Here is a 72,089-nt window from a genome sequence, read left to right on the forward strand (position 1 = left end):
CATTATGAATTCGTCGTAATGCCCTTCGGTCTAACAAATGCACCCGCCGCATTTATGGACCTAATGAATCGAATCTGTCGACCGTTCCTGGACAACTTCTTCATTGTGTTTATCGATGACATCCTCGTCTATTCTCGAAGCAAAGAGGAGCATGGTTAACATCTCCGACAAATCTTAGAGACTCTGCGAACGGAAAAGCTTTACGCCAAACTCTCCAAGTGTGAGTTCTGGCTCCGGAGTGTGAATTTCCTAGGCCACGTAGTTAGCCAAGACGGAATTCATGTGGATCCTTCTAAGGTCAAAGTTGTGGAAGGATGGGCAACTCCGACTACGCCCACATAAATTCGTCAGTTCTTAGGCCTAGCAGGTTACTATAGGAGGTTCATCCAAAACTTCTCTAAGATCGCCAAGCTGCTTACCTTGCTTACGCAAAAGGGCGTGCTGTTCAAGTGGACCGACCGACAAGAGATTGCGTTTCGAACCTTGAAGCAAGCTCTCTGTAGTGCTCCTGTGCTATCTCTACCTGAAGGAACAGAAGATTTTGTAGTCTACTGTGACGCGTCGAATCAGGGCCTAGGTTGCGTTCTCATGCAACGTGGAAGAGTGATAGCATATGCGTCCCGCCAACTAAAGACGCATGAGGTAAATTATACGACCCATGACCTAGAACTGGGAGTCGTGGTCTTTGCTCTGAAAATTTGGAGGCACTACCTGTACGGTACAAAGTGCACCATCTTCACAGACCACAAGAGCCTCCAGCACATCTTGAATCAAAAGGAGCTGAACATGAGACAGCGGCGATGGGTGGAATTACTAAATGACTATGAATGCGAGATCAAGTACCACCCAGGCAAGGCCAACATGGTAGCTGATGCATTAAGTCGGAAGGAGTACACAAACCGCCATACAAAAACGCACTCGATAACCATTCAATCTCATCTGGCCACTCAAAATTGCATCAGTCCAGTCAGAGGCTATGAAAGCGGAAAATAGAACTAGCGAGGCATTGCGCGGAATGGAGAAGAACCTAGAAGTCAAGGAGAATGGGGTATACTACTTCATGAACCGTATTTGGGTCCCAAAAATCGGAGGATTTAGAGAGACCGTTATGAAGGAAGCCCACAAGACACGATACTCCATTCATCCCGGTTCGGACAAGATGTATTTGGACATCAAGCAACACTATTGGTGGCCTAACATGAAGGCGGAAATCGCGACTTATGTTGGTAAGTGCCTTACGTGCGCCAAAGTAAAAGTGGAATACCAGAAACCTTCCGGATTGTTACAGCAACCGGCAATCCCTGAGTGGAAATGGGAGGGGATTTCTATGGATTTCGTGACCAAGCTGCCCAAGACGTCGGACGGACTGGACACCATATGGGTAATAATCGACCGACTGACAAAATCTGCGCATTTCCTACCAATCAAAGAGTCCTACAAGATGGAGAGACTGACGCGTTTGTACCTACGAGAGATTGTAAGACTTCATGGAGTGCCAAAATCTATCATCTCGGATAGGGACAGTAGATTCACGTCGCGCTTTTGGCAGTCACTTCACAAGGCCATGGGAACTCATCTTGATATGAGCACTGCGTATCACCCACAAACGGACGGTCAGAGCGAACGAACCATTCAAACGCTTGAAGACATGCTTCGTGCATGTGCGATAGACTTTGGAAAGTCTTGGGATACCCACCTACCGTTGATCGAGTTTTCATATAACAATAGTTATCATTCGACCATCAAGGTGGCCCCTTTCGAAGCACTGTACGGGCGTAAATGTAGATCACCGTTATGTTGGGCTGAAGTAGGTGACACCCAGCTAGCAAGAACACATACGTCAAACAGGGCATTAACGGGACCGGAAATCATTCGCGAGACCACAGAAAAGATTGTCCAGATCAAAGCTCGATTACAAGCATCGCGTGACCGGCAAAAGAGCTACGCTGATAAATGGCGAAAGCCCTTAGAATTCCAGGTCGGTGATCGAGTATTGTTGAAGGTCTCACCCTGGAAAGGGGTTATACGTTTCGGAAAACGGGGAAAGCTGAACCCGCGATACATTGGACCTTTCAAAATCGTCGCCCGAATAGGTCCAGTAGCATACAGACTACAACTACCCGCGGAGCTCAACGGTGTACACCCCGTGTTTCATGTCTCTAATCTAAAAAAGTGCCTATCAGATGAAACCCTTGTCATTCCTCTTGACGAAATCGAAATCAATGAGAATCTCCTGTTCGTCGAAGAACCAATCGAAATCATGGACAGGGAGGTGAAGCGTACTAAGCAGAACCGCATCCCGATCGTGAAGGTACGGTGGAACGCAAAGCGTGGGCCAGAATTCACTTAGGAACGCGAAGACCAAATGAAGCAAAAGTACCCTCACCTATTCTAACAAGCTCAAATCTAGCTTTCAAACAGAATTTCGGGATGAAATTCCCTCTAACGGGGGGATGATGTCACAACTGGAAATTTTGTGTCATGTAATCTAAACATTCAAGTTAATGTGAATCAAAAACTTCAATCAAATACATTATACAAGTACCACAAGTAGTCATCAAACAATTGGAAAACCCTAGAAGTTCTTGTTAAGTCTATTTTGGACTAGAACTTCCTTATTGGATCCAAGTGGACCAATAAGCTTCCAATTGGACTATCATGGGCCTAGAACCCTAATTGGGCTCTAATTGGACTCACATCTATTTATTCCAATATTGTGAGCCATGTTGGACCTAGAATGAAATAAATTAATGACTATGAACCATATTTAACCTAATTTGACCCTAACAAGTCATAAAAATCACATTTAAATTTAAATGGACCAAAAATCACTCAACTTAACCATGAGAATTGGGCTTAAGTATTTAAGGCCCAAACACCCTCATTTCATCCATTATTCTCGGCCCAAAAGCTCAAGCCCAAGAAGAGGGTTGACCTTAGTGTGCCACCTCCTTATTGTCTTGTGGATCTCCATGCAAATCCATTCCATGTATCCATGCACATCACTTCATGTCTACACCTCCCTCTCTCTTCTTGAACTTGGCCGAGAGCAACACCACACACACACAAAACACTCACAAACTCTCTCTAAAATTCACTCAAGACTTCTTCCTCTTCTCCATCCAAAATCTCGAAAATTAGGAAGCATTCAAGGAAGTTCTTCCACAAAATCATCATCTAAGGTAAGGTTTTGCTTGGATCTATGACTTGTATTCCTTATTTACCAGAAATCTCTTCCTAATCCATGCAAAAATCATGATCTTGCACTCTAGAAACCCCATAAACTCGAAAATTTCATCAAGGAGTACAAAGGCCAAAAATCACTTCATCTCTTCCAATCTTTCTTCAAAAACCGAATCAACACCCAAGGTGAGCTTCATACCTCCTATTTTCTGTTTTTATGAGTTTTGTGGGGGGGGGGGGGGGGAATACAAGTGAAAGTGTAGATCTATATGTGTTTATATGCCTTGTATGATTTCCATGCTTATATGCATGCTTTTATGTGTTTTAATGTTGGATCTAGCCATAAAACTCCTCAAAACCGAGATATAACTTATGTTATATGATTTTAGCATGAAATGTATTTCTACATACAAAGTGTTTCAAGAAAGATAGCTAAATGGTTTAGTAAAAATTTTCTTTAAGCTAAAAACACAAATTTTGGGCCAAAAATGTGAAAAATACAAAATTAAGGGCCCAAATTGACATTTCACAGATTCTGATGGATGAAGTGTGCCAAAACAGTTTCCATAAAACTATTTCTGGAATTATACTCAATTAGAGGATTAAAAACATGAATTTCAAGCTTAATGGGCTAAAAATGAAAATTTCGGCCCAATGAGGCCCATTATGCGAATTTTTCTGTTTTGGAGGGCCAAAACTGTGATTTTCTGTAAAACAGTGGACCATAAGTGATCCAAGTCCTTTTCAAAGGTTTAAAATGATTTTTAAATTTAAAAAGGACCAAAGTTGCAAAAATTTTACAATTTGGGCCAAAATTGACAAAATTGCAAAAAGAAGGGTATTAACCGAGAAAACTGAAATTTCAGGGACTTAAGCTATTTTCTATGAAAAATATGCTGGAAAAGGTTTATTTCAATAATTTTTGGTGTTAAAATGTCAAGAAAATTGATTTAAGGACCAAACCGGAAAATATTTTAAATAAAGGGTTGAAAAAGTAAATTTTACAAACAAGGAGGGGCTGAAAACAAAAAATTTTCATGACTAATTCAATACATACAATTTGACCAAGTAATGGTACTACAACTATCGACAAAATACAATACACTACCACACCAAAAGTCGTTGTTAAACGAATTGGTTCGGTCTCGAACCAATAAAAATCTGAAACCACTAACACAACGATACTATGATACTACAATACTATGATTCATACAAATACCGATTTGGAATTCATTATACATGTGTACAGACGTCTACGCACTATCTTTGGGCCCCACAAGTGTAAAATCTTGTTCGTTGAGCCTAGCTAGCCCGACGACCTGATCTTAAGGCCCAAAGACTACATCTTACGAAGTGTTGTGTTTTACCAATCCGACACGACGTAACCGGACTTTCAATGGCTGTAGACTACTGGTCCCCAAGGGTCCTTTAGTGTCTCTAGTAGAGTCTGCCTTTTTGCGAGGCGGGTCTGGGACCCCTCGTACCTTTTTATCCCCAACCGGCTAATGGAGTCGTCGAGGCCTTCGTGTCCTCCTTCTCTTCGGATGTGGGACTACAGGACGGTTGGATAACGTGATTAGTACGGACGACGCCTTCGGGATCGTTAGTATTGCTATAGACTAGTCGTTTGTGTAACGTGTGTTTGTAGCGGATAATCATGCTCAAAAATAATCCAATGTCGTCTGGAATTATAACTTCATGTGTTGCAATGGTTTCAAGAAATTTCATGGAATTCAAAGAATTAGGAAAACATCGGGTTTTCCTAGGGTTTTCAATACATACAATTTCAGAATACATACGATTTCAACAAACAATATTTTACAAGTATAGAAAACAAACAAGCATACTTATGGATCTTCACACCTTTTTGACTATAATATTTTCAGAAAATACCGGATTTTCTGGCGGTTTTCAAACGACACGAAACATTGTTTTTTTTTTTGTTTTTAAATACAACTTATGAACTCACCAACATTTTATATGTTGACGTTTTTCAAAATACTTGTATTCTCAGGGAACCAGTGAATCAAAGGAAATCTTATCCAGTGATGGCTTGCAGTTTACTTATGTACGAATCGAATAATTTATGGTGGAATGTAATGTTTAAACAATGTATTTCATGTAAACTCTACTGGTTGTACAATACTAATGCATGGTGACGAATGTTGTTATGTTTTATATATATTCAATGTTATGGTATTCAATTGAGTCACGACAGCCCCCGGACGTTTCCGCCGTCTGGTTCGGGGGTGTGACAGTTTGTAATCCTTTCCATGATAAATCCGTGATAGTGTTCATAGACGACATTCTAATTTACTCAAAAAGCCAAGAGGAGCATGGCAGACACTTGCGAGAAGTGTTAGAAGTCTTGAAGAAGGAGAAGCTGTATGCAAAGTTCTCCAAATGTGATTTTTGGATTCGTGAAGTCCAATTCTTGGGTCACGTGGTCAACCAAGAAGGGATAATGGTTGATCCAGCAAAGATTGAAGCTGTGACCCACAACCGAAGAGTCCCACGGAGATCCAAAGCTTTTTGGGATTAGCTGGATATTACCGAAGGTTTATCCAAGGCTTTTCTTCGATCGCTAGTCCATTAACAGCTTTGACCCACAAAGGATTTGTTTATGCTTGGAATGATAAGCATAAAGAAGCATTCGAGAAGCTAAAGAAAAAGCTATGTGAGGCACCGATTCTTTCTCTACCCGATGGAGTTGAAGACTTCGCTGTTTATAGCGATGCGTCTGGGGTTGGATTGGGTTGTGTTTTGACCCAAAGAGAAAAGGTGATAGCATATGCGTCTCGACAGCTGAAAGAGCATGAAAAGAATTACCCGACTCATGATTTGGAGTTAGCAGCGGTAGTTTTCGCTCTGAAAATATGGAGGCATTACCTCTATGGCACGAAGTGCAAACTTTTCACTGATCATAAGAGTCTCCAATATCTCTTTAATCAGAAGGAATTGAATATGAGGCAACGACGCTGGCTAGAATTACTTAAAGACTATGACTGCGAGATACTTTACCACCCCGGTAAAGCTAATGTTGTTGCAGATGCTCTCAGTCGGAAAGTCAATCTTGAAAGGAAAAGGCCAAGAGCGTTGAGAATTGAAGTTGTCTCGACTATTTTGGAAAGTATAAAGAAAGCTCAGAGCGAAGCTTCTGGGAACAATGACAGAAAGGAGGAACGATTGGGCAAAACGTTGGTGTTCGGTGTAAACAGTCATGGACTGAAGGTGTTCCAAGATCGGATTTGGATACCTAAGACAGGAGGAGTCAGAGATCTTCTGATGGAAGAAGCTCACAAGACCATGTACTCGATTCATCCGGGTAGCACTAAAATGTATAGGGACCTAAAATCCTACTACTGGTGGCCGACGATGAAGCTTGATGTTGCAAAGTATGTGGCCGAGTGTGTGACTTGTGCGAGAGTCAAGACACAACATCAGAAACCGTACGGGAGTTTAGAACCTTTGCATGTGCCTATGGGTAAGTGGGAAGACATTGCTATGGATTTTGTCACTAAACTGCCCAGAATAAAGAATGGTCACGACATGATTTGGGTGGTCGTTGATCGATTCACTAAGAGTGCGCATTTCATAGCGTCCAGGGAGAAATGGTCTATGGAAAAGCTTGCAAATTCTTACGTGAAGGAGATTGTGAGGCTTCACGGTGTTCCGTTAACGATTGTATCGGATCGTGATAGCCGTTTCACCTCGAGGTTTTGGAAAAGTCTACAAGAGGAAATGGGTACCAAGTTGTGTTTAAGTACAGCTTACCATCCGCAGACTGATGGTCAGAGCGAACGAACGATACAAACACTTGAAGATATGCTGAGAGCATGTACTCTGGAATTCCTAGGTAATTGGGATGAACATTTACCGTTGGTAGAATTTTCCTATAATAATAGTTTTCACTCGAGCATTAAGATGGCACCTTACCAAGCTTTGTATGGACAGAAGTGTCGTACGCCGTCTTGTTGGCTTGAGGCTGGGGAAAAGCAGTTTATGGGACCCGAGTTGGTTCATTAAACTGCTGAAAAGTTGAAAATAATTAGGGAAAGAATGTTAGCAGCTCAGGCTCGTCAAAAGAGCTATGCTAACAAGAAGCGAAGACCGATGACTTTTGAGGTTGGGGATTCGGTTTTGCTTAAAGTCTCGCCGTGGAAGGGACTTATAAGATTTGGTAAAAGGGGAAAGTTGAGTCCAAGGTTTATTGGACCGTTTAAAGTTCTTCAGAGGATTGGGAACCAAGCTTACAAGCTCGAACTACCAGAAGAACTGAATGGAATTCATAACACTTTTCATGTGTGTTATTTGAGGAAGTTCAAGGGAGAAGTTCCCGACATAATTTGAATCTCTGAATTGAGAATTGATGAGAACAAAAGGTTGGTTGAAGAACCAGAGGCAATTGTTGACCGAAAGACTAAGAAATTGCGACGCAAGATGGTTGGGTTAGTGCTTGTCCGATGGAAACACACGAATGGGCCGAATCTCACCTGGGAGACGGAGAGTGACATGATGGGTCGCTATCCGCATTTGTTTGTTGATGTGTGATTCCGGGGACGGAATCATTCTAAGGTGGAGAGAATTGTAACGCCTGTGTTTCCGGGCTTGCCATTTTTAGCAATGTAATAGTCTAGGTTAACTTTTGTATCCAGTTTTGAAATAATAGAAGTATATTATTTGAGTATTATGTGTTTTGTGCCTAATTGCTTAATTATGTGGTTTGATTAATTAAGAATAAAAATAAGCGTCAAAAGTAAGGTATGAGATAAGTCCGATATCTTTACATAAAGTTGTAGTGGTCGAAATGAGGTTTCCGAATATATAAAGAATGCCAAAATCCGAGTTATAACGAAGAAGTTATGACCTGTCGAAGTTTCGCGACAGAACCGGCACGACCCAGCGCGACGTAAATAGTGAATTTAAGGTAGATAGATAACTATCCTTAGTGATCTAAATGAGAATTGAAGATCTCATCGATAGTAGTGCAACGACAGAAAGACGGACGGAATCGGAGTTCAGATGAAGGAGTTATGAATTTCGAACGGAGTTTTCCTGTCCCGGCCTACTAAAGATAATATATAAGTAATATACTTATATTATATTAAAAATAAAGTCAAAATTAGCCAATGGAGTCTAAACGAGAGTTGTAGAGCATAATCTCACCTTCGTGGCGATATAAAGAACGTCGAAAACGGAGTTCGTATGCGAAAGTTATGAATTTCTGAAGTTCGGGGCGCGAAACCCCAAAACTGTCAGATGCCACGACGTGGCAAGCAGTGCCACGACGTGGCAAATCTTCTGTCACCTCCGGAAGGCCCCCAGATGCAACTTGGGATGACGCATGCAGTGACGACCAAGCCCACGACGTGGAAAAAGGTTGCCACGACGTGGCAAGGGCCAAATTTGCCCTATAAATAGATTTGAAGGGCCAGCCGTTTATGGTTTCTATTTTCTCTCTTCTCTCTCCCGTTTTACATCGTTTTGCGTGCCAGAAGTACCCCGAAGCCCCGGTAATATCCCCGAGACCCGAAGCAAGTCCCGAGATCCTGAAGATCCCGAGAAGTGCGGTTCCCGAGTCGGAGCTCTGCCCGCGAGAAGTTTGATTTTTGTAGAGATCTTCCAGATCTGCTGAGGATTACTAATTCTGCAAGTCGTAGTGCTGTCCGATCATCTTCTGATCAGGTGAGTGTATACTACCTTTCATAAACACGACAATAATACAAGTACGGTTTGAGTGTATTAAGTAAATTGTGGTTTATATGTGTGAGGTGTAGTTACTTTCTTCTAACGAGTAACTATGAAGTATCTTATATGATATACTTGTTATGTGTATATTTTGTGGTTGTATGCGTGAATAGATATTCACTTTATTCAATCTCATAGATTTGAATTTCTTTCTATGGAATACGTGTTATGTGGTATGCCTCATCTGTTATGTGGAATATATATTGAATGAAAATGATATGCAGGTTTTAACTATGTATGAAAATATATATTCTTATCTACTAATATGTTGGGTAGAACATGGGTAGATAGTTGGTGTGTAATAAACAGATGAGAGGCCTCAATGTTGTTGTTGTTGTTGTTGATCTAGTTATTCAGCGGAGTATGGATAATGACCACGGACTCCTTCTAGACAGTCCAGTGGAACGCTAGCAGGTTCATAACCTGTAGGTGTTGTGAACGATGTGTTCACCTGTGTACTCTATCCCCCTCATGGTTGCCTTTAGGATATCTATTGTTGAGGAAGCCCCTTCGCAGTAATGTCCGTCCCGATGAAAATCCTAGATTAGGTCCCTTGAGATAGATGTTGTTTTAGGGACGTAAAGTGAGGATAACGGGAATGGGTAATCGGGATAGTGATTGGTTGGTGAAATTAAATATAAATTATTTATTGTGGGTTGAAAACCCTATATGCTCACCAGGCTCCCAAGCCTGACCCACTCAGTTTTATTTGTATTACAGGAAGTGGCACAAGGGCGTAAGATGGATGGATCATCTTGTTGTTTTGTTTACAAGTCTGTATATGTATATATTTGTTGAATGACTTGTAATGTTTATCGTTTATGCTTTATGGTCTGTATCGGAACATGACATCCCGAGTTTTGATTATATAATGAAATGCATCTCTTGATAAAATGCTTTGATAAATATTATTTTATCATGTTTTGTTTTGGGAACAAATTCCACAACTCTTTCAAATCAAAAGGATTTACTCTGAAATTATTTAAAAGCATAAATGAAAATCGGTCTTTTCTGGCCGAGATTTTGGGGATGTCACAGAAAGTCTTGTAGATTTTTAGATGCAAAAATGGACCTAGGAATCTTGGCACTCGATGATTATATGAACAGACTGGACTCGATGGACTCGATGATTTTTAGATGCAAAAATGGACCTAGGAATCTTGCAAAAATCTCTTAATCTTTGAAGATGGACTCGATGAGTTTTGCATACAAGTCGGCGAGTAGTAGACTGGACACGTTCTTATGAGGTAGATGAACTCGCCGAGTTCAAGGAAGAGCTCGGCGAGTCAGATGAAGATGGTCCTGATGGTTTGAATGAAGGAGAACTCAACGAGTTCTTGCTAGACTCAACGAGTGGTGTTGGGGTTGGATCGAGTTAGTGGAGTATGGACTCGACGAGTTGGTAGACTAACTCGGTGAGTCAGGTCAACTAGGTGTTGACTTCGAACAATGTTGACTCTGTCTAGTTTTGGTATTGACCCTGGTTAGGGTTATATGTTTGGCTTGATGAATTGAGGGTTTTAGTATAGGGATTGAGCAGTTGAGGAGAGCCGACCTTCACGCCGAGGACAGTTCAGACACTACACAACATCGAGGTGAGTTACCTTCCAGTAGGAGAGGATCTAAGGCACCAAGGTCGGCCCACTAGTTATTGTTAGTTAGGATACTTATCTTTATGATAAATGTTTGGTCTGATTGTTTCATATGTGAGCATGCTAGACTGCTAGATATGTGAGTATGCTAGTTTGTTAATTGCCATGTTATATGAGATAGTATCAGTAGAAGGGGACTAGTCCCTGATTCAGTCTTTGGGACCAATGTGTAGGTTGGACACCCCAGATATGTCTGGCAGCATAATTATGATATGATGTTATGTGTTAGTAGTGGGGTGAAATAATCCCCGTGTTTGGTTGAGATAGATCGGAAGGCAGATTAGCACCCCAGAATAGCTCGAACTGGGTAGGTCAGCACCCCAGAATGGCTTGACATGGGTATGTCAACACCCCAGAATCGCTTGACCTGGGTAGGACGGGCGTCCCAGAATTGCCCGGTAGTATGTATGCTGTGTGATTGTATGGTATGTGGTATGATGGGGGAACTCACTATGCTTTGTGCTTATAGTTTCAGTTTTGGTTTCAGGTACCTCTTCATCCAAGGGGAAGGTGCCGATGGTGTAGCAGTGCATCACACACACACACATACTTATGATTTCCGCTTAGAGTTTTCTGGGATTGTACTCTGATATTTTGTTATTTCAGATGATTTGGTTTTGAAAATTATGGTTTTATGTATTGACATGATTTTGGCAATGTTTTGATGAACCCTTTTAAAAATCACCTAATCAAAAGTAAAATTTTTGGCATCGAATTTTGGGATGTTAATGTTCCATTCACACGACCGCGTAATTCTCTAAAAAGCCAAAATCTTCAATTCCTTGATATCTTCATCCCCGGTGCTCTGCAAGTCCCGAAATTTTGTCCACATCTCTTATTTACCTCCTCAAGTAAGATCCTACCCCAAAAGTCCCTAAAATATCATAAAAGTGTGTGAATGAAATGTTGGGTTTTGAGCACTATAACACTCTATGGTGCACATGCAACCCTAAATGCTTTGGATCTATGTTTTCTCTAATTATACATGCATTTTGTTTTTCCAAAGCATTCAACCTAGCTAGCATACAATTGAAGCTATTTAATAAAAAGTTAGTTTCGATGCTTACCTCTTGAGTAGGGTAGATTTCTTGACCTTTGAAAGCTTGAGCATCCCAAGTGTGATACCTCTGTTAGTTCACAAACACCAATATGCAAGATGAGGTTTTACGAGAATAAGTTACTTATCTCAATAGATGTGGCAACTGATTTTCGTCCATGGGGGGTTCTATTTATAGTGTTGCACATGTTAGGGTTACACTTTGTAAACCCTAATGACCCGTAGCTTTCCACATTCTCATGCTCCATGGATTTAACCTCCATGGACTATCTATGGATTTAACCTCCATGGACTATCCATGGATTATCTCATTGGATTAGCCCACCGAAATCATCATGGTTCATTGACCCACACTACAAGAATCATTGATTTACATAATCAATTCCCATATACTTAATTTGTCTCTTTTAGCAACAAAATTAAATCCACCCTTAAGTACATACGACCTATATGCGCAAGTTAATGATGGATAGACCAAGTACGAGTCCTGCCATGAACATCGGATCATGGTTGCCCAGGAGGACGAGTGAACATCCTACCATCCGAATAAGTCTAGTCGCATAAACCAAACCTGCATGCTTCCTACCGAGCTAAGCAATCATGGAACACTGCAGTAGAACCTATGCAACACTCCAAGGAGAAGTTATTACTTATGATTTAAGATAGCTAAAGACGTATGAGGTCACCTAAGTCACTCATGACCTTGAACTATGAGCGGTGGTCTACTCCCTAGAGGTCTGGAGGAACTATCTCCACGACATGAAGCATACATTCTTCAGCAATCATAAGAACCTACAAGGCACAGACAGCGGAGCATGTTATCCCACGAACCGGATCTGGACACCGAGGTTGATGGATTCATAGATAATATCACGAACGAAGCACACAAAAAACTCGATACTCCCCTTCATCCAGGCTCGGCCAAGATGTGTCCGGACCTCAAAAAGTACCATCAGTGGGAAAATAGGAAAGCAGACATTGCTACACATGTGGGCAAGTATCGGACTTGTGCCAATGTCAAGAGAGAATAAAGGAAGCCTTCACATCTCTTACGACAACCAGTGATACCTGAAAGGAAATGGGAGTGGCTAACCATGGGCTTCATAGCCAAGCTACCCAAAGGCAATGGATGGTCTCGATACCATTTGGATAACCGTTGACAGACTAGCCAAATCCTCACACTCCCTACTAATCAAAGAAACTGACAGGATGGAGGAATCGAATAGAACATACATCAAAGAGATTATGCGACCCTGGCGATCCTTGTAGGGAACTAGGTTAGACTTGAGCATGGCCTACAAACAACAAACCAACATGCAGAACAAAAAGGGATTGTTCAAAACGTGGGCGACATGTTAATAGCTTGGGTGATTAACTTCAGTAAAGAGAGGGAATGCTCACTTACCACTTGGCAAAATCGAAATGAACGAGAGTCTCCAATTTGTAGCGGGGAGCATAAAGGCACACATAGAATACACTATCTTTTCAAAACAATAACTCCTTTAATTTGACTTAGCTCAAGTTACAATAAGAAATTCCAAGGCGTCATTTAACATCGGGCGGATTGGTCCTCGCCATACCAATTTCTTGTACTACGAAAAGCTTTCCCCATCTTTTCTCCAAATTCATGAAATCCCGGTCAAAGTGCTAATTTCGGGATGAAATTCCCTCTAACGGGGGGATGATGTTGTTGGAACAGTGTCTAAGGCTACAACTATATTAGGCAAGTATTTGACCCGGTTGTGCATGGTCCTTTTGGGTTGCCTTTACCATAGCAACTTGATAGGATGATTTATTGAGAGAGAGTAAATATTATTAATATATTATGAGAATAATATAAAGAATAATATATTGTTATTTGATTAATATAAGTCATAGAATTAATTGGAAATAATTTGGTGACTTTAGACTGTAAATCCATATAGATATACATTGGACGAATTGTTTGATAGTTAAACTTTAGACTGTAAATCCATATAGATATACATTGGACGAATTCTAGGAGCTAAAGGATAGCTCAAAGCGTCCATGGACTTATCTAAGGAATGGATTTGGATAGCCTTAAGAGAAGGTTATCCGATAGGGTTTAAACTGTAACCCTAAAGGAGTCTACAAGTATAAATAGACCCTATGGCTGAGGGAATTCGGTACTTCACCTAAAGTAGAGAACCTCTGGTCGAATTCCATCCCCTCTCCTCTCTCCTAAACCATCCTCTTTGCTTTTGGTGTTTGCAAGCCATTAGAGGAGTGACAATTGTGACTCTAGAACCTCCAAGACAAGAAGGTCAACAAGGAATACAAAGCTATGATTCTAGATCTGTTTTAATGTTGTTATTTAGCCTAAATAGTTATTAGAAATCTTGGATTCATAGCATATTTAATTAGAAAGCCTAGATCCAAGCACTAGGGTTTTGCATGCGCACATAGGAAAGTTCTTATGTCTAAAACCCATCAGTGGTATCAGAGCCTGGTTTGGTTGTCATTAAATTGTTGCTTAATTGTCTGAAACTAAATTGCAAAATTCGATTTTTTGGTTTCTGAGCTGACTCGGCGAGTCCCTTTCTGCACTCGGCGAGTCCAAGCGTCAGGAATGGCCAGATTCGGGATTTCTTCATAATTATCTCTTGGAAACTTTCCTTAATCTAATTAGATCAACCCTAATCCGATTTTTTGATATATATGACTATAATCTTGATCTAATTAAAGATATTTATCATCTAATAAAATATTTAATTTCCTTATATGATAATTAATTAATTATTTTCATTATTTTGGTAATTATCTTAAAAAGAAATTTTGAATAAATCAAATATAGATAATTAGGAAATTAATTGTTAATTGAAATTATTTGTTATTTGATCCTCCATGTTTTAAATGTTTAAAACTTGTCCTCAAGTTTTGAAATTTACGCTTTGTGATTAAAAGTTTTAATTTAGACAACTTAAATTTCAAACCCTAGATTTTAAAAGGTTTAAAATACAACCCTATACTAATATAATATTACAAGAATAATATATATATATATATATATATATATATATATATATATATATATATATATATATATATGTATATGTATATCTAAAATGCTATGCTTACCGTTAGTAGGCCTCATCCACGAAGCCGATCTATAAGGTGGGTATAAGGTTGCGGCCTATAAAATGGCGCTTAATGGGTGTACACTCACACTCACCGCTTGCTTGATCGGTGGAGGGTCGTTAGCCGAACGGGTAGGACAGGGCAACCTTGTCCTCTCATTAAAAGTATAATAAGAAATATAAAGTAACTACATATTTTAAAATTTCCCAATCTTAGTTACTTTAGGAAAAGTGAATTGATGCAATCCCATGAAATTACACTTTGCGCCCTTGCTAAGTAGTTAGTGGAGCGTGTGTGGTTTACCGGCACACTAATTGGTTCTAAGCAAAGGTGGCAAAGGGTGATTCATTGTTTATCATAGTTCGATGGAGCGTGTGTGGTTTACCGGCACATCGAATAGGTGATCGTTACAATGAAGGCACCATGTGAATTTGCATGGTAATTCACACCCGCTTTGTGATCCTCGGTATCCCAGTCACAAACAAGAGGGGCATATCGAGATTTAAACATGCCATTGAATAGTTTCAATGAATCTCATCTGAACCTAGGAATTCACAATACATTTAGGACTAATAGTTAAGTTTTTGAAATGGAGAATTAGTGAATCGTCATTCACTTACCTTCAATTTATTTGCATGTTAGATTACGGCATCCCTTTTCTAATATGTAAATATTGTTGTTGGATCCTAGCCCTAATTTTCTTATTGGGTGATAATTAGGATTCTTATTCTAATCTATCTTTGTCCTTTCTATTTGTAGATGTCGAACGCAAACAACGCTGCTGCTAGTTCTTTCACATTGATGAGCCTTTACCAAAAGGTCACCTTCGATGGAATGAACTTTAGCGAATGGATAAGATACATTCGCACCATTGCTCGATATGAGGATAAGGAGTATGTCGTCGATGAGAAGCTCGAGAAAATCAACCCCGATATCGCTACTCCTGCCGAAATCACCGCTTTTGAAACTCACGAGCGTGATGCAACGAAAGTGCATTGCATCATGATCACGACAATGAATTCTGAATTTCGAAAGTCCTACGAGGACATGTACCCGTACGAGATGCATCAAGACTTATTAGAGAGATACCACCAGAACGCGAGACAAGAGCATTATGAGGTTTTCACCAACATGATTTCCGCTAAGATGGGTCATGGAGAATCTCTTACCGTGCACTTGCAAAAGATGCAAAGGTATGTCGACCGCCTTCGCAAGTTAAATGTTGACTTTGGGGAAGACTTGGCAATCGACATGGTGCTTCACTCTTTGCCTCTGATGTACAATCAATTTAGGATGACCTACCACATGAACAAAGAAGAGGTTACCCTAAGCAAACTCCAAGGCCTTTTGAGGGTCGCTGAGAGCAACTTCAAAGACAAGTCTGTTGCACCAACTCCCAATCCACCCGCTGCTCCTGTCTTGGCTATTGGTCAAGGAAAGGGAAAGAAAAGGAAGGCTTCTTCTAAGAACTATCGCAAGGTTAAAGCCCGAGATGGTGCCTCTTCTAGTGGGACCAAAGTTGATCCCGCTAAGCCCTGCCCTAACCCGAAGGAGGCAGAGTGCCACCACTGCCACAAGATAGGACATTGGAAGAGAAGCTGCCCAGAGTACCTGCAAGCCATCAAGGAAGGAAAGATCAAGCCATCTTTCGCAGATATATACACAATTAAATCTAACGATTCTAATCATGCTATTTCTTGGGTTCTTGATACCGGTTGTGGTTATCACATTTGTTCTAATGTGCAGGGACTAAGAAGAAGTAGGGATGTGGAGCAAGGAAGGATAAATCTAGTCATGGGGAATAGAAGATCGTCGCCTGTGACCAAGATTGGAGTGTATTCTTTAGTGCTTAGGAATAATTTATGTTTAGATTTGAACAATTGTTTCTATTCGCCAGAAATGGCTAGAAACATCATTTCATTTCATGGTTTGTTTAGACAAGGTTTTAGATTTTATTTTAATAATGAGAATGGTTCTATTTTAGCTTATCTAAATGGTGTCTTTTACTTTGAAGCTATACCATGTAATGGAATTTATGAAACTGTTATGATTGTTGATGACTTAGGAAATGATGTTTTGAACATAGATTCTTCCAATAATATGGATAAAGCATCCTTGTGGCATTGTCGTCTTGGACATGTCAACAAGAAACGCATAGCCCAACTCCAAAAGGATGGAGTGTTGGAGTCATTCGACCTTAGGGAAGATGACACATGCGAGTCTTGTTTACTTAGAAAGATGACTAAGTCACCCTTCGTTGGTTCTTGCGAAAGGGGTGAGGGTCTATTGGACTTAATACATACCGATGTATGTGGATCGTTTAGATCAACCACGAAGGATGAGAACCGCTTCTACGTGACCTTTACCGACGATTATAGTAGATATGGGTATATCTATTTAATCAAGCAAAAGTCAGAAACTTTTGAAAAGTTCAAAGAGTTTAAGAATGAAGTGGAGAATCAATTGGGCAGGAAGATCAAGATGCTTCGATCCGATCGAGGAGGAGAGTACCTAAGTCTTGAATTCTACGATTATCTCAAGGAGTGTGGAATAGTTTCACAATTGACGCCTCCTAGGACACCGCAGTTGAATGGTGTGGCAGAAAGGCGAAATCGAACCTTATTGGATATGGTTCACTCTATGATGAGTCGTGCTTCACTATCAATCTCTTTTTGGGGGTACGCCTTAGAGACTGCCGCCCATATCCTTAACCGAGTCCCTACTAAAAAGGTTGCCAAAACACCTCACGAGATGTGGACAGGGAAAGCTCCCTCGTTAGCATATATCAAGGTTTGGGGTTGTGAGGCTTTTGTAAGACAAGATATTCACGAAAAGCTTGAACCTCGAATTGAGCGATGTATTTTCATCGGCTACCCACAAAAATCCTTTGGATATCTCTTCTATAGACCCAAGGACAACATTGTCTTTGTTGCGAGGAGAGGAGTTTTCCGAGAGTGAGAACTCATAAGCCAAGGAGACAGTGGGAGGCAAATCGATCTTGAAGAGATTCAAGAATCGATCGATGAAGGAACCTCTACCGCTGGCACTCAACCCGAGGAGGAAACTCCGGTTGAACCGATTCACGTATTGCTACCTCTTAGACGTTCTGAAAGAGTTAGGTTTCAACCCCAGTTATATGGTTTTCATATTACTACCGAAGGGGACACGTATACTAGTGATAGTACACTAATAAACCTAGATGAACCTAATAGCTATAAGGAAGCCATGGCAGGCCCGGAGTCTGCGAAATGGAAAGAGGCAATAGATAGCAAGATCCAATCCATGTATGATAACCAAGTTTGGAATTTGGTTGATAATGTATCCGGACGTAAGACCGTTGGGTGCAAACGGATCTTCAAGAAGAAGACCTACGTGGATGGAAAAGTACACACATATAAAGCGCGATTGGTTGCGAAGGGCTTTACTCAAACTCCCGGAGTTGACTATGATGAGACCTTCTCACCAGTTGCGAAAATAAAATCTATTAGAGTGATGCTAGCTATTGCCGCATTTCATGATTATGAGATTTGGAAAATGGATGTCAAGACCGCTTTCCTTAACGGAAAGTTGGCTGAGGATGTTTACATGGCTCAGCCAGAGGGGTTTGTGGATCCGAAGCATCCGAATAGAGTGTGTAAGCTTGAGAAGTCCCTTTATGGACTTAAGCAAACATCTCGCAGATGGAATCTTTGTTTCGATGAGAAAGTCAAAGAGTTTGGTTTTGTACGAAGCGAAGATGAATCATGTGTATATGTCAAAACCAGTGGGAGTATAGTAAGCTTTCTCGTTCTATATGTCGATGACATATTACTCATAGGAAACGACATCCCGACTCTGCAGGAGGTTAAGTCCTGGCTCGGGAAGTGCTTCGCTATGAAGGACCTCAGAGAGGCTTCTTACATTTTGGGAATAAGGATAGTAAGAGAGAGAAGTAAGAGACTAATAGGACTTAGTTAGAACACTTATTAGAGAAGGTACTAAAACGTTTTAGTATGGAGAACTCAAAGAAAGGAGAATTACTGATACAAAGTAATGCCAAGTTGAGTAAGACTCAAAGTCCAAGTACCGAAGCTGAGATAGCAGAAATGAGCCGAGTACCATACGCTTCCGCAGTTGGCTCAATCATGTACGCTATGACTTGTACTCGCCCTGATGTAGCCTTCGCTTTGATCATGGTTAGCAGATATCAAGGGAATCCTGGCAGAGCACATTGGATTGCAGTAAAGAATATTCGTAAGTACCTTCGGAGGACGAAGGAATGGTTCTTAGTCCTCGGAGGGAGTGATGACTTAAAGGTGCGAGGGTATAGTGACGCCGGTTTTCAGACCGACAGGGACAACTAGCGTTCGCAGTCGGGCTGGGTCTTTACCCTAAATGGTGGAGCAGTGACTTGGAAGAGTTCCAAGCAGGAAACCATAGCTGATTCAACGTGTGAATCAGAGTACATTGCAGCAAGCGAAGCGTCGAAGGAGGCAATATGGATAAAGAACTTCATCGGTGATCTGGGAGTTGTACCTGCCATAAATGAGCCCATGGAGATTTTATGTGATAACGAAGGAGTGGTTGCCTTGACCAAGGAACCGAGGGATCATGGTAGATCACGACATATCGATAGAAAATACCACTTCATTAGACATCGTGTAGAAGAAGGACAACTCGTAGTGAAGAGGATATCATCTGAAGATAACCCAGCAGATCCGCTTACGAAGGGACTGAGTAGGGTTAAGCACTTGCAGCATGCTAGGAGTATTGGGCTGAAGGATGATATTAGCATAGATTAGATAGTATTAGAAATGTGTAATAGGTAAATGTAATTAACATTTGATGATTAAATAAAGGAGTTTTATTTATTAGTAATGTTACTATCTTATGTTAATTGTTTAACTATTGTTTCACTTTGCATGTTTTGCACTTCCAGAATAATTAAGTTTATTAGGAATAATCGAATCGTTCAAATTGTCCACAATCGTTCATATGTTGGAAGTAGATATGAATGAAGATTATCATGAATTGGTGTGTAGATTGTCTAAATTGTGTTAGACATAGCAAAGGGTTGCTGCAACGTTCATGAGTGCTTATGAACTGGTTTTGAGCATTGGAACAAACCCACGCTTGCTGGAATCACCTTATTGAATAAGATATAAAAGGGTGATCGCAAGACGATAATATCATATAGTCTTAAAACCTAGATATATGGTTTGTTATTTGTTAATTGATTGGACATTGATAATGCGAAAACGCAGCAGTAACTCGGTGTTATAAAATGCATTGTTGTGTATAGTTGGTTAATGAATAAGTAAATGCATATAAGTCGAAGTTTATTTGTAACTTTTATCTATGAAGGTAAAAGCGATATCTCGGCCGCTCGATGATTTGATTTGACTTATGTGCCGGGCCCAGTCAAAACTGAGTTGATGTGTTCGATTAAGTTCTATGTCGAATAAATCAGAGATCGAGAAACCTAAATGCTTGACTAACCATTCCAAAGGATTGTCAGCATGATATCTAACAGAGGACTGTAAGATCCCTTATCTAAAGGACAAGATTGATTAGATCAGAGTTTGACAGCGTCTTTAAGAGCTACGATTGCAAACCGAATTGTACTTGTTCATATAGTTAGTAGACTTATCCAAGTGGGAGACTGTTGGAATAATGTCTAAGGCTACAACTATACTAGGCAAGTATTTGACCCGATTGTGCATGGTCCTTTTGGGTTGCCTTCACCATAACAACTTGATAGGATGATTTATTGAGAGAGAGTAAATATTATTAATATATTATGAGAATAATATAAAGAATAATATATTGTTATTTGATTAATATAAGTCATAGAATTAATTCGAATTAATTTGGTGACTTAAAAAGATTAATTAAATAAGAGGGTATAAACTGTCAATTGTTTGATAGTTAAACTTTAGACTGTAAATCCATATAGATATATATTGGACAAATTCTAGGAGCTAAAGAATAGCTCAAATCGTCCATGGACTTATCTAAGTAATGGATTTGGATAGCCTTAAGAGAAGGTTATCTGATAGGGTTTAAACTATAACCCTTAAGGAGTCTACAAGTATAAATAGACCCTATGGCTGAGGGAATTTGGTACTTCACCTAAAGTAGAGAACCTCTGGTCGAATTCCATCCCCTCTCCTCTCTCCTAAACCATCCTCTTTGCTTTTGGTGTTTATAAGCCATTAGAGGAGTGACAATTGTTACTCTAGAAGCTCCAAGACAACAAGGTCAACAAGGAATTCAAAGGTATGATTCTAGATCTGTTTTAATGTTGTTATTTAGCCTAAATAGTTATTAGAAGTCTTGGATTCATAGCATGTTTAATTAGAAAGCCTAGATCCAAGCATTAGGGTTTTGCATGCGCACATAGGAAAGTTCTTATGGCTAAAACCCATCAGATGTGACAACCGTCAAATTCCAGTCAAGTCAAAGTCAACTAAAGTAAACAAGTCAAACCGATCGACTTAATTAACCCTTGTGTACTAGGGTATACGCTGTGTTATTTCTATACAACTCGTTATGCTAATGAGAAATCATCAATTGAAAAGTTCGTATATCTAGATTTCATTAATCTAAAAATGCGTTAAGTATGAACCAAACCGATAAAACAATATTGAATACTCATCGGGAGTGTGTAAGGTCCTTGAACATGGCTTAACGGGACTTACGCACCTTGGGTTGCGAAGCCAAACACTCACAAATGTCACACACGAAACCTCTCTCAATCGTTTTCACTATATCTCTCTTTATCTAGAATCTCTCCTAAATCTCTCTAAGTATGAGTAATCTCTCCAAAATCTCTCTAAGTATGCGAAATCTCTCCAAGTATCTCAAATCTCTCCTAAATCTCTCCAAGAATGTCAAATCTCTCCCAAATCTCTCTTTGTATGAGAAATCTCTCCAAGAATGTCAAATCTCCCCCAAATCTCTCTTTGTATGAGAAATCTCTCAAAGAATGTCAAATCTCTCCCAAATCTCTCTTTGTATGAGAAATCTCTCCAAGAATGTCAAATCTCTCCCAAATCTCTCTTTGTATGTGAAATCTCTCCCAAATATCTCTTTGTATGAAAAATCTCTCCAAGTATGTCAAATCTCTCCCAAATCGCTCCAAGAATGTGAAATCTCTCCCAAATCTCTCTAAAAAGTTCCTTAAACTTTTTGTAGTCTTCCGGCCCATCCCGACCCTTAACCAGGTCAAAAACCGCTTAAAACGGGGTAAAAACGAATAAAATAGAGTTAAGGACCCGAAACCCCTCTTAAAGAGACGAACCCTCTTAAGGACCCGAAACCTCTCTTAGGAACCTAACTTGTCAGAAGCGAAGGCATCAGAAGCGAAGGCATCAGAAGCGAAGGCATCAGAAGCGAAGTCATTAGAAGCGAACTTGTCAGAAACGAACTTGTCAGAAGCGAACTTGTCAGAAGCGAAGGCATCAGAAGCGAAATGCACTTTCTCGGACCGAACCCTCTCAGGAACCGAAGGTCCCTTCGGACAGAACCTCGGCCTAGGACCGAGAGGTCTCGTAGGAAACACTTTTTCACCCGGTTTTCAACTAGTTTTGCGTTTTAGGCCCGTTTTTAATTGTTTTAACGCGGGATTTTCACCCAAAACTTTATTTTAACATATAAAGCTCTGTATTTATTAATTAATCACCTTTTTGGGTATAAATCTTATCCAAGAAGAGTGGGTGAAGTACAAGAGGTGGAGTGTTGACTTTTTCTTTAGTTTATGACACAAGCGACCACCCACACCCACTCCTTGACCAGCCACACTCCTTACACCATACCTAGCTCATGTCAAAGTAATTTATCATGATTTCCAGCCATTTACCACGTTCTTATAGATGGAACATCCATCCTCTCTCCTCACACTTCATTCATTCTCTCATTTTCCACCAAAAGATCAAACACTTTTCTCTCAAACTTTTTCTCTTGATTTCAAGACTCCAAGGCTGATGATCAAGCTTTATCATACTCTTGGTAAGTATAATTCATCCTCCTTGTGATTATTACACTTCATTCTACTTAAATCATCGATTGCTTACATAAACTCCATCACTTTGATCTTAGATTCTCAAAAATCTTCAAGGCATGTTCAAGTGTTCTTGAGTTAAACACTTCCTTTCTCCAACATTAATCTACTAAAATCACATAAGGTGAGTTCATACCCCTACATTTTCATGTTTTCTCAAGATTTTAGGGGGGAGGGGAATACAGGTTAAAACATGAAGAACATAACTAAACTTTTCTAACAGCCTTCATTAGAAAAGTTGGACTCCAATCACGGACTCTTTTGGACAACTTAAACATTTTTGTTTTCAAAACTGTATTAGGTGAAAATATTTCACGTTCTTACCTTTAAAATGACTAGTTTCACATCTCCATACGATTTTTCTACAATTTATGGTGATTTTTACAAAACAGCCTATCATTTCAAAACATCAATCCGGACCAGTCTGTGATTATGGACTTGTTCACACAAGTTAGAGGTCATTAAAAATCATGAGAAAAATTATGGAGAAACTAGACTCATTTTCCAAACTCTCAGAATTTTTGGATTCTTTTTTAAACCTTTGATGATTTTTCTATAAATTTTCTAAGAACAGTAAATCAAAATGTTAACAACAGAAAAATGCTATCAATTTCATTTCACCTTGTAGCATGTTGAGCAAGGTGTATATCTTTATGTGATTATATGTTATCGCAATATATGGCAATATTTCCTTATTGTGTAGACATACATCAGTTAACAAATGGACTTTTCTAGACAAAGCATAGAAATAACAATTTGTTATAATCAAAGTACATCAATTACATACAAACATTTGAATAAACTAAGTTATGTATAGTTTAGGTATATTACCACTTTCACTGTTGTTTTAATAAACTATAATAGGTATAGTTTATGATACATCACATAACATACTCATACAAAAAGGGTACATTAGTACAAAAGGTTCTACACTCACGCACACTACACGTAAACTTGTTAACTCAGGTTGTGAGACATTCTCTCCCCGTACGTCCGAGTATGGGATCCAAATTCCTGTAAGTTATAACCAAAATCTCTTGTAGGGAAAGCGTGATAATTGTGTATAGATCTATATTGAGGTTGACATCCCACACCTCCCTGCTAGCTATAGCCAGACCGACAGGTCTGCGTGTGACAAGAGTCATAGGATTAGGGCGTCTGAAAGACGTTGTGCAGGTTACCTCTAGTCATAGTATGGTTATAGCGACTCACATAGGGAGCTAACAACACATAAAGTTTATGGGACTTTTTATAAATCAAAAGGGGTTTTATGTCGATTTAAAATCTCTTTTTATATCAATAAGTATGGATATTATTGTACACTTTCGGTCTTGGTATTTAAGACTTCACATCATTTGTTACCGGACTTTCCTTCAAATCAAAAAGGGTTTTATGCCAATTTAAAACCACTTTTATATCATTAAGTATGGAAAATACTTGTTATTTCTCAGTCCTGGGATTTAGGACCACATAACTTTTATAAAGAAAATATTGGATTTTCTGGATACATACTCTATCGCTTTTTCAAGGAAAACGGTTTACTTCTCTAACGAAATCTCTTATGAAATCACCAACCTTTGTGTTGACACCTTTTCAAACAACTTGTATTCTCAGGAAATCGGTGAAACAGGAAAACCAACAGCATTTTGAGGATGGGACGTCGAATCGTCAAATAGTTTATTTGTCATCATAATGTAATTGATTTGAAACATGTAAACATATACATTGGTGTAACTTTTTCAATTATATTTATGATGGTTGTATTTACTTTGAGCACTATTATACTCGTTGTTGTGATACTACATGAAGTCCTCCACCCCCGGACGTTTCCGCCATCCTGGTTTAGGGGTGTGACAGTCGCCATGGAAGGGCGTCATTCGGTTCAAGAAGCGGGGCAAGCTGGGCCCCAAGTATATTAGATCCTTCAGGGTAACGAACCGAGTGGAAAAGGTAGCATATAGGCTGGATCTGCCAGCCGAACTCAGTTGGATTCATAGCCCTTTTCATGTCTCCCAGTTGCGGAAATGTCTGGTGGACAATTTAGCAGTGGTGCCTCTAGAGGATATTCAGGTTGATGACATTACCCTTGAACTACATCGAGCGTCCAGTGGCAATCCTTGACAGGAAGTCAAGGGATCTGAGAAACAAGAGGGTGGAGCTGGTAAAGGTGCAATAGCAGCACCTCAAGGGCTCATAATGGACCTGGGAGCCGGAGGACGAGATAAGGGAGCATTACCCCGAGCTTTTTTAGGATCGAGTAGAAAACTTCGAGGACGAATTCTAAGATAAGTGGGGGAGATTTGTAACACCTGATTCCTAGTATGCCTATTATTCAAGTATTATGTGTTTTTCTCTGGTACTCAATGAGTTGAAGGCCCCACTCGTCGAGTAGAGTCGTGACCCACGAACAGTTTAAATAACCTACTCGACGAGTCGGGGGACTGACTTGGCGAGTAGGTGTTGGTTGAGTGAAAACCTAAATCTGAGGGTTTGCACCCTATTTAAACACCTTATCTCAGCCTCCATTGCCCTTATCACTCCCAGAAAGTTGTGTATCGTAACCCAAGCCGTTTTTTAGTGTGCTAAGGCCATTTTGGTGCATGTGGTGGTTTGTGAAGCTTGAAGATGAAGAAAGAAGCTTGAGAGTTCGAGTTGGGGCTTAGAGATTCAAATATCTAGTTCCATTTTCAGCACAATCAAGATAAAATGCCCTTGTTTTGGTCTTCTATGTGTTTATTCATCTTTAGACTTTGGTTTTGGTCACATTTAGGGCTTTCCTAGCCATAGTCAGATTTATGGAGTGTTATTTGCGGTCTTGACTTCATATCTGAGTCAGTGGAAGGGTCTCATGGCATAAAGGTGCCAACTTTATGGCCATGAGAGCCCCATGCATCTTGTAGAGCAGCTTTTATGGATTTTTGAGCCAAAGCCCCAATGAATGTGCACCAAGTTTGGAGCTTTACGTATGAAATGGACATTCTAGTGCCAGAGCTATGGTTTTGAGGTGTTAAGGCTCATCTAAATCGACTGTATAGTGTTGGTCAAGGATGGACTCACCGAGTTGTTCTTGGGACTCGGCGATTCACGGTGTAATGACCACCAAATCCTTTCTATGGATGGACCAGTTGTTAAGGAGGAAAGTCTTGTAGATGTTTAGACGTAAAAATGGACCTAAGAATCATGGAACTCGATGCGTGTATGAACAAACTCGGCGAGTCCAAGCCAATCTCCCAATCTTTGAAGAAGGACTCGACGAGTTGTGCATACAACTCGACGAGTCATAGACTGGAAACGTTCTTATGAGGTAGATGAAGTCGCCGAGTTCAAGGGAGAACTCGGCGAGTCAGATGAAGATGGTCCCAATGGTTTGAATGAAGGAGAACTCGATGAGTTCTTGCTAGACTCAACGAGTGGTGTTGGGGTTGGATCGAGTTAGTGGAGTATGGACTCGACGAGTTGGTAGACTAACTCGGTGAGTCAGGTCAACTAGGTGTTGACTTCGACCAATGTTGACTATGTCTGGTTTTGGTATTGACCCTGGTTAGGGTTATATGTTCGCCTTGATGAATTGAGGGTTTTCTTATAGGGATTGAGGAGTTAAGGAGAGCCGACCTTCACGCCGAGGACAGTTCAGACACTACACGACATCGAGGTGAGTTACCTTCCAGTAGGAGAGGATCTAAGGCACCAAGGTCGGCCCACTAGTAATTTTTAGTTGGGATGCTTATCTTTATGATAACTGTTTGGTCTGATTGTTGGATATGTGAGCATGCTAGACTGCTAGATATGTGAGTATGCTAGTTTGCTAATTGCCATGTTATATGAGATAGTATCAGCAGAAGGGGACTAGTCCCCGATTCAGTCTTTAGGACCAATGGGTAGGTTGGACACCCCTGATATGTCTGACAGCATGATTATGATATGATGTTATGTGTTAGTAGTAGGGGTGAAATAGTCCGCGGGTTTGGTTGAGATAGATCGGAGGGTAGGTCAACACCCCAGAATAGCTCGAACTGGGTAGGTCAGCAACCCAGAATGGCTTGACATGGGTATGTCAACACCCCAGAATGGCTTGACATGGGTAGGACGGGCGCCCCAGAATTGCCCGGTAGTATGTATGCTATGTGATCGTATGGTATGTGGTATGATGGGGGAACTCACTATGCTTTGTGCTTATAGTTTCAGTTTTGGTTTCAGGTACCTCTTCATCCAAGGGGAAGGTGCTGATGGTGTAGCAGTGCATCACACACACACACACACTTATGATTTCTGCTTAGAGTTTTCTGGGATTATACTCTGATATTTTGTTATTTTAGATGATTTGGTTTTGAAAATTATGGTTTTATGTATTGATATGATTTTTGCAATGTTTTGATGAACCCTTTTAAAAATAACCTAATCAAAAGTGAAATTTTTGGCCTTGAATTTTGGTATGTTACAGTTCCATTCACACGACCACGTAATTCTCTAAAAAGCAAAAATCTTCAATTCCTTGATATCTTCATCCCCGGTGCTCTGCAAGTCCCGAAATTTCGTCCACATCTCTTATTTACCTCCTCAAGTAAGATCCTACCCTAAAAGTCCCTAAAATATCATAAAAGTGTGTGAATGAAATGTTGGGTTTTGAGCACTATAACACTCTATGGTGCACGTGCAACCCTAAATGCTTTGGATCTATGTTTTCTCTAATTATACATGCATTTTGTTTTTCCAAAGCATTCAACCTAGCTAGCATACAATTGAAGCTATATAATAAAAAGTTAGTTTCGATGCTTACCTCTTGAGTAGGGTAGATTTCTTGACCTTTGAAAGCTTGAGCACCCCAAGTGTGATACCTCTGTTAGTTTACAAACACCAATATGCAAGATGAGGTTTTACGAGAATAAGTTACTTATCTCAAGAGATGTGGCAACTGATTCTTGTCCATGGGGGGTTCTATTTATAGTGTTGCACATGTTAGGGTTACACTTTGTAAACCCTAATGACCCATAGCTTTCCACATTCACATGCTCCATGGATTTAACCTCCATGGACTATCTATGGATTTAACCTCCATGGACTATACATGGATTATCTCATTGGATTAGCCCACCGAAATAATCATGGATCATTGATCCACACTACAAGAATCATTGATTTACATAATCAACCCCTATATACTTAATTAGTCTCTTTTGATAACAAAATTAAATCAAAATTAATTCTTGATCAATGCTAATTAAATACTAATATATTATACTTAATATATATTAATAAACCATAAATAACCTTATTCTCAAAAATTCCACCCTATAAAATTGCACTGGTGAAGGCAACTGAAAAGGACCATGCTACAATCGGGTCAAGTACATCCCAGTTATAGTTATGGGCTTAGACACCAAATCCAACAGTCTCCAACATGGATAAGTCTAATAACTATAGCTGCCAATGGAACTTTAGGATTCGACTTAGCAATCGTAAGCTTTCAAAAGCTGCTGTCAACTCTGACCCAGTCAGTGACACATCCTTTAGATAAGGGATCATATAATCCTCTATTATTAAGATATCAGTTGTACAAATACATGAAACAATGTCATAATTATTATCCAGAAGTTTGTTTCCCGATTTCCGATTCGTCTGACATAGAACATAATTGAACACATCAATTTAGTTCTGACTGGGCCCGACACTTAAGTCAAAACATAATCATCGAGGGGCCTAAGATATAACTTTTAATCCTATTAGGATAAAAGGAACAAATAAATTTCGACATTATATGCTTCTACTAACTACTCATTAAATCATGCACAACGTCGTGTTTTATAACATCAAGTTACTGATGTGTTTTCGTGCCATCAATGCATAACCAACTTGTAGTCAACAACTCACATATCTTGGTTTGAAGACTTAAATGATATTATCATCGCACGATCACTCGTGATAAATTCCATGAAGTGATTCACGTGAGCGCGGGTTGATCCAATACTCAAATCTTATTTCAGAAGTACGCATGAATGGTGTAGAAAACTTGTTGCGATGCCTAACTCCTTAGACAATCTACAAGCCAACTCATGACAGTCTTCTTTCATACCTACTTCCAACGTATGATCGATTGTGGATAGTTTGTATAAATCTTATTATTCTAGAAGTCAAAACATGCAAAGTGAAACAATAGTAAACGATTGACACAAGACAGTAACTTTACATATAAATAAAACTCCTTTTATTCAATCATCAAATGTCAATTACAATTTAGTTATTACAAGTTTCGGTTTATCTAATCACTAAAACTAATATCGTCCCTCAGTCCAATGCCCCTCGCATGCTGCAAGTGCTTAACCCTAGTAAGTCCCTTTGTGAGGGGATCTGTTGGGTTGTCCTCTGATGATCCACAAGGTGTCCTTCTTCTACTTGATGTCTTATGAAGTGGTACTTTCTGTCGATATGTCTGGATCTTCCATGATCCCTCGGTTCCTTGGTTAAGGCAACCGCCCCTTCGTTATCGTAGAAAATCTCCATAGGCTCCTTTATGGATGGAATGACTCCAAGGTCTCCAATGAAGTTTTTCAACCATATTGCCTCCTTGGCTGCTTCGCTTGCTGATATGTACTATTATTCACATGCTAAATCAGCTACAATCTCTTGCTTGGAACTTTTCCATGTCACTGCTCCTCCATTCAGGGTAAAAACCCAGCCCGACTGAGAGCAGAAATTATCTCTGTAGATCTGAAAACTTGTGTCACTATACCTTGTCACTCTCAAGTCATCACTACCACCGAGGTTAAGGAGCCAATCCTAAGTCCTCCGTAGGTACTTAAGAATGTTCTTAATTGCAGTCCAATGAGCTTTACCAGGGTTCCCTTGATATCTGCTGACCATGCTCAAAGCAAAGGCCACATCAGGGTGAGTACAAGTCATAGCATACATGATTGAACCAACTGCAGAAGTATATGGTATATGACTCATTTATGCTATCTCAACCTCTATACTCGAACTCTGAGTCTTACTCAGTTTGGTATTGCCTTGGATAGGTAAGTCACCTTTCTTGGACTCCTCCATGCTGAAAAGTTTCAACACCTTATCCAAGTAGGTGGTCTGACTAAGTCTTATTAGTGTTTTACTTATGTTTCTCAATATCCTTATCCTTAGGATATAGGTAACTTCTCCAAGGTCCTTTATAGCGAAACAGTTCCAAAGCTAGGACTTGACCTCTTGCAAGGTTGAGATGTCGTTTCCTACGAGCAGTATGTCATCTACATATAGTAACAGAAAGCTAACTATACTCCCACTAGCTTTGACATATACACATAACTCATCCTCGTTTCTCGAAAATCTGAAACTCTTTGACTTTCTCATCAAAACAAAGATTCTATCTACGAGATGCTTGTTTAAATCCATAAATGGATTTCTTAGGATTACACACTCTATTAGGGGGTACTTTGCATTGACAAAACCCTCTGGCTGACTCATATAAACATCTTCAGCCAACTTTCCATTAAGGAAAGCGATTTTGACATCCATTTTCCATATTTCATAACTATGAAATGTAGCTATGGCTAGCATAACCCTTATATATTTAATCTTCACCACTAACGAGAAGGTCTCATCATAATCAACTCCCATATTTTGAGTAAAGACCTTCTCAACCAGTCGCACCTTATATGTGTGTATATTCCCATCATGCCGGTCTTCTTCTTGAAGATCCATTTGCACCCGAGTGTCTTACGGCCCGGTACATTGTTAATAAAGTTCCAAACTTGATTGCCATACATGGACTAAATCTTGCTACCCATAGCCTCTTTCCATTTTGCAGACTCAGGGCCTGCCATGGCTTTTTGTAGTTATTAGGTTCATCCAAATTTACCAGTGTCCTATCACTGGTAAATGTATCACCTTCAACTGTTATATGAAAGCCAAATAACACAGGTGTAACACTAACTCTATCTGTGACAACCCGAAATTTCCATTCAGTCAAACCCTAAAAGTCAACCACTTCATATCATAAGTTAATGTCATTATTTCTTATTTTAAGAAATTTAAAGTTCGTATGATTATTTTAATATTATTTTTAAACGAACAGGTGAAAGAAACTACCATCTCGGGTTTTGAATTTTAAAAACCGCAAACACCTCGCGTCTTAGAAGTTTGCGCCCAAACTATTTTGTTTGGGTCGAAAAATCATCCCAAAAATCCATAAACTCATGCTTATCCATGAGTTTACTCCCCAAGTCTAGCCATTTGTGTTTACTCCCCAAATACCTAAAAGAGTAAACTCCAAAAGAGGATTTCAAGTATCATCCTAGATTTTATTCCAAATCTTCAAACTAGTATGTGTTCTAACCATTTCAAGTTGGTTTAATACTTAATCTAGTGTTTGTGCATCTATTCATCCATTCATTTATGTATTTTGTCTAGATTTCCAAAAACACCAAGAACATACACTAAGTATTCTTGGACTTTTAGCTCAAATCAAGCCTCCTAATAGTAAGTACTTCCATCCTTGAGTGTTATTAAGCTAGTATTACATTTAAGCATCAAGAAAATAAGCCAAGAACACAAGGTTTGAGGTGTTCAAGGTCCAAGAATGTTATTGGGCCGTAAACACCAAAAATGGCACCAAAGTGTGCCTAAGTCTTTAACTAGCCCTAGTTTGATGTTTAAGCCTTACCTTGACATGTTTAAACCTTCCATTGATGTGTTTAAGCCTTGAAAAACACCAAAGACCAACATTTATAGGTGTTTACGGTTTGGGGATCTCCCAAAACCATAAACACCCTAAATTGTGTTTAAATGGGTCATACTCCTTCCTTAGGCCTAAAAACTAACTTAGACAATTACCTAGTTGTGTTAAGGACTTGTGTGACAACCCAAAATTTATATTCTGTACAAACGATATCACTTCAATAGTAGTTATAGCAGTCACAAATAATTTTCAGACTTTTTGCGTAAGTTTGAGTAATTCAGGGTTTACACTTCAGGAAATATCAGGAGAGTGGGTGCACTAGGGTTTTGTGCAACACTGTTATTCCAACACTCTATTATATTAGAGATCATTTCAGGAATAAAAATATTTTCTGCCAAAAATATCTCAGGACTATAAATAGAATTCTGAACCAAATTCATTCATTATTCACATTTCCAACTAGAGAAAAGCCATTTTCTCTCTCACGGATCTTCGGGTTTTTATCCCAAATCGTGAGTACCTCTTTCTAGTAGTGTTAGAAAGCTTTATATGTGTTTATAACATGATTTAGAAGGCTAAATCACTAGATCTAGGAGTTTACTCCCCAAGGTGTTCTTGGGCGGTAAACTCCTGAAACAAAGCCGAGACCGACCCTTGTGTTATTCAACTGCCTTAGACTCATATGTATGTGTGTTAGGGACAAGAAAACAACCAAGAATCACCCAAGTTTGGGAGTTCACGGCCCAAGAGTTTCTTAGGCCGTAAACTCCCTTTTCAAACCCAAAATGGCGTTTTAAGGAACCCAAAGCTTTAAGACTTTTATCAAGACTTGTTCCCATTTAATCTAAGGCCTTAAGCACATCAAAATCACTTATCAAAGTGAGTTTACGGCCAAGACTTTGTTCTTGGGCCGTAAACATGAAAGAATGGCACCAAAGTGTGCCTAATGTCTTCATATGCTTGGAATAAAAGCCTAGAACTTATACCACCTATGCTTGATGAAGAGGCCTTTAGATCAATCAATATATCAAACAATGACAGTAAGTAAGAACAAGAGGATTTCATGAAGAAGAAAACTTTCACTAAGAAAGATAATCTCACAAAGAGATTATCGTGTGCACAAAGCAGCGATTAGTCTTTGTGAAAGGCGTAACCATTCACAAACCTATACAAAAGATTATATACTGCTATTCTAGACAATCCCTACAAATCAGGGATACGCCAGCTAACAAATTTATGCTAACTATAGAAACAAGATAAATACAAAATCTGTTACAATACACTGAATAAACTAAACACGCTGAGCTGCTTAAGCACTGATGCTGATACTGAGATACACGCTGATGCTGAGGTCTGTTTTAAACATTATCATATTTCAAGGTTTGACCTTACAATCTCCCCCAATATGATGATGTTCAAAACAAACTAAATTAAAACACCTCTGGACAGGAACTCTTCATACTCAGCTTCAGCTTCTATTTTTACTGGCCAGTAAGGACTATCCAGCAACTCTTGTCTTCTGTTCAGCAGCTCCATGGCAATAAGGATGTGAAACTCTCCGGAGAGATCTTGATGACTCATGCACATTTTCCTTAAGCCATCGAGATGAGTGGTTGGAGCCTTTGGGATCTCAGCAGTTGGCTGAAAACACATCTTTCTGTTTTTATCAAGATAGAACATCCCGTGTTCAGGAGCTGAGATAAACTTATGCTGAACCGGATCAACACTGATGGGAAGAGAATTGTTTATTTCACTAGCACCAAAGTCCAGAACCAATACATCTTCACCATCAACTTGAAACTTGGTCCTTCGAGTTCTAGGAACAGATAACCTTTGGCCTTGATGTTGAGGTCGTTCTTTAGGAACAAGATCCAAACACTGAACTTTCTTGATCAGCAGATTAAAAGCACAAGTCAGTTCCGAAGAGTGATCTGAGGTTTGCTTGGATGCTAGTTCGAGTAGTTCCATCCATTCAGAATATCCATACTTGATCAGCTCATCCCTCTTGACAACTTCAGTGTATGAGTGCTGAGGACCTTGACGAGTGATCAGCAACGTAAGAATTTTCTCGTTTCGTGGTTTGGAAGCTTTAACCTTGATGATATTATCAACACACACTCGTCGTTTGAGAACGTCTTCAAACCTCTTTCGATCAATCCTGTCAAGAACACTGGCAGTCTTAGGCTTACTAGGAGAAGGCTGAGAAGACTGAGCTTTGGACTGAAATTCCAGGAATTTCTGCATCTGAGCTTCAAAAGATCCTTTGGCCTGAAGTTTGTGCTAAATAAGAGATTCATCATCTTGAGCAATGTTCTTTAGAAGCTGAGCTTGATTAGCTTCATCAAGAATTTGCTTAACTTGATCAGGAGACATGTTCCATTCAGTCGCAAGATTTGATATACTGACTATGGACTTGGGTTTCTTAGCAGGCAAAGAAGTATCAGTTTGAGAATGAGCCAAGTCATTATCTGCTACCTTACGCTTTCGAGAAAGCGGATGAGAGTCTTCACTGGCAACGTCCGAATCTTCTCCTTGGACTGGAATAATGGGATCAGCAACAGGATTGACTGATCTCATGTCTGGACACTGAGATTCATTATCAAGATCATCAGAACTTTCTTCTTGAACTGGAATAAGAGGATTAATGAAGTTCATATCCAGTATTTGACATTCATCATCTGGTTCATCATCATGCTCACTATCTTCAACCAGCTTTTCAGTAGCTACTGGACTATTATGCCCCGCAGAGTCAGACTTATGCGTCGGCATGGGTGATTCAGGCTGAACAATTTCGGTGTCTCTCTCTTTTGGTTCATCATCAGCATTATCATCAGCATCAGCAGCATCATCATCATTATCTCCCCCTTTTTGAGCATCATCAGATTGGGGACTAGAGGGAGGAGTATGCAGGAGAACTTCCTTTTTGAGCATCATCCCGAGTCAGTGTCAGAAGTTCAATAAATGCTGAAGCCGGAATTTGAACAACTGAAGTAGCTGGAGCTGCTGGAGAGTGAGGAGGCATCCCCGGAGAATATTGGTGAGCTGCTGGTGACGGTTGCTCCCCCTGAAATTGTGGATTCTCTCCCTGTGAGGGATGCTCCCCCTAAGATGGTTGCTCCCCTTGACTCATTGAATCCTTTGGTGCTGAGGGAACTTTCTCAGTATCCTAGACGATATGATGAGAAAGTTGAGGAGAGAAATGACCACCATCATGTGGTTCATCCTCTTGACCAGCATGATCAACATGGTTACCATCAGCGCCTCCTTCATCAGTGTCAGCGGTGAGAGAAGGAACAGTATATGTATTTGCAATCCATTCTCTCATCCTATCAGAGATTCCAATGTCAGAATCCAGGGGATCATCTTGATACATGCGAATAGACATGCGAGGACATTGGATAGGATTTCCAGGGTGTGAGAAGTAGTCTGCAGCGAAGAATTTATCAAGCACAAGAGCAATCCAGCATGGAAAAGGAACATGATCAGCGCGTACATTTGCACGAAGAAGCTGAACAAGTTGATCAAAGAATAGGGCCCCATAATAAAGTCTTTTGTTGAGAAGAAGTGAGCAGACGACTCGTTGCTCATAATTACTCAACTGATCACCACTTCGAGACTTGTGACCCACACACTTGCACAGAGCACCGGTGAAAAATTTCCAACCTGGGGTCATACATTGGCGCAAAATAAGAGCTGATCGAGTACCAGCCTTTGAGTGATCATATCCCTGTTGATCAAACATACGTCTACACCGTTCAATAGTAGGAGGTTCAGAGAAAGGTTCAAAGATAGGTAACCTTAGGGCAGCACTTAGAAGTTCTGCGGTGATGAAGACAGAGTGTCTGCCACGACCAATGGTCCCGGTAATGGCATTGTTGTCATCATTGACAGTTGCAGTGTAGTAGAACTCACATACTTGTTCAGGGAAGAACTCTGATGGAACGTCACTGATTGCGTATCGTAGGCGGCAGGAGGCTAAGAAATTGACGAAATCATCGAGTCCAAGACCTCGATGAACCTCTGGAATATCAGGGTTGAAAACAACGTTTGTGGCCTTGATGTAAATTGGAAGAGGAGGAGAATTTGGGGCAGGAACTACCCTTCATGAAGTGGAGGAGTAAGTGAATAGAGATGCCACCATTAGAGAGTTTTTAGAGTTCTAGGGTTTTGAGGGAAGTTTAAAATTGTGGAAGGAAAGTTTAAAACAAGGGTGAAAGAGGTTTAAATGTGGAATGAAACGGGTCTTTAAAAAGGTAATGATTATCTTCATCAAAAAGGTGATGATTATCTTCATTAAAGATAACGGCGTATACTAACAACCTGTCAGATCAGAAAATAGCCGTTGGGTAAAAGAGCTGTTGACTGAAGGTGAAACGTCAATCAGTGTTTGCGGAAGCGCTGAGATCAGAGTCACAAAGGTTACATGCTGAAAATATTTCTCCGTCAATTCAAGGTACAACTTGCTTAATGGGGCTAGCAAGGAGATTGGTGTGTGTGTGATAGATACTAGTTACATTATCTAACCATCGACACAGAGTGTTGTGACTTTATTAGTGAGTGGTTAATCTTACTGAATCATTAGACACTGAATGAGAAGAAGGTAAAGAAAGGATTGTTGCGTGTGATAAACCTTGGTGTTTTGGTCTAACCATCGGCAAAGATTTTTAGACTCTCATCAGTGTGTGTTTTTGATGGGTTTTGAGCATTCTAACACTTCCTAAGTGTACATGCAACCCTAATAACCTTGGATCTATGTTTGTCTAATTATCATGCAAAGTTGAATTTCCAAGGTTATATTCCTATCTAGCATACATGGGGAACAATTTTACTTGAATGAAAGATAGAATAACTTACCTTGTTGTTGCTTATGTTCCTTGAAACCTTGTGAGCCTAGCACCCCAAGTGTGATGCCTCAAATGCTTCACACAACACCAAATGCTCTTGGAAAGACTCTTGAGATAATACACACTTCTCAAAATCGGCCAAGCCCTCTAGTTTCTTTTGTCTAGCCAATTTTGGTGGAGAATATGCTTCTTATATAGTGTTGACACTTCTAGGGTTACACCATGTAAACCCTAATGTGTCATGACTCTTCATTTCCATGACCCATGGGTTTGTAACTCCCATGGAGCATCCTATGGGTAGAACCCAACTTGATAATCCATGGAGCCTCTTAGCCCACTATACAAGATATGGATGATTTACATAATCAACCCATATATTTAATTAGTTATCCTTTGATCACTTAATTAATTCCAAATTAATTCTTTGATCAACTAATCAAATATTATTATTAATATATTAGAACTTATAATATATTAATAATCTCCAAGTGTTATTTCTCTCATTTAGTCTATCCAATTGCATGGTGCCATGCAACCCAAATGGACCATGCCGGGTCGGGTCAAGTACAAGCCCAAAATAGTTATGGACTTAGACACCTTATCCAACAGTCTCCCACTTGGATAAGTCTAATAACTATATCTCTAGTACTTCAGGAACCGACCGGCAATCGTAGCTCTTTCAAGGTCTCTCGGAACTGAGAAGATGATGGTACGCCATTTAAGATAAGTGATCATATAATCCTCCGTTCTAGATATCAGCCGGACAAATACATGGAACATAGTCTTGCTTATTGTCCAGCATTTGTTTCCCGATTTCCGATTTGTTTGACATAGAACTTAATTGAACACATCAACTTAGTTCTGACCGGGCCCGGTACATGGGTCAAAACAAAATCATCGAGGGGCCCAGATATCAGCTTCTAATCCAAGAAGGAACAGATAAACTTCGACTCATATGTTTGTTCTACCACTCATTGAATTACACACAAAAGTACGTTTTATAACATCGAGTTACCAATGCGATTTCGTACAGTCAATGCATAACCAACTTGTAATTAACAAATCATATCTCTAGGTTTGAAGACTTATATGATATTACCGTCTCACGATCACTCGAGATAAAATTCCATGAAGTGATTCCAGTGAGCGTGGGTTGAGTCCAATGCTCAGAACTTATGAGCACTCATGATTGTTGTAGCCTTGTCCAAGACCTCTACAACCAAACATGACAGTCTTGATTCATATCTACTTCCAACATATGACCGACTGTGGAGGTTTGAATAATATGTTATACCAAACAAAAATTATTCTAGAAGTCAAAACATGCAAAAGAAATATAGTAAACGATCGACAAGAGATAGCAACACTTTACTCATAAATAAAACATCTTTTATTCATCATCTAATGTCAATTACACTTTACAAATTTCTGGGTTATCTAACTACTAAATCTAATATCATCCTTCAGCCCTATGCTCCGAGCATGCTGGAGATGCTTAACCCGAGTCAGTCCCTTTGTGAGAGGATCTGCCGGATTCTCATCTGATGATACCCTCTTTGCCACGAGGTGTCCTTCTTCGATCCGATGTCTAATGAAATGGTATTTTCTGTCGATGTGTCTGGATCTCCCATGATCCCTTGGTTCCTTGGCTAAGGCAACAACACTTTCACTATCACAGAAAATTTCCATTGGCTTTTTAATGGCTGGTACAACTTCAAGGTCTCCAATGAAGTTCTTCAGCCATATCGCCTCCTTTGCTGCCTCGCTAGCTGCAATATACTCTGATTCACAAGTAGAATCTGCCACTGTCTCTTGCTTGGAACTCTTCCAAGAAATTGCTCCTCCGTTTAGGGTAAAGACCCAGCCCGATTGAGAGCGGAAATTATCCCTATCAGTCTGGAGGCTAGCATCACTATACCCTACAACTCTCAAGTCATCACTCCCACCGAGGGTAAGAACCCAGTCCTTAGTCCTCCGTAGGTACTTGAGGATATTCTTTACCGCAGTCCAGTGTGCCTTGCTAGGGTTCGCCTGATACCTGCTAACCATGCTCAAGGCAAAAGCTACATCGGGTCGAGTACACGTCATAGCATACATGATCGATCCTACAGCCGAAGCATAAGGTGTTCGACTCATTTCTGCTATCTCAGCCTCAGTGCTAGGGCTTTGTGTCTTACTCAATCTGGTGTTACTCTGGATGGGTAACTCTCCTTTCTTGGAATCCTGCATGCTGAATCGCTTCAGCACTTTATCCAAGTAGGTACTCTGACTAAGTCCAATTAGTCTTTTACTCCGATCTCTCAAGATCCTTATCCCTAGAATATAGGCAGCTTCACCAAGGTCCTTCATAGCGAAACACTTCCCAAGCCAGGACTTTACTTCCTGCAGGGTTGGAATGTCGTTTCCTATGAGTAGTATGTCATCCACATACAATACCAAAAAGCTAACTATACTCCCACTAGCCTTGACATACACACAAGATTCATCTTCACTCCTAGAAAAGCCAAATTCCTTGACCTTTTCATCAAAGCAAAGATTCCATCTGCGAGGTGCTCGCTTCAATCCATAAATGGATTTCTCAAGCTTGCACACTCTATTAGGGTACTCGTTGCTGACAAAACCCTCTGGCTGACTCATGTAAACATCTTCAGCCAACTTTCCATTAAGGAAAGCGGTTTTGACATCCATCTGCCATATTTCATAGTCATGAAATGCAGCTATGGCTAACAGAACCCGAATAGACTTAATCTTGGCTACCGGAGAAAAGTTCTCATCATAATCCACTCCAGGAATTTGAGAGAAGCCCTTTGCAACCAGTCTAGCCTTATAAGTGTGTACTTTACCATCCATGTCAGTCTTCTTCTTGAAGACCCATTTGCACCCTACTGTCTTACGACCTGGTACATTTTCAACCAAGTTCCAAACTTGATTGTCATACATGGATTGTATCTCGCTATCCATAGCCTCTTTCCATTTAGCAGACTCGGGGCCTGCCATGGCTTCCTCGTAGCTGTTAGGGTCATCTTGACTTACTAGTGTTTCATCACTAATAAGTGTCTCACCTTCTGCAGTAATATGGAATCCATAGTAATGCTCAGGTGCACTCCTAACTCTCGTGGAACGTCTCAGAGGTACAGATTTGTCAATTGGCTCAACAGGAGTTTCCTCCTCAAGTTGAGGGCTAGAGTTTGAAGTTCCTTCACCGCTTGATTCTTGAATTTCTTCAAGATCAATTTGCCTCCCACTGTCTCCTTGGCTTATAAACTCTCTTTCTCGAAAGACTCCTCTTCTTGCTACAAAGACCACATTGTCACTAGGTCTGTAGAAGAGGTAACCAAAGGATCGTTGTGGGTAACCGATGAAAATACACCTCTCGCTTCGAGGTTCGAGCTTATCATGAGTCTCACGTCTCACGAAAGCCTCGCAACCCCAAATCTTGATGTGGTCTAGTTTAGGTACTTTACCAGTCCACATCTCGTGAGGAGTTTTGGCAACTTTCTTTGTAGGGACTAGATTAAGAATATAGGCGGCAGTCTCTAAGGCATACCCCCAAATTGAGATTGGTAGCGAAGCTCGACTCATCATGGAACGAACCATATCCAACAAGGTTCGATTACGCCTCTCAGCCACACCATTCAACTGTGGTGTCCTGGGAGGTGTCAATTGTGAGACTATCCCACATTCCCTTAGATAGTCGAGGAACTCTGAACTAAGATACTCACCACCATGATCGGATCGAAGCATCTTAATATTCCTGCCCAATTGATTCTCGACTTCCTGTTTAAATTCCTTAAACCTCTCGAAAGTCTCTGACTTATGCTTGATCAAGTAGACATATCCATATCTACTATAATCATCAGTAAAAGTCAAATAATAACGATTAGCATCCCTTGTGGCATGTTTGAATGGTCCACACACATCCGTGTGTATAAGGTCCAACAAACCTTCACCCCTCTCACATGAACCTGTGAAGGGTGACTTTGTCATTTTTCCAAGTAAGCATGATTCACAACTATCACCTGACTTTAGGTCAAACGACTCCAAGACTCCATCTTTTTGGAGTTGGCCTATGCGTTTCTTGCTTATATGTCCAAGACGACAATGCCATAAAGATGCTTTATCCAAGTTATTATTAGTAGAATCAATACACAAAACATTATTTCCCAAGTTATCTACAACAGATACAGCTTCATACACACCATCACAAGGTAATGCTTTAAAATAAAAGACATTATTATAGAAAACATCTATAGAACCAACTTCATTATTAAATGAAAAGGTAAACCCTTGTTTGTACAAAGAATGAAAGAAAATAATATTTCTTGCCATTCCTGGCGAATAACAACACTTATTCAAATCTAAACTAAACCCACTACTTAGCGATAAAGTATAAACTCCAATCTTGGTAACAGGTATAGCTTTCCTATTCCCCATGATCAAGTTTATTCTTCCTTGCTCCACATCCTCACTTCTTCTTAGTCCCTGCAAGTCACAACAAATGTGAATACCACACCCGGTATCAAGGACCCAAGAATTAGAATGGGGTGAGTTATTAGAAATGATAGTGTAAATACCTGCATGGTTGGGTTTAACTTTCCCATCCTTCACATCTTGCTGGTATTTTGGGCAGTTCCGCTTCCAATGAGCTTTTTCATGGCAATAGAAGCATTCAGCCTCTTTTGGGTCAGAAGAAGGAGTAATGAAACCTTTCTTGGTTCCACTTGAAGAAGAGCCATCTAGGGTCCGAACCTTGGTACCCTTAGAAGAGCTCTTTCTCTTCCTCCCTCGACTTTTCCCGATTGCCAAAACCGGAGTAGAGTTTTGAGTAGGAGTGATAGCAACCGACTTCCCCTTAAGACCTGTTTCTGCGGTCTTGAGAAGTCCCTGAAGTTTGCTGAGGGTGACTTCTTCCTTGTTCATGTGATATGTCATGCGGAATTGATCATAGCACGATGGTAAGGAATGCAAAATAATATCTATTGCAAGATCCTCCGGGAAGTTCACATTAAGCTTCAGCAAACGATCCACATACCTTTGCATTTTCTGCATGTGGCTCGTGACAGATTCCCCGTCCTTCATCATGGTTGTTATCATGGAGCAGATGATTTCATACCTCTCTTGTCTTGCACTTTGATGGTATCTTTCCATCAAATCTTGGTGCATTTCATAAGGGTAGAAATCCTCATAAGCCTTTTGGAGTTCCGCTGTCATCGTGGCCATCATGATGCAAGCCACTTTCGTAGCATCCCTTTCATGTGCCCGAAATTCAGCGATCTCCTGAGGAGTTGCAGTGGACTCATCAATCTCCTTAAGCTCATTGTCAAGGACATATTCTTTGTCCTCGTAGCGGGTAATCATCCTGATGTTTCTGATCCACTCATTGAAGTTGGATCCATCAAAGGTGACTTTCCCACACAAGTTCATAAGGGTAAAGGAGCCATTAGGATTAGAGCCAGAAGCATTGTTGGAAGACATCTGAAGAGATGAGAACAAGATTAGTTTAGATATAAGAGAGTCCTTAATAAAACACCCAAATGTAATATTAAGGCTAGGATCCAATCACAATATAATATAACTTAGAAGAGGTATGCCGTAATCTAAGCTATACCATATTTGAAAGGTAGGTGAATGACGATTCACCAATTTCCACCACGAAAACCGAAATGATTAAATATTAGGTTTTTGATTGGTTCTTAGAAATTCCTAGATTCTTTTGAGATTCAATGAACTTTTCAAAGGCATGTTTCAATCTCGAGTGTGCCCTCCAAGTTTTGTGACTGGGATACCGAGGATCACAAAACGAGGTGTGAAGTAACCATGCAAATCACTTGGTACCCTTAAATTTTATCACTCAATCGATGTGCCGGTTAACCACACACGCTCCATCGATACTATAATAAACCCTAAGTCACCCTTTACCTACCTTGTTAAGTCCAAGTTAGTGTGCCGGTTAACCACACACGCTCCACCAACGACTTAGTCAAAGTGTAAAGTGTAATTTCATGGAATAGCACCTTATTCACATTTTTCCTAAAGTAACTAAGATTGGGAATTTAATAAAACATTTAGTTACTTTATAATATTCATCATACTTTGAATGAGAATTAATAAGTCCTTGTCTTACCCGTTCGGCTAACGACCCTCCACCGATCAAGCAAGCGGTGGGTGAGAGTGGACACCCATTAAGTCACCATTTTATAGGCAACAACCTTATACCCACCTTATAGACCGGCTTCATGAATGAGGCGTAGTAGCGGTAAGACGACTTTGTTCTTATACATATATATATAATTATTAAATCATAATAATATAAGTATAAGGGTTGAATTTTAACTTTTAAAATTCTAAGGGTTGGAACTAAAGTTTTAACTTGACTTTACTTGTTCCAAAACTTGAGGGCAAGTTTTGTAAACTTTCAAAACTTTTCATTTCTTGTAACTTATGAGTTTAATAGAGTAATAAAATGAAGACTCTTCATTTTTCTAACTCTTATGTTCTTTTAATGGTTTTTAATCCAAGAGACTTTTGGTTTTCCATAACTTGAGGACAAGTTATGGACTCCATTAAAACACATTATGATCAAGAATTAAATTACCACATAGGTTACAAATAATTCCTATGATCATCTAAACATCATAAGAACAAGAATATGAATATGAACACTTTCAAGAATCAAAATCACATAAAACTTTGTAATTTTGATAACTAGTTGTTGTAAATGAATTAGCAAAAACATTACTCCATCTAAAACAAGTTTTCAAGTACCAAAACAGTTTAGAATAATGTTTCCAATCCATTTCCAGCAACGAAAGTCGAAATTCCGTTTTTTTTTTTTTTTATAATTATTTTCGACTTTTCCAACTATTTTGCATCAAGTATCAAACAAACAAACCTAGGCTCTGATACCACTGATGGGTTTTGAGCATTATAACACTTCCTAAGTGTACATGCAACCCTAATAACCTTGGATCTATGTTTGTCTAATTATCATGCAAAGTTGAATTTCCAAGGTTATATTCCTATCTAGCATACATGGGGAACAATTTTACTTGAATGAAAGATAGAATAACTTACCTTGTTGTTGCTTATGTTCCTTGAAACCTTGTGAGCCTAGCACCCCAAGTGTGATGCCTCAAATGCTTCACACAACACCAAATGCTCTTGGAAAGACTCTTGAGATAATACACACTTCTCAAAATCGGCCAAGCCCTCTAGTTTCTTTTGTCTAGCCAATTTTGGTGGAGAATATGCTTCTTATATAGTGTTGACACTTCTAGAGTTACACCATGTAAACCCTAATGTGTCATGACTCTTCATTTCCATGACCCATGGGTTTGTAACTCCCATGGAGCATCCATGGAGTATCCTATGGGTAGAACCCAACTTGATAATCCATGGAGCCTCTTAGCCCACTATACAAGATATGGATGATTTACATAATCAATCCATATATTTAATTAGTTATCCTTTGATCACTTAATTAATTCCAAATTAATTCTTTGATCAACTAATCAAATATTATTATTAATATATTAGAACTTATAATATATTAATAATCTCCAAGTGTTATTTCTCTCATTTAGTCTATCCAATTGCATGGTGCCATGCAACCCAAATGGACCATGCCGGGTCGGGTCGAGTACAAGCCCGAAATAGTTATGGACTTAGACACCTTATCCAACAGTTTTGTCACACCGAATCATGAAATCAGTGTAAGATTGGTAAGAAGAGATAGTTGCGTGTGATAGATCTTGGTGTTTTGATCTAACCATCGGCAAAGATTTTTAGATTCTCATCAGCGTGTGTTTTGTCACACTGAATCATTGAATCAGTGTAAGATTGGTAAGAAGAGATAGTTGCATGTGATAGATCTTGGTGTTTTGATCTAACCATCGGCAAAGAGTTTCAAGTTGTTATCAGTGTATGGTTTAATACAGTGAATCATTCAACTTTAGTTTAGAAGACTTGAAGAAGAGAGAAAGATAGGAGATCAAACCAAGTACTCAGTATGCAAATATTATCAGCATGTCATCATCAGCACAATGTACATCAGCTTATAAGACAATACCAAACATTAGCACAATTAAACAGCAAAATTAATTACAAGGTAATCATTCCAAGTTCTCCAATAATGTAAGCAGTTGTTTGAGAATCCAGTGCCTTAGTGAAGATATCAGCAAGTTGCTCTGAAGTCTTGACATGTTCAAGAACAACCTTTCCCTTTTCAACATTATCTCTGATGAAATGAGGTCTGATTTCGATATGCTTTGTCTTTGAGTGCTGAACAGGGTTTTGTGTGATTTGAATGGCACTGGTGTTATCACAATATATGGGAGTCTTTGAGAACTTGATCCCATAGTCGAGAAGCTGATTTTGAATCCATAAGAGCTAAGCACAACACCTCCCAGCTGCAACGTACTCAGCTTCTGCAGTTGAGATAGCTACTGATGTTTGCTTCTTGCTAGACCAACTGATGAGATGATTTCCAAGGAAGTGACATCCACCAGACGTACTCTTTTTGTCTAAATTGCATCCTGCATAGTCTGAGTCAGTGAATCCAAAAAGTTCAAATGCTGAGTCGCGAGGATACCACAGTGCTAGGTTTTGAGTCCCTTTCAAGTATCGAAAAATAAGTTTGACAGCCATGAGGTGAGATTCCTTGGGATTAGCTTGGAATCGAGCACAGAGAATGGTTCCAACCATGATATCAAGACGACTTGTCGTGTGATATAAGAGAGATCCAATCATTCCTCGATACAGAGAGTGATTTACATCAGTTCCAATTGGATCAGCGTGTATCTTATCAGTCTTGGACACTGGAGTAGAGGCTGGTTTGCAATCACTGAGAGAATACTTAACAAGCAAGTCAGAAATATATTTACTTTGGCAAATAGAAATACCTGACTTTTGTTGCTGAACTTCAAGACCTAAGAAAAAGGTCATTTTCCCCACCATGCTCATTTTGAACCTTTGAGACATGATCTCAGCAAATTCCTTGCTCAGTTTCTCATTTGGAGAGCCAAAAATGATGTCATCGACATAAATTTGAACAAGAACCATAACCGAGCCTTTGTTTTTTATGAAGAGAGTATTGTCGATTGCTCCTTGTCTGTATCCATTTTCAAGAAGATACGATGTCAGCGTCTCATACCAAGCCCTGGGTGCTTGCTTCAGTCCATAAACAGCTTTGTCTAATCGGTACACATAATCAGGATGATCTTTGTCAACAAAGCCTGGGGGCTGATTGTGGAAAACTTCTTCTTCTAACACACCATGAAGAAAGGCTGTTTTCACATCCATTTGATAGACAATGAAATTCATGTAGGATGCGTATGCGAGAAACAGTCTGATTGCTTCAATGCGAGCAACTGGAGCAAAGGTTTCCCCGTAGTCGATGGATTCAGTTTGAGTAAATCCTTGAGCGACAAGCCTTGCCTTGTTGCGAGTAATGATTCCATCTTTATCAACTTTGTTACGATAGACCCAGCGAGTTCCGGTGATAGTCTTTCCTGATGGTCTTGGGACAAGAGTCCAAACTTTGTGCCTTTCAAACTCATTCAGTTCTTCTTGCATGGCCTTAATCCAATCAGCATCTTGAAGAGCTGTGTGTATCTTGTCAGGTAAGATCATTGAAACGAAATTAACATACATACAAAAAATATTAGATACACGAGATCTGGTACGGACACCATCATGAATATTCCCTATAATTTGATCAACAGGATGATATCGATGTTCAGAGACTGATGCTGATTCCGGAGAATTTGACACTGACAAGTTATTAGTTGCAGGAGAGTCTTCATCTTCAAGGATTTCATCAGTACCTAATGGATTATCTGCTGATCTGGCTGCAGTCTCTTGATTCAAGGAACATGGAACTGGAATGATAGAATCAGAATAATCAGCTTCATCTCCAGCAGGAGGGACTTCGTCAAATGGACAAGAGAGAAGCTCTTGAAAAATAGAACAGGAATGAATGACTTTTTCATCAGTGTATGATTCCTCATCAAACTTCACATGAATGGATTCTTCAATGCATTGCCTGTTCACATGAAAAACACGAAAAGCCTTTGAAATGGATGAGTACCCAACGAAAATACCTTTATCAGCCTTAGGTTCAAACTTAGATCTTTGGTCACACTGATTTAGAATATAACAAATACATCCGAATACATGAAAAAAGGATACATCTGGCTTTCGATCTTTTAGCATTTCATATGGTTTCTTCTTATGAATCCTGTGAATTAGAGATCGATTCTGAGTAAAGCACGCTGTATTGACAGCTTCAGCCCAAAACGACATAGGAAGACCAACATGGATCATCAGGGTCCTTCCTGCCTCAATCAGTGTTCTATTTCTTCGTTCAGCAACTCCATTTTGTTGAGGAGTACGAGGAGCTGAGAAGTTTTGCCCAATTCCTTTATGATCACAAAATTCTTCAAGAGTTGAGTTTCGGAACTCAGTACCATGATCACTTCTTAGCTACTTAACTTTGAGACCTGTCAGTGTCTCATTTTTACGAATCAGTGAAATAATTTCCTCTGCAACATGACTTTTCTTCTTCAGGAAAACCACCCATGTAAATCGAGTGAACTCATCCACAACCACTAGAGTATACTTATTTCCACCTAGAGAACGGACAGGAATAGGTCCAAACAAGTCCATGTGGAGTAAATGAAGAGGGACTGATATACTGGAGCATGACTTGGGTTTGAAAGAGGACTTGGTTTGTTTTCCTTGTTCACAAGCTGAGCACATCTTATCTTTCACAACGCTGAATTTTGGGAGCCCTCTAACTAGATCTTGATTGGATATTTTGGATAGGTTCTTGAAGTTCAGATGAGAGAACCTTTTGTGCCAAATCCAGCTAAGATTCGTCTGAGACTTTGTAAACAAGCATTGCATCAGTGCCTTGTCACTCGAGAACATGTCAAGAACTTATATATCATCTTTTCTACTTGCTGAAAGTACGATGTTCTTGTCAGTGTTGACAACTCTGCCTTCCTTCTTTGTAAAGTGAACTTCATAGTCAGCATCACACAATTGACTGATGGAGATAAGGTTGTGTTTGAGACCCTTTACATATGAAACATTTTGAAAAACCACGTTATTGCATTTGATATTTCCATATCCTTTAGTGAACCCCTTTCCATTGTCTCCATAAGTAACTGCAGGACCAGTTTTCTTAACATAATCTTCAAGGAGAGACTTTGATCCTGTCATATGCCTTGAGCAACCACTATCTAAGTACCAAAGATGCTCCTGACCCTGCAGTGCTGAGAAACTAGTTAGAACACACTGACCCATTCGAGGATGGGTCATTCACAAAGTTATTTGATAAAAGATTATAACACTCCTTAGGAAGACAGTTTAAAGAATTTGACTTAAGAGTCCATTTTTCATTTCTAACTTTAATATTATCAGCTCTTGAGGATGATTTATCAAATGAACATTCACTGATCTTGTGAGAGGTATCACCACATCTGTAACAAACTCTAGTACCAAAGTTCTTCTTGGTGAGCAAATTTTTAGATTTAACACATTTCGCCATGTAAGATTCACCAAGAGAGCTTTGAATCCTTTTTTTATTATTGAGTCACAACTGAATTCAGTGTCAGAAAGAATTTGATCAGTGTTAGATGATGAGCTATCAGTGTCTGATTTTGACTTATTCACAGATGAATTGCAATCAGGAAAATGCTTAAGTTTTTCATGAATAGCATGAAACACTCCATTTAAGATAGGAAAGGCAATAATATTCTCAGTGAGTGGAGTTGGTCTTACAAGATGTGAAGGGTAGGAGGTTGGATCAATTCCGGTAATTTCAACATTACACTCAGTAATACCATCAGAATTAGTAATACAGTATTCATCAATTAAACTCTGATTAATAAAAGAGTTACTGACAAACTTATTTTTGAAATTGTTTTTCATCTCATCCATGGAATAAAACTCAGATTCCTTTTCTTGTGATTTAAAAACTTTTTCAGCTTCTGCAAAATTACCCCCAAGAATTTTCTCACATGAATGTGGAATTTGAGCAGAAATAATATAATTTGCATTCTTATGAGATTTTGCCGAAGTATGAAGCACAGTTTGTTCTTTGATCAAAAGCTTTTTAACATTGTCAATTTCAGCAGACAAAGATGAATTTGACAAACTAGTGATTCTAAGATTTTCCTGAGTGGACTCAATAATGTTATTTTTCATGGATATATCAGTTTCAAGAAGATCAATTTGATTTTGCAGATTTCTTATTGTTTGATTCTTCTTAGAATTAATGACGCCCAGATACTCAAACATTTTGATTTTTTCATTCATTGAATAGGAAACAAAGTTTTTAACCTGGTACATTGAAGAAGAGTCAATATTGTGCTTCCTGGAATTTTCAACAACATCAGACATATCAGCATCAAATGTACTTTTGCCTTTTTCAGAAACATCCGTGTCTTCTATCTTTACCATTAGACACTTCACTTCATCATCTGATGACTCCTCATCAGTCTTCCATTTTTCTTCTTCAGCAACAAGAACTTTATGTTCCAAGTTCTCTGCTTTCAGCTTCTCAATCAGCTTGTTGTACTTCTGCTTCCAGTATTCATCTGAGCCTTGTTTCTTTTGTTTACACTCCTTTGTAAAATGATCAGTGCTCCCACAGTTAAATCACTGAGCCTTCTCTTTCTTATCAGTACCATGCTTTTTATCAGCTTCTGATCTTTTTGAAAACCTTCCACCCATCTTCTTCTGAAACTTTGAGAAGTTTCGGCCGGATTTCTCAAAGGTATTTACAATCAAAGCTGCACTAGCCACAACCTTTTCAAGATCATCAGTGTCAGTTTTAGAGGAATCAGTGTCTGAATGGCTATCAGTGTCTGAATCTGACACTAGCCTTTTGTTTGAGAACAAGGCTACAGATGATTCACGCTGAGAATATTTCATCAGCTCCTTTCTTTGAAGCTTGGATTCCTCATAGTATCGAACATTTCCATAAAGACTTTGTAAGTCCATAGAGTTGATCTTCTCACTATTTTTCAGCACATCAACATGGTTCTCCCAACTTGCACCCAGAGAATCCAAAAACTTCTGCACTAGAACAGTTCTATGCTTCAACTGATCTAATCTCCGAAGATCATTAACAAGAGTATTGAATCTGTTAAAGGTTTGAGTCAAGGTTTCACCTTTCTTAGCAAAAAAATGTTCATACCTTCGGTTAAGATCATTTATTTGAGTAGCCTTGACTTCTTCAGTGCCTTCAAAAGATACAGTCAGAGTATCCATCATCTCTTTTGCTGAGATGCAATTTTGAACTAACCCAAAAATGTTGTATGGCAGAGCGTAGCTGATTGCGGCACGAGCACGAACATCTAGACCATGTTTTCTTTTGTCATCTGCCGTTCAGTTTTCTTTAGGAGTTTTCTTCATAGTACCATCAGGAACATTATTTTTTAGAGGCTGATACATCGGGACATATGGACCATTTTCGACATTGTCCAACATGTCTTCATCTACTGACTCTAAGGTATATAGAGCCTTTATTTTCCACATAGCAAAGTTTGTTTCATCAAAAAGAGGAATTTTAGCGGAAGGATGATTTGATGAGTTCGACGAAGAAGAAGATGAAGCCATTTGTTTGATAAGAGAAACCTACTCTAATACCAATTGAAGAGACCTTTAGATCAATCAATATATCAAACAATTACAGTAAGTAAGAACAAGAGGAATTCACGAAGAAGAAAACTTTCACTAAGAAAGATAATCTCACAAAGAGATTATCGTGTGCACAAAGCAGCGATTAGGGTTTGTGAAAGGCGTAACCATTCACAAACCTATACAAAAGATTATATACTGCTATTCTAGACAATCCCTACAAATCAGGGATACGCCAACTAACTAATTTACGCTAACTATAGAAACAAGATAAATACAAAATCTGTTACAATACACTGAATAAACTAAACACGCTGAGCTGCTTAAACACTGATGTTGATACTGAGATACGCGCTGATGCTGAGGTTTGTTTTAAACATTATCATATTTCAAGGTTTGACCTTACACTTGAGACTTGAAAACAACAAGAACACCATTCCAAGGGAGTTTACGGCCGTAAACTCCAAAGGAAATGGCCTTAGGGCTGTAAACTCCTAAATGGAGTGTTTCTAGACCTTAAACCCTTTCAAGAATTGAACCACCAAGTTGGAATAATTCTAGGAATCATTTGGAACTTCAAAACACACAAAACACCCATGGTTGGGAGTTTACGGCCGTAAAATCAAGAGTTTACAACCGTAAACTCCATGTGTGTTAGTATATGAGGAGTAAACTCACATATGGGGTCCTTTGGAACCCTAAACACAAGTACCTTGTCCCACAATAGCTTAGATGCAATCCTTAGAGCTTAAAACACTTATATAAAGTGGTTATTATGTCTAGGATGTCTTAAAATTATCAATTAGTGATTTGAGACTAATTGAGTGCATATATGTGTGATTATATGTTCATTAGGATCGTAGTGTGTGTACAAGTCCTCGCTTGACACCTAGCAATCCTATACCGTTTAGTTCATCCCAATCACCAACTACAGGTGAGTTCATACCCCTAATCATTGTTTTAAACTATTTTTAAATGCTTTAAAGGGGGGGGGATACAAGTAGAAACAAACATGTTATTAAATCATTAATATGTATTTTATAACTGTGTTTGTCATTTAACAGATTTCACATACTACAAAATGTGATGCATGAAATGGTTTTAAATCTTAAAAACACATTGTAATCAAATGTTTTACCTTTGAAATGTATATTAAAAATGACATCAAGTCATTGTTAATTATTGTTCAAAACCCATAAGATGTCTTACAAAACCATTTTACATTCTTGAACTAAACTATGCATGTACACTTAAATTCTTATATATGTATTGATGTTATAGTTTACAACTTTCATTTAGTTTCTCACACCCTTGAGTAGTAAGAGTGTATAAACCTACTTGAACAACTAATTACCTTCCAGTAAATTATCATAGGGATAATTTGGAGATATCAAACATAATTCCTATTACAAGGAATCACACAAGAGTCAGTTCATTCATGAGTCTATACCAGTACATTACCTGATACATGAGTACATTTACATTTGATTACATGATACATGAGTACGTTTACATATACTTACATGATACATGAACACGCTTACATGAACGCATTACATGAGTACCTTTATGTAGATACACTTAACTGTGTACATTAACATGAATATTTGTATCTCGAATTGCGAGGATGATTTATTAGTACCTTCTGTGTAAATCTTCCTGCATATCCCTAGTACCTCGGGATATGTAGACAGGACCCTATCCCTAGTACCTCGGGATACCTAGATGGGCCCCTATCCTTAGTACCTCAGGATATACGGACGGGACTAACCATTCCGGAACCCATCTGTTAGCAACAGTGGGTGATGAACATCTACGGATGCCTACGGTTACTACTTATACTAGGAAGATCGATAACCGGGGCTAACCCCTCCACCCACCTGCTGCTGCTACAGAGGACAAGTGGACAATCTTCGATTGTTCATAAGGTTATACATTTCGCTTATTGCGATGATGTGTTACTCCTAGTACCCAACGATGACACTTACATTAATACTTTTCTGGACAATCTTCGGATGTTCATTAGGTTACATATTTCGCTTAATGCGATGTTGTGTTAGTCCTAGTACCAAGTGACAACACTTACAGTAGTACATTTTCCTGTTTACTTTATTTTGTGATAGTTTCACATAAACGATGAGTTTGACTAAGTACTTTAGTACTAAACAATTAAAGGAAAAACTATCATTTTACTTACAACACATTCAGGTCTTGGTAGAAGACTACATTGTCATAACAAAACATTCGGGTCTTGGTAGAAGACTACATCTCACACTGATAGAAAATAAGGGATTTTCTAGGGTTTTTCATACTTACATCAACATTTACCTTTAAAGGGTTGCGTGATCTTTAAAACAACTTTCATTAAGCAAGGCAATGACACTTAAATACTTATGAATTCACCAGCTTTAAAGCTGATACTCTCTTTCAAAATAACTTGTATTCTCAGGTCATCAGTAGACAGGTTCGGAGGCCAAGTTTTGAGAAGACGGAGCAAACAAGTCTCGTCTTTTATTTTGATTGTATATTTTTGGTGTCTTACAACAGTGAAAGAACACACATGTATTAAAATTTTACTTATAATGCAATGGATGATGTTGTTTCTTGTTTATTATATTACACTGTTGTGATACTGTACATGACGTCCTCCACCCCTGAACGTTTCCACCGTTCGTGGTTTTCGGGTGTGACAGATTGGTATCAGAGCATTGTTTATAGTGAATTAAGTATATCAACCCATAAAAGATATACTAACTATAAACACATGGGATTAAAACACTCTGTCTAAGAGTTATACTTTTAAATAATAAAATATTTAACAAAGTATACGTGCCTTCATTCATACTAAAATCAGTGTCACAATGACAAGAACAAAAGTATTATGATTATTGAATATCACAAGTAAGCCTGGGATATATGGTCAGTCTTGGGAATGGCATAGCCTGATCAACTATGCTGGTCCGAGGAGTGATTAGCATATGCCCAAGAATGGTTGTGATGTGGCAACTAGTCTAAAAACTTACCAACACAACCATAAAGAAATACCATAAGGGTATTTGGTCTTACTGTAATTATCTTAGTTAGTTCGTCTATTTAGCTATTTCTTATAATCCCTTTTCTCGCGTAGAATAAAATGGCTGGATTTCACCACGGCGATCCGTACTTCCCGAACCAAGGCAATGCTGGTTGGCTAGAGGCAGAACCAGAAGATGATCACCCAATCCCTTTGGATGATCACCATGCTGAGGGCTTTTCTGATAGTTCTGACTCGGAGCCAGAAGTCAACAACCTACCCCCAGCTGCTCAAAACCCAAACCTAAACCCCCGTCCTGTGTTTCAAGGACCCACATCCTTGTGGGCCATTAACTTGACTGAATGGAGTCAAGAACAAGGTGAGCCCATTCCCTACAATGGAGACCGAAGTTTCTACAACCTCACTGAATGAGGTTCTGCTGATAGAGTCTTACCAATCATGGTGCGTAGGATTTCTCGGAACACGATAATGGCTCAGGCGACTATCAATCAAATCTTGGAAGTTGACGCCAACTCTGGTGTTAACACTGTCCACATTCGCCAACTAGAGTCTGCTCATGAAAGGACTCTGGTCCGCAATGCAAATCTACAGAGGGAACTTGCTGAAACTCAAGCTGAAGTTAGGGAACTTCGAGCTCAGCAAGTGAGAGCTGACAGGCGTATGAGGGGCATTGAACGTCTACTGTCGGGATCGAGAACTCATGCAAGCAGTACTCGTCGCCGATAGAATCTTGTCGACTCATCTTTTGGATATAACCTAGTTTATGTAAAACTTTGGTCTAATTTTCTGTCTTTATAAATCTTAGACATGTTAGATCTTGAACTAGTCTTAATTATGTCAAAATTTTCCATCTTGATTGATGTAAGGCCTACTTCTAGGCCATTTTTCCCGAACTTGTTACATCTGTAATTCCAGTATTATTGACAGATATCTAATCGTATGGAAATTATTATCCAAATGTTGTCATCTTCATTTAGTCATTCTATTCATTCTGTTGTTGGACTATGGGGAGTTAGTCCATGAGACACATTCGTAAATCATGTATTTTTATCTATGTCGTCATCTTTTAAACGTATAGTTAAAGATGCCGCCACGCAAAAGTACAAGGCGTAACCCAAACAACGAAACACCGATACCACCACCTCCACCACCACCTATACCTGTTCAACCACCTAATCCTTTTGATGCCAACATGTTCTAGGCAGCTTTCACAGCAGCAGTTGCAGCTGCTGTGTCAGCAATCAACGCTCCTGTCCCTAGTGGATCAGGAACAGGTGCACCTCCCTCGAACCACGGCGAAAGTCATGGACACCCTCGTGAATGCACCTACAAGGACTTCACAAACGCCAAACCCCGGAGCTTCAATGGTACTGGTGGGGTTATGGTGTTAAGGCAGTGGATTGAGAAGATGGAATCTGTCTTCGAAATCTGCGGATGCCAAGAAGGCAACAAGGTCAAGTTTGCAGCTTGTACCTTCTCTGACAGAGCATTAACATGGTGGAACGACCATGTTAAGTATCTGACTCTGGTGCTGACGTATTCCATCAGCTGGGAAAAGTTGAAAGACATGCTGATGAAAGAGTATTGCCCTCGAGGCGAAGTACAAAAACTCGAGCAAGAGTTTTGGGGTCTACAAATGGTTGGATCCGACATCACGACCTATACTAACAGGTTCTGTGATCTGGCAAACTTATGCCCTGATATGGTTGCTCTCGAGAGCAAGAAGATAGAGAGGTATATCTGGGGACTATCGCCCCAGATCCAGTCAAGTGTGTTAGCCTCCAGGCCTATCACTTTTGATAGTGCCAAGGAACTGGCACAATCTCTCATAGATCACAGGAAACCTCAGAACCCAACAATCCCTACACCTGTAGCACAAAAGTCCAACCCCGACTACAACAAGAAGGGGTGGAATAAGAGAAAAAGAGGGGCTTCGCAAGGATCCTCCAATAAACAACAACTTGTGGCGATCAATGCTGCCACAGTGACTCCTCTTGTCCCTGCGAACCCCTTACCAGCAAAAACTTATGCTGGAACCCTTCCGAAGTGCAACAAATGCAGCTTCCACCACCACGGACCTTGGAAAGAGATGTTCTGCTCTAACTGCAACACGAAGGGGCACACCGCCCGTTACTACAAGGCTCCAACAGCACAAGCTGCCCAGGTTCCTAACGCCGGTATAGGCCAAACTTGCTACGGATGTGGCGAGGTGGGCCACTATGATATGGGCTTATTTAGTCATAGAAATCATTCATTATCTTATTAATTATTGTTGATTTTATATCATTTTATGAACAAAAGGTACTTAATTAGCTTAATATTTCAATTTCAGCAATAAAAGACATGCTCGGGTGAAAAAAGAAGAGGATTGAGTGATTGGAAGCTTGGATCTTGGATTTTGAAGAAAGAAGGATGTTGCTGGACAGCTTGGCCCCTCGTCAGTATTTTGGCCATATCTCATGAACCGTAACTCCGATTGATGAGATTCAAAATGTTATGAAAACTAGACACAATTTCGGACGACTTTCGTGTTTTGAGAAAATGTTGATTCCAAGTAAACTCGACGAGTTTTTACCAAAAACTCGACAAGTTGGTTAGAATGTTCCAGATTCGAAGATGCCTTGCCATACACGCTGTATACGCGGATTATCGAAAAAACTCGACGACTTTTTGGTGAAAACTCGTCGAGTTGACACTGTTTTCAGAATTTTTATATAGAAACTCTTCTCATTCGAACCCTAACATTTTGTGGAGGCTAGCTGCGACTTTTGAAGACCAGAAGGGTTCTTGGAGCTGCTATTTTCGAGATTGCAACATAAGAGACAATTTAGAAGGGAATCAAAGGCAAATAATCATTCTTCTTTTCTTAATCTTTGTTTTGAACCATGTTTGAATCATTAGATTTTGATTTTTGGTTATTACTTGCTTTAGATATGAGCTAAAAGCTTTTTACTTCTGTTTAGATGAGAGAATCTTATGAATATGGTTTGATTGAGTGGTTGAATTGATATTAATATGGTTATTCATCTTGTTAAGCTTATTAAAGATCCTTATGTATTGATGATAAATGTTTTTAGTTAACAAATAAGTGATTGAGTTGCATGAATATCTTCTTGATTACTTGATTCATATAGTTTTATGAATATAAGATTGTATGCCTAGGAATAGTGAATATGAAACTAGGGTTAACTATAAAATATGTAAATCAATGTGTGAGCATGTGTGATGAACATCTATACATGAGTTGATTGAATTGAACTAATTTGATTAACTATTATTATAAGTCTTGCTTGATACGAACTAAACACTAGGAAACTTGTTAGTTTAATCAAGTGGCCATTGTTTGAATTAACTTGTCTACTACAGGATTGGTAATAATGAACATGAACCCAATCACATTAGGAATCGGTAACCATTAACATATTAATCCATTGCACTTACCACGAAATCAACCATAGGAATAAGTGAATCGAATCTGAACAGAAGTCTCTTTTATCGTTGAATCTAGCTGTCCTTTCTTGTTCTTCTTAGTTGTTAATTGTCTTTGTTTGAAAGTTAACTGAGTGATTAAGTTTCTAGTCTTGCAAAACTAGAGAAACCCCCTCTTTTATTAATTGTTTTTAATTAGGTAATACTAGTACTTAATTTGATTATTACCGTTCCCTGTGTTCAATACCCTACTTGCTTAAACTATACTATTAATCGGTTGGTTCACTGCCTTTCGTGTGTTTAATTTGTGGTTGAAGTAATAGGATTAAAACTAGCGCGTTTTACACACATCACACTACAAGAGGAACTTCCCTAAAGCAAGGATGGCTGGAGGAGTAGGAAGAGTTATGGCTCTAGGCCACGAGGAAGCGGTAGCTGATCCTACGATAGTTACTGGTACGTTTCTCCTCGATAACTCATATGCTTGCATACTTTTCGATAGTGGAGCAGTGAAAAGTTTCGTAAGCCACAAATTTGCACACATGCTTAATCAAAAATCGTGTGCATTAGATCATTCATTCACAGTAGAAATGGATAATGGGAAAATAGAGAGTACTAACTGCATATACGTAGGTTGTACCCTAACTTTAGATGGCCATACTTTCAAGATAGATCTCATGCCAGTCCCAATTAAGTGTTTCGACGTTATCATCGGTATGGATTGGTTGAGTCTTCTTCGCGCCGACATCATGTGCTTTGAAAAAGCAGTTCGTCTTAACCTTCCTAACTACGAAACCTTAATTATCTACGACGACAAACCTAGTATGAGCCTTCGCATCATTTCGTGCATTCAAGCCCAGAAGTGCTTGCGAAAGGAATATCATGCCTTCCTCGCACACGTCGTCGATACCAATCAAGAACTAAAAGACATCCGGAACATCCCAGTAGTACGCGACTTTCCCGACATATTCCCAGAAGAACTTCCCGGTTTACCATCGCAACGCCAAGTCGAGTTCAGAATCGACTTAGTGCCAGGAGCTACCCCAATAGCCAAATCTCCTTATCGTCTGGCACCGGCTAAGATGTTGGAACTTTCCAGTCAACTTAACGAACTTCTCAAGAAGGGATTCATTAGACCAAGCTTCTCACCATGGGGAGCACCGGTCTTGTTCGTCAAGAAGAAAGATGGATCGTTTCGCATATGCATCGACTATAGAGAACTCAACAAACTTACAATTAAAAATCATTATCCCTTACCCCGTATTGACGATTTGTTTGATCAACTTCAAGGAGCCAACTACTTCTCGAAGATAGATCTATGATCCGGATATCACCAACTACGAGTGTTAGAGGATGATGTTCCCAAGACAGCCTTCCGAACTCATTATGGGCACTACAAGTTTGTAGTGATGCCGTTCAGATTAACTAACGCGCCTGCAGTATTCATGGATCTGATGAATAGGGTGTGCCGTCCTTACTTGGATCAGTTCGTCATCGTCTTCATTGATGACATACTCATCTACTCTCGAAGTAAGGAGGAGCATAGTCAACATCTCCGTAAAATCTTAGAAACATTGCGATCGGAGAAGCTCTACGCGAAGTTCTCAAAGTGCGAATTTTGGATTCGGCGAGTCAAATTTTTGGGCCATGTTGTTAGCAAAGAGGGAATACACGTGGACCTCTCCAAGATCAAAGCCATTGAGAACTGGTCAGCACCAAAGACACCTACCAAAATTCGTCAATTTCTAGGCCTCGCTAGCTACTCATTCAGAACTTCTCCAGCATAGCTCAAACGAGCCTTGTGCACCGCCCCAATACTATCCCTCCCCGAAGGGATAGAAGACTTCATTGTCTATTGCGATGCATCCAATCAAGGACTCGGATGTGTTCTGATGCAGCGAGGTAAAGTCATCGCCTATGCCTCGAGACAGCTGAAGACACATGAGGTTAACTACACAAGCCACGATCTTGAACTAGGAGCAGTTGTGTTTGCTCTGAAGATCTGGCGACATTACCTATATGGTACAAAAAGCACGATCTTTACGGACCATAAGAGTCTACAACACATTTTCGACGAGAAAGAGCTCAACATGAGACAACGACGGTGGATCGAGCTACTCAGCGATTACGAATGCGAAATTCGTTATTATCCGGGTAAAGCCAATGTAGTAGCCGACGCCCTAAGTCGGAAAGAATATACTGGTCGTAGGGTCAAATATTTGACTCTAACTATCCATTCACACTTGTCCACACAAATTAAGGAGGCTCAGCTCGACGCTTTGAAACCTGAAAACGTGGCTGGTGAATCCCTTAGAGGGATGGATAAGAACTTAGAAGCCAAGGGTCGCAAAGCCTTATACCTCATGGATCGGATCTGGACACCGAAACACGGTGGCTTCAGAGACTTGGTCATGACCGAAGCTCACAACACTCGTTATTCCGTCCACCCGGGTTCAGATAAGATGTATCTGGATCTTAAAAGGTTATACTGGTGGCCTAACATGAAAGCAGATATTGCTACATTCGTGAGTAATGCCTTACATGCGCAAAGGTCAAGGTCGAATACCAGAAACCCTCTGGCCTCCTACAGCAACCGGAGATACCAGAATGGAAGTGGGAGCGGATCACTATGGATTTCATAACCAAGTTGCCCAAGACGACGGGTGGACTTGATTCCATATGGGTCATCGTTGATAGATTGACCAAGTCTGCACACTTCCTACCGATCAAAGAAACAGACAAGATGGAGAAACTTACCTGAACTTACATTAGGGAGATTGTAAGGCTACACGGTGTTCCTTTATCTATCATCTCAAAAAGAGATAGTAGATTCACTTCGAGGTTCTAGCAGTCATTACAAAATTCCCTAGGAACTAGGCTGGACATGAGTACAGCCTACCATCCACAGACCGACGGGCAAAGTGAGAGAACTATCCAAACCTTAGAAGATATGTTGCGTGGCTGTGTGATTGACTTTGGAAAAGCTTGGGATACCCATTTACCTCTTGTCGAATTTTCCAACAACAACAGTTATCACACGAGCATAAAGGCAGCTCCATTCGAGGCCCTCTATGGCTAAAAGTGCAGATCCCCTCTGTGCTGGGCTGAAGTGGGTGATACCCAGCTAGCTAAGGGATGAGTTTCCGAAAGCACTCTCACGGGTCCGGAGATCATTCGGGAAACGACAGAGAAGATCGTTCAAATTTGTGAACGATTGAAAGCCTCTAGAGACCGACAGAAAAGCTACGCTGACAAGCGTAGGAAACCATTAGAGTTCCAGGTGGGCGACCGAGTCCTACTGAAGGTCTCACCCTGGAAGGGCTTGATATGCTTTGGAAAGCGTGGGAATCTCAATCCAAGATACATAGGGCCTTTTGAGATTCTCGAGAATCTACCGCAAGTACTCAGTAACGTACATCCTACCTTCCATGTCTCGAACTTGAAAAAGTGTCTATCCGACGAGACTCTTGTTATTCCACTCGACAAGATCCAGATCAATGAGAGCCTAACTTCGTGGAGGAACCAGTAGAGATCATGGACCGAGAGGTCAAGCAAACAAAGCAGAGACGTATCCCGATATTGAAGGTGTGCTTGAACGCAAAGCGTGGACCGGAATTCACTTAGGAACATGAGGATCAGATGAAACTGAAATACCCTCACCTTTTCGCTTAGTTATATGTAATTTCTTATTTGCTTAAATTCTAATTTTGGGACGAAATTCCTTCTAACGGGGGGATGATGTGACAACCCGAAATTTCCTAACTGTACAAACTATATCACTTCAATAGAAGTTATAGCAGTCACAGTTAATTTTCAGACTTTTCGCGTAAGTTTGAGTAATTCAGGGTTTACACTTCAGGAAATATCAGGAGAGTGGGTGCACTAGGGTTTTGTGCAACACTGTTATTCCAACACTCTATTATATTAGAGATCATTTCAGGAATAAAAATATTTTCTGCCAAAAATATCTCAGGACTATAAATAGAATTCTGAACCAAATTCATTCATTATTCACATCTCCAACTAGAGAAAAGCCATTTTCTCTCTCACGGATCTTCGGGTTTTTATCCCAAATCGTGAGTACCTCTTTCTAGTAGTGTTAGAAAGCTTTATATGTGTTTATAACATGATTTAGAAGGCTAAATCACTAGATCTAGGAGTTTACTCCCCAAGGTGTTCTTGGGCGGTAAACTCCCGAAACAAAGCCGAGACCGACCCTTGTGTTATACAAATGCCTTAGACTCATATGTATGTGTGTTAGGGACAAGAAAACAACCAAGAATACCCAAGTTTGGGAGTTCATGGCCCAAGAGTTTCTTAGGCCGTAAACTCCCTTTTCAAACCCAAAATGGTGTTTTAAGGCACCTAAAGCTTTAAGACTTTTATCAAGACTTGTTCCCATTTAATCTAAGGCCTTAAGCACTTCAAAATCACTTATCAAAGTGAGTTTCTGGCCAAGACTTTGTTCTTGGGCCGTAAACATGAAAGAATGGCACCAAAGTGTGCCTAATGTCTTCATATGCTTGGAATAAAAGCCTAGAACTTATACCACCTATGCTTGATGAAGAGGCCTTTAGATCAATCAACATATCAGCTTCTTTGAGTGTCTTTAGTGGTGTGGAGTTATAAAAATAGAGACTTGGACGTTTGTATCAACCCATGCATGAGATATGTGCATTTTGAGATGAGAAAATAAGAGTTTTTGGTGTTTGTGACTTTACCAGCCATGCGAATGCTTAAAGTCATAGACTTTATGGAGTAAGAGCCTCTAGGGAGTCCATATTTGTGATATGAGCTAAGATCTTAACAGGTTAAGACCAAGAAAGTGAGAAAAGCCATACTGGACGTACGTCGAGTGTAATCCTAGTACGCTCCACATACTAGGTTGGTGTCCCCGATCAGATTTCGTGCAAGCTTATGTACGTTGAGCATACCAAGGGAGGTATTGTAACGCCCATGTTTCTGGGCCAGGAATTAATGTTGATGTAATAGTCTAGGTTAACCTTTGTAACCCGTCTTGAAATAATAAAGATGTATTACTTGAGTATTATGTGTTTATTGCTTAATTGTGTGATTTAAATGAATTAAGAATAAAAATAATCATTATAATAATATATTAGATAAGCCCGCAATCGATACATGAAGACGTAGTGGTCGTAACGAGCTTGACGAATATATAAAGAATGTTGAAATCCAAGTTATAACGAAGAAATTATGACCTTTTGAAGTTTCGCGACAGAACTGATATGGCACAACACGATGTAAATAGTGAATTTACGATTGCGCGATATTTAGCCTTAGTAATGTAAACGAAAGTTGTATAGCTTAGTCTCACATATGCGACGATATAAAGAATGTCGAAAACGGAGTTTGTATGAGGAAGATATGAATTTCCAAAGTTTTTAAATAATTAATATTTATTTATTTAATCTTTAATTCGGATAATATCTGAAGGTGTCGTTGATCTGATTCGAACGGTACGCACTGTGTAACCTTTAAGTACTCCCAGCGTACTTCGGTTTTGTGCGGTCCGAAAAAGAGACGCGTTTTCTTGATTTCCGTGCAACTTATACCCCGAAGCCCCAGTATCATTCCTGAGCCCGAAAGCGAGTCCTGAAGCCCGAAAATCCCGTAAGTGCAATTCCCGAGCCAAAGTTCTGCCCGCGAGAGGCCAATTTTTGTGAAGATCTTCCAAATCTATGGAAGAATACTACTTCTACAAGCCATAGTGTTGTCCGATCATCTTCTGATCAAGTGAGTGTGTAGTCACCTTCTTCTAATACATAATTATGAATTATTTTATATAAAATACGTTTTATGTGTATATTTTGTTGTTATATGTGTGAATGTATATTCACTTTCTTCTATCTCATAGATATGATTTGTTCTCTATGAAATACGTATTATGTGTATGTGTCTCATCTGTTGTTTCGAATATGTATTGAATGAGAATGCTATACAGTTTTTAAACTATGTATAAAAATATATATTTTTTATCTATTAATATGTTGGGTAGAACATGGGTAGATAGCTGATGAGTGATAAACAGATGAGAGGCCTCGATGTTGTTGTTGTTGACCTAGTCATCTAGCGGAGTATGGATGATGACCATGGACTCTTTCTAGACAGTCCTGTGGAACGCTAGCAGGTTCATAACCTGTAGGTGTTGTGAACGATGTGTTCACCGGTATACTCTAGCCCCCTCATGGTTGCCTTTAGGACATCTATTGTCAAGGAAACCCCTATGCAGTAATGTATGTCCCGATGGAAATCCTAGATTAGGTCCCTGGTAATAGATGTTGTTTTGGGGACGTAAAGTAAGGATAACGGGAATTGGTAATCGGGTTATTGTTGGTTGGTGAAATTAAATATAATTATTTATTGTGGGTTGAAAACCCTATATGCTCACTAGGCTCCCAAACCTAGCCTACTTAGTTTATTTGTATTACAGGTAGTGCACGAGGGCATAAGATGGATGAATCATCGAGTTATTTTGTTTATTAGACCAATTGTTATATGTAACTGTTGTATGGTCTATCTTTTGTTGTTTATGCTTTTGTGTCTGTATCGGAACATGACATCCTGAGTTTTGATTATATAATGAAAATACATTTCTTTATGAAATACTTTGGTAAATATTATTTTTATCAAATTTTGTTTTTAGGAACAAATTCCGCAACTCTTTTAAATCAATTGACTTACTCTGAAATTATTTTCAAAGCATAAATGAAACCGGTCTTTTCTGGCCATGATTTTGGGGATGTCACAGTTGGTATCAGAGCATTAGTTTAAGCGAACTAGGAATTTGTGGGATTTCTACACTTAAACTTAGAATGCGAAGTGAAGATTGTGAGATAAGTGTATGTTATATTATAGACATGAGCACTAGTTTATTTTAGGAATATGCCTAAAATGCCTTTATGTGCTAAGTGTTATATGTTGCCATATATGATATCAGTTGTTCAGATCTGCGGTTTGTTGCCAACCGGATCTGGAAACCTTATGTGTTTAGGATTCTAAGAGTATGACAACGATATTAGAACTAACATGTAAATGTTTCAGAGTGATTAGGATGATATGAATATCTATCGTGAATGAGGATATTATTTCACCTTATTCGGTGTATAGATCAAAATTGGTGAGTACAAGGAGTTGAGTTGGAAACGTGGACGAAAACAGGAATCAACTACCTATAATAGAGCAAGTAGCTGTTGCAGTAGTAGCACCTGAGCCAGTGACAATGGCTAGGGTGCAAGCCATGATTTGGGCTATGTTAGCCGAACAAAGGGATGAAATGCGACAGATGTTCAATGATAATAGAGACGAACCTATCATGCCCATTTAGGAACCTGAATTGATTCCTGAGAAATTAGAGGAAGGGAACAATAGTCGCATTGTTAGTCAAGTTGGGACTCAAGGAGAACGAAGGAATCACCTAGAAAGAGGAAACAACAAGGATGGGCAAATATATAAGAATTTGTTAGGCCCAAAGCCGCCAAGTCTTTCTGGAAGCCCAAAGCCTGTTGAGATTATGGATTGGATCTCCGAGATGGAGATGGTATTTGAAGTTGCGATTGTAGCAACAAACAGAAGACTGTCTTTGCAGTTAGAAAACTGAAGACCGGAGTCTTAAGCTGGTGGAAGTTATTGGCAGATACTATGCCACGAGGAGAAGCCCTGAAAATGTCATGGGAGGAGTTCTTGGAACAACTAAGGGTGCAATATTTTTCAGCGATAGATCTGATTGATCTAAACAATGGGTTCCAAAACTTAAAGAAGGGGAGAATGAAAATAGACGACTATGCTACTGCATTCACTGAGAAAATGAAGTTATTTCCGTACCTAGTGCCAATAGAACTCTCCAAGATTGAGAGGTTCGCTAATGGACTGTCCGCCATCTTTTGCCCGAAAGTTAAGACGGCAACCACTCTAAAAATAGTTATTCGAAAGAATGTGGAGGCCCAGCAGAAGGAAAAGGGTCTGGAAAGGATAGCGGTTGGTGAAAAGAGGAAGTTCGATGGACCTTCAGGTTCCAACAAGAAAAACAAGTTCTCGAAGTCTGGTTCGAGGGGAGGTGGAGGCAAAGCCAAATGGTATGACAAATGTAATAAGAAGCATCACGAGAAATGTGAAGTGGTGGCCACATGTTTTAAATGTGGAAAGCCAGAGCATTATGCCAACGAATGCACTCTTACCATGAAAGTTTGCTATGGTTGCGGTGAGGAGGGTCACATCTCGGGGGATTGTTCGAAAAAGAAGGAGGCAACAAGACCCAACATTCCACCAAAGCCGAAGGCGAGAGCATTCCAGATGACACATGAAGCTTCTAAAGATGAAGCTGATGTCGCTTCAGGTATCTTTCTCGTAAACAAATTGCATGCTCAAATTTTATTTGATTCTGGAGCCAACTACTCCTTTATTTTGCATGAATTTGGTAGAAAACTAGCTTTGCATGTTGATAGACTAGATAATGCTTTATTAGTCAAAGTTGCTAGTTGCAAGTTTTTTCCTGTTAGCCATCGTATGAAAAACATCTTAATTGACTTGAATGGGAATAAGTTTCACGAGGAATTTTGTTTATCGAACTAAACGGTTTCAACATCGTGTTGGGAATGGATTCGCTTAGCGCCAATGATGCTGAAAGACTATGCAAGAAGAAGATTGTAAAAGTAAACCCACCAGGGAAAGAGTCATTTATGGTATATGGAGATAAACACAGAGTAAATTCTGGGATCATTTCCCTATTGAAAGCCAGAAAGTGTTTGGCCAAGGGATGTACATCATATCTTGCATTCGTTATCGATGCTAAGAAGGAAAAGAAGGAGGTGCAGGACATTCTGGTGGTGTGTGATTGTCCGGAAGTATTTCCTAAAGATCTTCCTGGATTACCGCCTGATCGACATGTGGAGTTCAGAATAGACTTGTTACCCGGAACGACGCCAATAGCAAAAGCACCTTACCGATTAGCACCGGCGGAGATGAAGGAACTGATGATGCAACTTCAGGAGTTATTGGACAAAGGTTTCATTAGACTTAGTTCATCACCCTGGGGAGCTCCATTATTATTTGTGAAGAAGAAAGATGGAAGTATGAGAATGTGCATCGATTACAGAGAGCTAAATAAGGCAACAATAAAGAATAGATATTCGTTGATAAGGATTGATGACCTATTCGATCAGCTGCAAGGCTCAAGTTATTTTTCAAAGATCGATCTGAGGTTAGGATATCATCAGCTGAAGGTGAAAGTGCAGGATATAGAGAAGACTGCATTCAAAACGCGATATGGACACTACAAGTTCTTGGTTATGTCATTCGGACTAACCAATGCTCCAGCAGCCTTCATGGATTTAATGAACAGAGTTTGTAATACGTTCCTAGATAGATCTGTGATAGTGTTCATAAATGACATTCTGATTTCCTCAAAAAGCCAAGAGGAGCATGGGAGACACTTGCGAGAAGTGTTAGAAGTATTGAAGAAGGAGAAGTTGTATGCTAAGTTCTCCAAATGTGATTTTTAGATTCGAGAAGTCCAATTCTTGGGTCACGTGGTCAACCAAGAAAGGATAATGGTTGATCCAGCAAAGATTGAAGCTTTGATGAAGTGGGAACAACCGAATACTCCCACGGAGATTCGAAGCTTTCTGGGATTAGCTGGATATTACCGAAGGTTTATCCAAGGCTTTTCTTCGATCGCTACTCCATTGACAGCTTTGACCCACAAAGGAGCTACTTATGCTTGGAGTGATAAACATAAGGAAGCATTCGAGTTGCTAAAGAAGAAGTTATATGAAGCACCGATTCTTTCTCTACCTGATGGAGTTGAAGACTTTGCTATTTATAGCGATGCGTCTGGTGTTGGGATGGTTTTCTTTTTAACCCAAAGAGAAAAGGTGATCGCATATGCCTCTCGACATTTGAAAGAGCATAAAAAGAACTAGATGACTCACAATTTGGAGTTGGAAGCAGTAGTTTTCGCTCTGAAGATATGGAGGCATCACCTCTATGGCACGAAGTGCAAACATTTCACTAATCATAAGAGTCTCCAATATCTCTTTAGTTAGAAGGAATTGAATATAAGGCAACGACGCTGGCCAGAGTTACTTAAGGACTACGACTGTGAGATACTTTACCACCCCGGTAAAGCTAATGTTGTTGTTGATGCACTCAGTCGGAAACTCAATATTGAAAGAAAAAGGTAAAGAGCGTTGAGAATAGAAGTTTTCTCGACAATTGTGGAGAGTATAAAGAAAGCTCAAGAAGAAGCTTTTGAGAAAAATGACCGAAAGGAGGAAAGTTTGGGCAAAACGTTGGTATTTGGTACAAACGGTCATGGACTGAAGGTATTCCAAGATTGTATTTGGGTACCTAAGACAGGAGGAGTCAGAGATCTTCTAATGGAAGAAGCTCACAAGATCATGTACTCGATTCATCCTGGTAGCACTAAAATGTATAGGGACCTGAATCCCTACTACTGGTGGCCAACGATGAAGCTTGATGTTGCGAACTATGTGGCCGAGTGTGTGACTTGTGCGAGAGTTAAGACACAACATCAAAAACTGTACGGGAGTTTAGAACCTTTGCCTATGCCTATGGGTAAGTGGGAAGACATTGCTATGGATTTTGTCACTAAACTGCCCAAAACGGAAAGTGGTCACGACATGATTTGGGTAGTCGTTGATCGATTCACTAAGAGTGCGCATTTCATAGCAGCCAATGAGAAGTGGTCTATGGAAAAGCTTGTAAATTCTTATGTGAAGGAAATTATGAGGCTTGACGGTGTTCCGTTAACGATTGTATCGGATCGTGACAGCCGTTTCACCTCAAGGTTTTGGAAAAGTCTACAAGAAGAAATGGGTACCAAGTTGTGTTTAAGTACAACTTACCATCCACAGACTGATGGTCAGAGCGAACGAACGATACACACGCTTGAAGATATGCTGAGAGCATGTACCTGGAATTCCTATGTAATTGAGATGAACACTTACCTTTGGTAGAATTCTCCTACAATAATAGTTTCCACTCGAGTATAAAGATGGCATCTTATCAACTGTACGGACAGAAGTGTCGTACGCCGTCTTGTTGGCTTAAGGCTAGGGAAAAGCAGTTTATGGGACCCGAGATGGTTCATCAAACTGCTGAAAAGCTAAAAATAATTAGGGAAAGAATGTTAGCAGCTCAGGATCATCAAAAGAGCTATGCTGAAAACAAGTGAAGACCGATGAATTTTGAAGTTGGAGATTCGGTTTTGCTTAAAGTCATACCGTGGAAGGGACTTATAAGATTTTGTAAAAGGGTAAAGTTGAGTCCAAGGTTTATTGGACCATTTAAAGTTCTTCAAAGGATTGGGAATCAATCTTACAAGCTAGAACTACCGAAGTAACTGAATAGTATTCATAACACTTTTCATGTGTGTTATATGAGGAAGTTTACGGGAGAAGTTCCCGACATGATTCCACTTTCGAAGTTGAGAATCGATGAGAACAAAAGGTTGATTGAAGAACCAGAGGCAATCGTTAACCGAAAGACAAATAAGTTACGACGCAAGATGGTCGAATTAGTGCTTGTCTAATGGAAACATACGAATGGGCCAAATCTCACCTGGGAGACAAAGAGTGACATGATGAGTCGCTATCCACATTTGTTTGTATATGTGTGATTCCGGGGACGGAATCATCCTAAGGTGGCGAGAATTCTAGCGCCCGTGTTTCTGGGCCAGGAATTAATGTTGATGTAATAGTCTAGGTTAACCTTTGTAACCCGTCTTGAAATAATAAAGATGTATTATTTTAGTATTATGTGTTTATTGCTTAATTGTGTGACATAAATGAATTAAGAATAAAAATAAGCATAATAATAATATATTAGATAAGCCCGATATCGATACATGAAGACGTAGTGGTCGTAACAAGCTTTCCGAATATATAAAGAATGCTGAAATCCAAGTTATAACGAAGAAGTTATGACCTGTCGAAGTTTCGCGACAAAACCGATACGACACAGCGCGACGTAAATAGTGAATTTACAATAGATTGATATTTAGCCTTAGTAATATAAACGAAAGTTGTATAGCTTAGTCTCACCTACGCGGGGATATAAAGAACATCGAAAACGGAGTTCGTATAAGGAAGATATGAATTTCGGAAGTTTTTAAAAAAATAATATTTATGTATTTAATCTATAATTCGGATAAAATCCGAAGGATTCATTAATCTGATCTGAAGGGTACGCCCTGTGTAAGCTTTAAGTATGCCCAATGTACTTCGGTTTTGTACAATCCGAAGAAGAGACGCGTTGCACCACCGAAACGTCGCCACCTGGAGGTCTGATCTAAAGTACGCCCCGCGTACCAAAGCATTACGCCTAGCGTAATGCGAGGACTCAGCCTCTATAAAAGGCAAGCAAATGCAGCCGAACTTTTTTGCCAAAATCTCTTCTCTCTCTCCCATGTTTTCTCGATTTACGTGCAACTTATACCCCTGAAGCCCCGGTATCATTCTCGAGTCCCAAAGCCCCGAAGATCCCGAGATGTGCGATTCCCGAGCCAAAGCTCTGCCCGCGAGAAGCCAATTTTTGTGAAGATCTTCCAGATCTACCGAAGAATACTATTTGTACAAGTCGTAGTGTTGTCCGATCATCTTCTGATCAAGTGAGTGTGTAGTCACTTTCTTTTAATGCATAATAATGAAGTATTTTTATTTAAAATACGTGTTATGTGTATATTTTGTTGTTGTATGTGTGAATGTGTATTCACTTTTGTCACACCCCAAAACCAAGAATGGCGGAAACGTTCTGGGGCGGAGGACGTCATGTATAATATCAACAACAATGTAAAGTATTAAACAAGCAACAACATCATCCATTGCATTAATAAAATAATTATTAAACAACTGTATTCTGTCAAATTTTGATAAACACTAAAGCATAAATCAAAATGAAAGATAAGTCTTGAATAAGCTCCATCTTCCTTTCTCCTTGCATCGGTACCTGTCTATGATGACCTGAGGATACAAGTAATTTTGAAAGCGAGTATCACCTTTGAAGCTGGTGAGATCATAAGTATTTAGTGTCTTATTTTGTATGTAAGAATTTATATGTCTTTGTAATTCAAGAATTTGTAAGTGTATAAGAATTGTAAGTATTTGTAAGTGTAAGTTTTGTAAGTGTTTGAAAAACCCTGAAATCCCTATGATTCCTATTAGTATGAAGGTGTCTTCTACCAAGACCTAGTTGTTATGTGTGTGTCTCTTGTAAGAGTATGTATTTTTCCAAAGTATAACTATCATTATCCAAAAATATAGTTTGTACAATTATGTTTAAGTGAGGTTATCACTAAAATATGTACTGGAAAAAATTAACGTAGTACTAAATCGTAGCTCTAAAAGGACTACTATTTATCAAATGATAGTTTCTACATTACCGTGCGTCGTATGAAAAATTCACGAAGTGAATGTAATGGGAAAAGAAATAGTACTATGGTGTAGTGTCGAACTACAACCGTACCTATTACCTTAAATCTAGGGTAATACTTCCAAGTACCATAGTATTTGATATATATATATATATATATATATATATATATATATATATATATATATATATATATAAATCACTACATCGATACTCAACTTGCCTTATTTGAGGGATAAGGTATAATGTGATGTCTAGATCCCAGATTGTACGCTCCCCTATCAAAGGGATTTTGGGACCTACCCACGACCCCTGCATGAATGCAAGCCGTGAGCATCCACATTACTAATGATCATGTATACTCGATATAACTATCACAATTGCGGTGTGATTCATCAGTATAGTTAGATCCTGAACTGGTTCCGTGCTATAGCCCTAGTGACGTCTATTCTATGTATATGTAAGTGTACTCATGTAAGTGTGATCATGTAATTGTACTTATGTAAGTGTGATCATGTAATAGTATAATGGTGTACTGTAATGTTCTACGTGTGCTAGTTGTAATGTGTGTTCTCTGTATCTAGCAAGTATAGTAATGTAATCATTCTAGTATAGTTGTATATGTTCTTGTCCTAGTATAGTTGTATATGTAATGTACAGTAATGTTCTAGAAAGTATTGACTCATGAATGAACTGACTCATTGTATGATATCGCGTTCTAGTAATGGTTCTAGTATCTTCCTGAACTACCCATATGGTAGCTTACTAGTAACTTAAGTGATACGTTTGGACGTGGATGTATACCCTTGCTACCCAAGGGCATAGGATGAACTGGAAGGACCTTTTATGACTTCATATGTACACATGATATATAACAAATCTTTAAACGACTTTCGGACGAATACCCAATGTCCCACCAGACCACATCTCAAGGCGCGAAGAGGAAATAGGGTGGATAGTCTTCCTAAGTCTTTTAAACATTTCTTATATAACTATACATATAGAGGCATGCAATTTATAATATAAAAGCATTAATAAGTTTGGTAAAACATTTGAAACACAAATATTAGTTTAAGGAAAGATCGACTTGGTGTCAATCTATAAAACAATTGAAGGCATAAGTTTGATAAAACAATATAAGTATAAGGAAACATTTGTTTGAAACACAGTTGTAAATGAGTCTGAAATAAACAGAGTAAGAAGTACAGTGTAATAAGTAGTTTGAAACACAGTTGTAAATAAGTTTGAAAGGAAATGTACAGAGTAAGATGTACAGTGTAATAAGTAGTTTGAAACATATAAAATGTTTATAAAAATCATTTGAAGGAAACTGTTTGGTAAAACGGCTAATGAGTAGCCAAAACTATTAAATGTTGTATATTAATCACATGTGATTGATGAAATAAGTAATATAATCCTACTTACTAATCACATGTGATTGACATAATAAGTAGCATGATTCTACTTGTATCCCCCCCCCCCCATAAAACATTTAAAATAGTTTAAAACATTAGTTAAGGGGTATGAACTCACCTGCAGTAAGTGACTGGAATTGAACGGGCTGTTATCGTACAGAAGGATTGGACAAGTGCTTGGTGTCAAGAGATGACTTAGACACACACAATGATCCTAATTACATATGAAGACATATGTATATAAATAATTAGAGATTTAATCACTAACTATACAAGTATAACATTTAAGCGCGAGGACAACACTTTTGGTCAAGTGCTAGGAGGCTAATGGGTTGCAACGAAGAAGTACAATGCCCCTAATAGAAGTTTAAGGTGAAAAGACCATATTCATTGGAGTTTACGGCCCAGGGGAGTAAGCTCCTGGCCGTAAACTCTAAATCAAGGCTTGGAATGGTACTTTGAATTACTACAACTCTAGTGGGAATTGTTTCAAGGCCTATACAAGTGTTTGGGCACCACATTGACTCCTTTGGGGAGTTTACGGCCCAAAGACTCTTTTCCCTTGGAGTTTACAGCCGTAAACTCCCTTGGGAGGGTTCTTATTGTTCTTTCAAGTCTCCAACATTTCTAGGAACAAGTCTAGGCTTCAACCATTGGCTTAAGGAAGGTTTAAGGCACTAAATGGAACCATTTTATGGAGTTTACGGCCTTGGAACCTTCTGGGCCGTAAACTCCCTCACACATGAGGTTCTTATATTTTTAACTAGTCCATACCTCATCTAGGTACTTGCCCTAAAAGTCTCTTGGCCTAAGGAAGTGTCTAGGGTGTCCTTTGACCCCTTAATAGGAGTTTACGGCCCAAGAAATACTC

The 72,089-nt window shown here is 39.4% G+C and overlaps 1 protein-coding gene across 1 annotated transcript; it reads right to left on the reverse strand.

The window, feature by feature from the left end:
* Positions 1-33,722: 33,722 nt before the first annotated feature.
* On the reverse strand, positions 33,723-34,376 carry LOC128132140 (uncharacterized). The gene is made up of 2 exons (XM_052768204.1): positions 33,849-34,376; positions 33,723-33,764 (listed from the first exon to the last, which is right to left on the reverse strand). The coding sequence occupies exons 1-2, from the start codon at positions 34,374-34,376 to the stop codon at positions 33,723-33,725; spliced, it is 570 nt and encodes a 189-aa protein (XP_052624164.1).
* Between the last annotated feature and the right edge of the window lie 37,713 nt (positions 34,377-72,089).

This window comes from Lactuca sativa, chromosome 2 (genome assembly GCF_002870075.4).
Source record: "Lactuca sativa cultivar Salinas chromosome 2, Lsat_Salinas_v11, whole genome shotgun sequence".
In the NCBI taxonomy this organism is placed as follows: domain Eukaryota; kingdom Viridiplantae; phylum Streptophyta; class Magnoliopsida; order Asterales; family Asteraceae; genus Lactuca; species Lactuca sativa.

Excerpts from the sequence above, each read along its gene's own strand:
- LOC128132140 (XM_052768204.1), bottom strand. The coding sequence starts at position 34,376 with ATGATGCTCAAAAAGGAAGTTCTCCTGCATACTCCTCCCTCTAGTCCC. Across the intron at positions 33,765-33,848 it reads CTAAGAAACCCAAGTCCATA|CTTCTAAAGAACATTGCTCA; the intron begins GTCAGTATATCA and ends AATCAAGCTCAG.